At 40.8% G+C, this 72,089-nt stretch overlaps 1 protein-coding gene across 1 annotated transcript; it reads left to right on the top strand.

Annotated features, from left to right (window-relative positions):
- The first annotated feature begins 42,129 nt into the window (after nt 1-42,129).
- Nucleotides 42,130-56,093, top strand: LOC117516587 (wiskott-Aldrich syndrome protein family member 3-like). Its single transcript, XM_034177449.1, has 8 exons — nt 42,130-42,306; nt 46,139-46,273; nt 49,418-49,571; nt 51,193-51,310; nt 51,387-51,571; nt 52,900-53,121; nt 53,206-53,510; nt 55,612-56,093. The coding sequence occupies exons 1-8, from the start codon at nt 42,174-42,176 to the stop codon at nt 55,767-55,769; spliced, it is 1,410 nt and encodes a 469-aa protein (XP_034033340.1). The 5' UTR covers nt 42,130-42,173; the 3' UTR covers nt 55,770-56,093.
- Nucleotides 56,094-72,089: the final 15,996 nt, after the last annotated feature.

The following is a 72,089-nucleotide window of genomic DNA, read 5'->3' as shown; positions in this document are numbered from 1 at the left end:
GACGCGTGTTAAACATTTGACACCTCATGACTCATTCATCTGACAAAGCTGATGGGCGTGAGCAATTATTATCACCAGCACTTTAGCAAGTGGTAAATATTCAGAGCTGGAGTCCTAATACAATTCAGCCCAGAAGGATTTTGCTGAGTGTCTGAACATATTTTGACAGCTGCACACAAAGAACTGATGCATTGGATGAAATCAGTTCAGTTATGAGCAGGATTTCCATCTAATACACACACACACACATATACAACCCCTGGCAAAAATTATGGAATCACCGGCCTCGGAGGATGTTCATTCAGTTGTTTAATTTTGTAGAAAAAAAGCAGATCACAGACATGACACAAAACTAAAGTCATTTCAAATGGCAACTTTCTGTAAATTTACAGGGTGATTCCATAATTTATTCCTCAGAATTGAGTGATTCCATATTTTTTTCCTCTGCTTGGTCTAAAAAAGTAACCGTTACTGACTGCCACAATGTTTTTTTCTTGATTTCTTATAGTGTTTCTTAAAGCCAGAAATGTTATGTGTCGACGCGGGTTGAGGAGCGGACCTGCGTCTGACGGAACCCAGTGCTAAAATAACCAGAAAGCGGTTCCAAAAACAAAACAATTTATTTTTCCACCCTCTGGTGCATAACAAAGTGTATGAACAAAAGATGCGTCAGTCTGGTGGAGTGAAGGCTGGCACGCTCTCCAGCGCCTAAAAGGATCGAAGCCCGGCGCTTCTGGACTCACTTTACCGCCAAACACCCCCAGGTGGACACGACAAACCGACTCTCTGCGAAGGATAGAAAAGGTGAGGTAAGTCAGCAGCTACAATCAATATCCTTCAAAAGGCACACACCATCAGCAACACATTCAGGTCTGTATTTAAGCTTTATGTAAATGAGCAGCTTCTCACAACAGGTGGAGGATTACCACTCCGCACGCCACGGCAGTGAGAAGCGAGCTGCACAATTCTCATCACAATTCAAATCTACTGCGTAACAAAATACCAAGTTACTATCAACAATTAGTCAAACAATTAATCACCTCAGATGTGTGCTGACAGCATGTGTCCCTCACCCTTCTTCCTTCACAGGCACGATGTGTCAAACCCAGGCGCGGTCCTCAGCGTCTCACAAACGAACATCACAAGGTCGAGTTCCCGGCAATTCTGCTTGAATCACACATGGCTTAAATGCAGAACGCCATCTCATTATCTGCTTCAGCTGAAAGTCTTTAAGGTTGCACGTGAGCACCATCCACAGGTGCTGCACATAACGTTGATGAGGGTGAAGGACTCTTCAGCCAGCACCTTCTCCACAGACAAATCAATCAATCAATCAATCAATTTTTTTATATAGCGCCAAATCACAACAAACAGTTGCCCCAAGGCACTTTATATTGTAAGGCAAGGCCATACAATAATTATGTAAAACCCCAACGGTCAAAACGACCCCCTGTGAGCAAGCACTTGGCTACAGTGGGAAGGAAAAACTCCCTTTTAACAGGAAGAAACCTCCAGCAGAACCAGGCTCAGGGAGGGGCAGTCTTCTGCTGGGACTGGTTGGGGCTGAGGGAGAGAACCAGGAAAAAGACATGCTGTGGAGGGGAGCAGAGATCGACCACTAATGATTAAATGCAGAGTGGTGCATACAGAGCAAAAAGAGAAAGAAACAGTGCATCATGGGAACCCCCCAGCAGTCTACGTCTATAGCAGCATAACTAAGGGATGGTTCAGGGTCACCTGATCCAGCCCTAACTATAAGCTTTAGCAAAAAGGAAAGTTTTAAGCCTAATCTTAAAAGTAGAGAGGGTGTCTGTCTCCCTGATCTGAATTGGGAGCTGGTTCCACAGGAGAGGAGCCTGAAAGCTGAAGGCTCTGCCTCCCATTCTACTCTTACAAACCCTAGGAACTACAAGTAAGCCTGCAGTCTGAGAGCGAAGCGCTCTATTGGGGTGATATGGTACTACGAGGTCCCTAAGATAAGATGGGACCTGATTATTCAAAACCTTATAAGTAAGAAGAAGAATTTTAAATTCTATTCTAGAATTAACAGGAAGCCAATGAAGAGAGGCCAATATGGGTGAGATATGCTCTCTCCTTCTAGTCCCCGTCAGTACTCTAGCTGCAGCATTTTGAATTAACTGAAGGCTTTTTAGGGAACTTTTAGGACAACCTGATAATAATGAATTACAATAGTCCAGCCTAGAGGAAATAAATGCATGAATTAGTTTTTCAGCATCACTCTGAGACAAGACCTTTCTGATTTTAGAGATATTGCATAAATGCAAAAAAGCAGTCCTACATATTTGTTTAATATGCGCTTTGAATGACATATCCTGATCAAAAATGACTCCAAGATTTCTCACAGTATTACTAGAGGTCAGGGTAATGCCATCCAGAGTAAGGATCTGGTTAGACACCATGTTTCTAAGATTTGTGGGGCCAAGTACAATAACTTCAGTTTTATCTGAGTTTAAAAGCAGGAAATTAGAGGTCATCCATGTCTTTATGTCTGTAAGACAATCCTGCAGTTTAGCTAATTGGTGTGTGTCCTCTGGCTTCATGGATAGATAAAGCTGGGTATCATCTGCGTAACAATGAAAATTTAAGCAATACCGTCTAATAATACTGCCTAGGGGAAGCATGTATAAAGTGAATAAAATTGGTCCTAGCACAGAACCTTGTGGAACTCCATAATTAACTTTAGTCTGTGAAGAAGATTCCCCATTTACATGAACAAATTGTAATCTATTAGACAAATATGATTCAAACCACCGCAGCGCAGTGCCTTTAATACCTATGGCATGCTCTAATCTCTGTAATAAAATTTTATGGTCAACAGTATCAAAAGCAGCACTGAGGTCTAACAGAACAAGCACAGAGATGAGTCCACTGTCCGAGGCCATAAGAAGATCATTTGTAACCTTCACTAATGCTATTTCTGTACTATGATGAATTCTAAAACCTGACTGAAACTCTTCAAATAGACCATTCCTCTGCAGATGATCAGTTAGCTGTTTTACAACTACCCTTTCAAGAATTTTTGAGAGAAAAGGAAGGTTGGAGATTGGCCTATAATTAGCTAAGATAGCTGGGTCAAGTGATGGCTTTTTAAGTAATGGTTTAATTACTGCCACCTTAAAAGCCTGTGGTACATAGCCAACTAACAAGATAGATTGATCATATTTAAGATCGAAGCATTAAATAATGGTAGGGCTTCCTTGAGCAGCCTGGTAGGAATGGGGTCTAATAAACATGTTGATGGTTTGGATGAAGTAACTAATGAAAATAACTCAGACAGAACAATCGGAGAGAAAGAGTCTAACCAAATACCGGCATCACTGAAAGCAGCCAAAGATAACGATACGTCTTTGGGATGGTTATGAGTAATTTTTTCTCTAATAGTTAAAATTTTGTTAGCAAAGAAAGTCATGAAGTCATTACTAGTTAAAGTTAATGGAATACTCAGCTCAATAGAGCTCTGACTCTTTGTCAGCCTGGCTACAGTGCTGAAAAGAAACCTGGGGTTGTTCTTATTTTCTTCAATTAGTGATGAGTAGAAAGATGTCCTAGCTTTACGGAGGGCTTTTTTATAGAGCAACAGACTCTTTTTCCAGGCTAAGTGAAGATCTTCTAAATTAGTGAGACGCCATTTCCTCTCCAACTTACGGGTTATCTGCTTTAAGCTACGAGTTTGTGAGTTATACCACGGAGTCAGACACTTCTGATTTAAAGCTCTCTTTTTCAGAGGAGCTACAGCATCCAAAGTTGTCTTCAATGAGGATGTAAAACTATTGACGAGTTGAAATCAGTTTTCATACCACCTGGAGAGCAAAGAAAAGAAAAGAACACCAAAATGTCCAGCCACACCCCGCAACACACAACAAGAAAGTTGCCATTTGAAATGACTTTAGTTTTGTGTCATGTCTGTGATCTGCTTTTTTTCTACAAAATTAAACAACTGAATGAACATCCTTTGAGGCCGGTGATTCCATAATTTTTGCCAGGGGTTGTATATATATATATATATATATATATATATATATATATATATATATATATATATATATATATATACAGTGAGGAAAATAAGTATTTGAACACCCTGCGGTTTTGCAAGTTCTCCCACTTAGAAATCATGGAGGGGTCTGAAATTTTCATCTTAGGTGCATGTCCACTGTGAGAGACATAATCTAAAAAAAAAAAAAAAAAATCCGGAAATCATAATGTATGATTTTTTTCATAATTTATTTGTATGTTACTGCTGCAAATAAGTATTTGAACACCTACCAACCAGCAAGAATTCTGGCTCACACAGACCTTTTAATTTTTCTTTAAGAAGCCCTCTTATTCTGCACTCTTTACCTGTATTAATTGCACCTGTTTGAACTTGTTACCTGTATAAAAGACACCTGTTCACACACTCAGTCAATCACACTCCAACCTGTCCACCATAGCCAAGACCAAAGAGCTGTCTAAGGACACCAAGGACAAAACTGTAGACCTGCACAAGGCTGGGATGGACAACAGGACAACAGGCAAGCAGCTTGGTAGAAGACAACAACTGTTATGATTATTTATTAGAAAGTGGAAGAAACACAAGATGACTGTCAATCTACCTTGATCTGGGAGTCCATGCAAGATCTCACTTTGTGGGGTAAGGATGATTCTGAGAAAGCTCAGAACTACACAGGAGGACCTGGTCAATGACCTGAAGAGAGCTGGGACCACAGTCACAAAGATTACATTAGTAACACATGATGCTGTCATGGTTTAAAATCCTGCAGGGCAACAAGGTCCCCCTGCTCAAGCCCGCACATGTCCAGGCCCGTTTGAAGTTCACCATCTGGATGATCTAGAGGAGGCATGGGAGAAGGTCATGTGGTCAGATGAGACCAAAATAGAGCTTTTTGGAATCAACTCCACTTACCATGTTTAGAAGATGAGAACAACCCCAAGAAAACCATCCCAACCGTGAAGCATGGGGGTGGAAACATCATACTCTGGGGGTGCTCTTCTGTAAAGGGGACAGGAAGACTGCACCGTATGGAAGGGAGGATGGATGGGGTCATGTATTGCGAGATTTTGGCAGACAACCTCCTTCCCTCAGTAATTGAAGATGGGTCATGGCTGGGTCTTCCAGCATGACAATGACCCCAAACACACAGCCAGGGCAACTAAGGAGGGGCTCCGTATGAAGCATTTCAAGGTCCTGGAATGGCCTGGCCAGTCTCCAGACCTGAACTCAATAGAAAATCTTTGGAGGGAGCTGAAACTTCAAACCTGAAAGATTTGGAGAAGATCTGTATGGAGGAGTGGACCAAAATCCCTGCTGCAGTGTGTGCAAACCTGGTCAAGAACTACAGGAAACATTTGACCTCTGTAATTGCAAACAAAGGCTACTGTACCAAACATTAACATTGATTTTCACAGGTGTTCAAATACTTATTTGCCACAGTAACATACAAATAAATTATTAAAAAATCATACATTGTGATTTCTGGAATTTTTTTTTAGATTATGTCTCTCAAAGAGGACATGCACCTAAGATGAAAATTTCAGACGCCTCCATGATTTCTAAGTGGGAGAACTTGCAAAATCACAGGGTGTTCAAATACTTATTTTCCTCACTGTATATATATTATACAAATAATGGATGGTAAAGAGTCCAACATAGAGAAATATTGGATTCATAAAAGTTATATTGGATGAGGCTCGTCCAATATAACTTTTCTGAATCCAGTATTTCTCTATGTTGGACGACTTGCCATCCATCAATTGTTATGTTCTCCACCCCCCTCCCAAATTAAGCAAACAATAAAGAGTCAAGTAAATTAGATCAATTTATTTTGTTGTGAACAGCATATGAATGCTTCTAAAACATCAGTAGCGTGCTGGTCTACCTTCTTAGTGTTTTTGGCATCCTTGGAGTTCAATATTTCCACCAGTTCCTCCTCTGTGAACTCAGCAAACCTCGCTGGCAGATGATTTTCTGCTGTTGTTGACATGTTTGTTGCCATTTTTTCACCCAGCGTCTGTCAGCGAGTTCCTGACCTCCACTACATCATTAGTGATGTCATCTCATGAATAATTGTATGCCGCGCTCTGATTGGCTCGCTGTTGGCAATAAGCTGTAACGCTATTGGTCAGTGGGAACTAATCCAATATAACTTTTGGTCCTAGCCTTTTTGGATCCCTTTGGATCCAACATAACTTTCTGGCGCCAAGCATGCCAATACAGGTAAATGATGGACAGAAAGGCTAATCTGTGATTGGCTATTGCAATCTGAGTGGAGAACATATATATATATATATATATATATATATATATATATATATATATATATATATATATATATATATATATATATATATATATATATATATATATATATATATATATATATAAAACTCAAATAAAGCTCAACCATGCAAGATAATTAATTTATTTAGTTGGGCCTACATATATTTATTAGATGGAAATCCTGCCCATGATTGAAATTGAGTTCATCCAATGAGTCATTTGTTTGAGACTCAAAAAACTGACTCATTGAATTGGATTCCATCTAATAAATATATGTAGTCCAGACTAAATTAAATTACATTATCTTGCATGGATGTGTTTATTTGAGTTGGGGCTACATATATTTATTAGATGGAAATCCTGCACATAACTGAATTGAGCTCATCTAATGAACCATTTTTAGTGTGACTGCTGGAAAAAGCAAATCATCCATATTTGAAATGTCAGGAAATGTATTAAAATGATCATAAAACACTCAAAAGTAGCTTTAACATTTCAGTCATGACATTACTTGAATTCTGTTTTCAGCTGCGTGTTCTTGTCTTTGCCTTATAATAAACCTTTGACTGTAGTTCTTACCAACCTGACAGAGGTGCCAGTGATGGCGAGATACACACCAAAAAAGGTGCTCCCTGCTCTCCCCTTAACCCTCCCATCCCACCCTACCACACCTCACCCACCCTCCAGAACCATTTGGACCACAGGGAATGGGTTAATCACATTAGAGGTCCAGAAGAGAGATGGGAAGTAGACAGTACCGTGACAGCCGGGGTAGCTCTGGCACAACTAATCCCGTTAGGCCGAGGAAAAAGGGGGACGCCATCACGCCTACAAAGCTGAGAAAGAAGAAAACATTTTCCCAGCGATGAGTTCACCTGTATGGTAACACAGAGAAGTTGGCCTGTTGATGCCTATTACATGCAACAATTGGCACTTGGCACAAACAAATGTTTGTTTTCATGCTGGGCACTACTTTATTGTCAAGTGCCTGGAATTTTTTTTTTTTTTTTTACACCAGACAGTGGCATTGCTCTTTCATGCTACTGTAAAGTAGCTTCTTTCAAACCACTGGTATCTGTCTGCCAAACAGTGATAAGATGGGGAGGGGTGCTGTAAGAAGGACAGAGCTTACTGCATCTCCTATTGTAAGTGCACCCGAGTTCAACCTTAATTCAAACCTTTGCAGGCAGGGTGTGAATAGGATGCGCTCTATAAAAATATATCCTGCTGGGTAATCCGGCAGATGGCCACAGCGGTGGACACTGCAGGCATATTTGTCCACTGCGGGGATAACAGGGAATGTACGATCACCTCCTCTGCAGCCTGGGAGATGCGGAATCAAGATTCTTAACTCCTCTTAGCAACGCTGGGAAACAGAGCCGTCAGTTTAGATCCATCAAGTTTCTACTTAATCTCGCCCATCTTTTTTCTCTCTCTCTCTGTTTTCTCTGTTTTGTATCTGCCCTTTTGTGTTGGGGATTAAGCCAAGTGGTAAAACAGTGATTTAATGATCTTACCATGGCAATGTGCACTACTTAAACCATGAGACAAACAAATTGAGGCATTCTTAGAGTCACCCCATCTTAATGTGGCTGCTCAGGAACTGTGAAGCTTTTCGTGTAGTATCAGCTCAAACTGACTGTTTTCCCACTGTTATATGATATGTTGTGCTCTACTATGGGGACATTTAAGGCTACAGTGTGTAGGATTTATGAACGTGTATTTACTGAAATGGAATATAGCATCATTAACCAGCCACTGTGATTACCTACAACAATGAATCAAGATCAGCATGTTTTCTTCAACTTAGAATGAGACCTTCATGTCGACAGGTCCCATCTTGGAAGCCACCATATTAAGCTGCCGTGTTGATACAGTACGCCAAAAGGGACATACTTCCTCCGATTTTTGTACTTTGGAATGGAGCTGGAAAATTGAAGAGCTCCAGTGCCTGACGGAGCTCAGCTGTCTACCTGCTCTCTTGATTAAAGCTATTGTATGTTAATTTTGAACACGAGAGCAAATTGTATGTCCATCTAATATTAATGTGTTATTAACCTTTTAGGAATTATTGTTACAATTCATAACATCAAGATGATATGAAATGTAACACAAAATAATAAAATATGAAATTTTCATCACATTTATCTTCAAATTAGCTCAAGTTAGCAGCACGGTGGCTTAGTGGTTAGCACTGTTGCCTCAGAGCAAGAAGGTCATGGGATCGATACACACCTGTGGCCTTTCTGTGTGAACTTTGCATATTTTCCTCGTGTTTTCATGGGTTCCCTTCGGGTGCTCAGGCTTCCAAGTTGTGGCTCTTACAATACATAAAAAATCTGAGTCTTGAATTACTTATTTTACTTTATTCCACTTTGCGTAGGCCCATCAAATGTCTAGGAAGGGCCCATCATATGGAGAAAATGGCCCATTAGATCAGCCACTGAAAAGCCATTAGCCCATAACACCATTTGGAAATATGAATCACTGATTTAGGATATTTTATTTATTTATTTATTTATTTATTTATTTATTCAAATTTCAATTCCATTTCATTGTTCTTTGAAAGGATGTACTTGCATTTTTATACAATATTATATCAATGCCACAAAATGGTCTTAAAACAACATCAGTGATAATATCATCAATCCATTTTCCATATGCGTTTACGTCAGTTAAGGCTCACGGGGGCTGGAGACTACCCAGCAGTCATACAGCATGAGGCAGGGTACACCCTGGACAGGACGCCAGTCTATCACAGGGCCGCATATAGACAAACAAACACATTCACACCCGCACGCACACCTACGGACAATTTAAAGTTTCCAGTTCACCAAAGCGGCATGTCATTGGATGTGGGAGGAAGCCGGAGCACCCGGAGAGAACCCATGCAAGCACAGGGAGAACACGCAAATGCTACAGGTGGGAATCCATACAATGACCTTCTTGCTGTGAGGCAACAGTGCTAACCACTAAGCCACCGTGCTGCCTGATATTGTCATTTATCTTGATATTTTTTGAGGAAATATATCATCCCAGCAGAAGTTGTATATAGAGTTAAAAAAAAAAAAATATATATATATATATCAGAAGGTGTATATAGAGCGTCTTTACGGATTTGAGAAATGACCATATAACTTAACTGAGACTCATTGTGGACTTTCTGTAAACATTGAAAATGCATCTCCTGTCTCAGTTCTTCATGGATGTGACGATAAATCCTTGAATGGCACTCACCACATGACCTTCTGAACCAATGGTTCTGTCATAAATTAAAGTGTACAATAATTCTAGGCAAAAATAAAGTTGAGCTTGAGTAGAATTGCTTTGAAAAGGGCGCATTTCTATTTCTACTTTATAGTGTACAACCATTATATATTTATCTCTGTAAAAAAAAAAATGATGTGTACTCTTCATCTGCAGATATCCTCTGTGATCAACATTTTGTTTTGGACAGATACTAAACTGCAATACCAACAAAAGCCAACAGATGGTGTTAATAACAAATTAAAGGTCAAAGAATGAAAAAGTGAGGATTTATTTTGTGTAAAATTGATGCTTTTAAAAAAGATCTCCATTCACTTACTTGTGCAACACTTGAGAATTCTGAAAAATAAATGTTACCCCTTTTGTGAGAATTTTAAAAAAGCAAGTTAGCATCTCTTATGGAAATAGTATTGTGTCATACTGCAGTTACACACTGTGCCCTGTAACTTTATGTCAAACCTTTCGTGCCCTTTATGGTTGACTTTTATACAATGCCAATGCAGGTAGCATCATCATGGGTTTCTAACACTGGCTGAGTCTTGACAATAAAAACAGTATTTTTCCATTTTGAAATGCAGGTACAGTGCATCCAGAAAGTATTCTCAGTGCTTCAGTTTTTCCACATTTTGTTATGTTGCAGCCTTATTCCAAAATGTAGTAAATTCATTTTTTCCCTCAGCATTCTACTCACAACATCCCATAACGACAACGTGAAAAATGTTTTTTGTTTTTGTTTTGTATTTTTTTTTTTTTACAAATTTCTTAAGAATTAAAAAAACCTGACAAATCACATGTACATAAGTATTCACACTCTTTGCTCAATATTTTGTTGATACACCTTTGGCAGCAATTACAGCATCAAGTCTTCTTCAATTCTCGAGGTCTGTCATCCGGGCATTTAACCTCTAGGGGCGGGTTTTGTCAGTGAACACATCGCCAAACACAATACAAATGCATGTAATTTGGTCACTTTTCAAAAGGGTCAGACTCATCAATAAAGTCAATTTAATGTACAATGGTTCATTTCAGGTCAGCTTGGTATATAAATCTTATTGTTCCAGGCATTGAGAGCTGTCAGCTGGCTGATAGAAGCAAGTTACAGAAAAAAGCAAACCAGCTGATTTCAGCAGAACAGCATACAGCCCGAGCGTGTTTTCACCGAGCGGACACTCACAGAAGTATGACTTCTCGCCTTCGGATTGACCTTGAGAATATGATGCGCATGATATGATAGCACGCATCTGCAGAAAACTGGGACTCTGAGACGTGCAGTGACCTGCACATATATTGGTTATATATGGATATTGGATTAGCTTAAACTTCTTTTTCACAGTGCTTATGTCTCAGCTTTTGAGAGCAAGTTGAGTCTGGACCATATACAGGGCATCCAGAAAGTATTCACAATACTCCACTTTTTCAGCATTTTGTTATGTTACAGACTTATTCCAAAATGGATTAATTTTCCCCCTTAATATTCTACTCACAACACCCCATAATGACAACATGAAAAATTTTCTTTTATAATTTTTTACAAATTTATTAAAAATAAAAAAGTAAGAAATCACATGACATAGGTTTTCACACCTTTTGCTCAATATGTTGTTGATGCACCTTTGGCAGCAATTACAGCCTCAAGGCTTTTTGAATATGATGCCACAAGCTTGATGCACCTATCTTTGGGCAGTTTTGTCCATTCCTCTTTGCAGCACCTCTCCAACTCCATCAGGTTGGATGGGGAGCGTCGGTGCACAGCCATTTTCAGATCTCTCCAGAGATGTTCAATCGGATTCAGGTCTGGCCTCTGGCTGGGTCACTCAAGGACATTCACAGAGTTGTCCTGAAGCCACTCCTTTGATATCATGGCTGTGTGCTTAGGGTCATTGTCCTGCTGAAAGATGAACTGTCGCCCCAGTCTGAGGTCAAGAGCACTCTGGAGCAGGTTTTCATCCAGGATGTTTCTGTACATTGCTGCATTCATCTTTCCCTCAATCCTGACTAGTCTCTCAGTTCCTTCCACTGAAAACATCCCCACAGCATGATGCTGCCACCACCATGCTTCACTGTAGGGATGGTGCCTGGTTTCCCCCAAACATGACGCCTGGCATTCACGCCAAAGAGTTCAAGCTTTGTCTCATCAGACCAGAGAATTTAGTTTCACATGGTCTGAGAGTCCTTCAGGTGCCTTTTGGCAAACTCCAGGTGGGCTGCCATGTGCCTTTTACTAAGGAGTGGCTTCCGTCTGGCCACTCTACCAAACAGGCCTGATTAGTGGATTCCTGCAGAGATGGTTGTCCTTCTGGAAGGTTCACCTCTCTCTACAGAGGAATGCTGGAGCTCTAGACAGTGTGACCATCTGGAGACAATTCCTTTGATTTCATGCTTGGTTTGTGCTCTGACATGCACTGTCAACTGTGGGACCTTATATGTAGACAGGTGTGTGTCTTTCCAAATCCTGTCCAATCAACTGAATTTACCCCAGGTGGACTCCAATCAAGCTGTAGAAACATCTCAAGGAAGATCAGTGAAAACAGGATGCACCTGAGCTCAATTTTGAGCTTCATGGCAAAGACTGTAAATACTTATGTACATGTGAATTCTTAGGCTTTTTTGTTTGTTTGTTTTAATTTGCAAAAATCTAAAAAAAAAAAGAATATAAAAATGGGTATAGTATGAGAGGGAAAAATTAATTTCATCCATAAAAACAAAAACAACAACAAAAAAATGTGTAATAGTGCAGCGCTGTGAATACTTTCTGCACGCACAGTACGTCATTTTCTAAAAGAACCATGTTCTGAGAACTGAGTTACCTCTTTGACCCTTATTTAACACCAAGCTGCCTGAAGCCGTTCTTGAAAACTGCAGACTGTATTTAAAAGTTATAGCCTCAACAAATTAAAGCATCTCTTTGATTATTATGCAAATTTTCTTGTTAAAATGCCAGACAGAGCAGCTTTTTTCTGAAATAATGAGGCTCGGGAAACAGACGTCAGCATGTAGGACTTTAATGTGATTACTGATAAAAGTCAGTAATGTGGAGGACTATAAAGACCTAATAGGTGGACAAATCACAGGTCTTCTATGTGCTTGTGTGAAATGCGTGATAGAGGTGTTAGCGTGCATTAAGCTTTTGGCTGGTTACATTATGTGCAACCAGTAGGTCAATGGTGGTGATAATGGGGAGGTTAAGTACAGTATTGGGGTTAATACTGCTGAGCATCCAAGCAGAAAATAGAATTGCCTGAAATACAGAAGAACCATCAGTGAAAGGCACTATAGTGGACCGTAAAGAAAAACTAAGGTTTGTTTTCAGCATAGATTTAAAAGATTCTACTGAATTTGTCACCTTACATGTTATTCCACAAAGTTGGAGCACAATAACTAAAAGCGCTGTATCTTATTAAAATTACAGTCTGTCATATTTAGGGGTGTTTATTAGTAGAAATGGAATATAGCATTCATAATCATCTATTCATTACTATATAAATAATGAATGTCTGTGAGTTCAGTGGTATGAATATTTCATGAGGTGAAAGCTGGAACATAAAAATCAACGAGGTGAAGCCGAGTTGAATGGTTCTGCACATTCATTATTTGTTTTATATAATGGCTAAAATAGATCCTTGTCATTTGATATTTTATTAATTTATAAACAACATAAAAGGGACTCACATTTTGGTGTTCCACTTCTGCTAAAGTCCAAATTGTGATGTGTAGTCCAGTGATGCTGTGCACTGACTTCAGACTTCCATAAAATAAAAATAATTAAAAAAGACGTTCCTCAGTCCAGCCAAAAATCAGGTCAGCTTTTTAGCTGAACAGCGCTTCATGCATCCAGACGGCTTATAGCAGAGTGGATTTTGTGTGTGTGTGTGTGTGTGTGTGTGTGTGTGTGTGTGTGTGTGTGTGTGTGTGTGTGTGTGTGTGTGTGTGTGTGTGTGTGTGTGTGTGTGTGTGTGTGTTACAAGAATTAGCAGCGTCAGTTAGCTCAATCAAATCATCATGTCCCACGCTCATGCGCGCGCACACACACACACACACAACCGGGTTCAATTAATCCATGTCATGTGACATATAAAGCACCAATCAAATGACAAGGATCCACTCAGCCTTTATATAATATACAAATAATGAATGTTTGTGAGTGCAAAGGTAAGAATATTTCACGAGGTCTGCCTCATTTAATGGAACATTCCATCTTTCACCAAATAAAATATTCTTTCCATTACACAAATGAAAAAACATTCATTATTTGTTTTATATAATGCCTAAAATAGATCCTTGTCATTTGGTATTTTATTAATTTATAAACAAGAGAAAAGAGACTAAGGACATTAGACATAAGGACATAAGAATGATTGCAAAGAAGGATCATATAAATATATCACATGAAAAAATGCATTAAAAATCACAAACAAAAACAACAAAAATTACTAAATACGAGTACATAACCAATGAATGTTATAGACAAATAGTGTTATGGTTTGGCCCTCTCCGAGCTCCTGTTATGGTTTTGCCCTCCTTCGGTGATCCTGCCCGGTGATTTTCTGGTTGTTTTCTTTTGCCTCATAGTGAGTGCTGTTTTAGTTTAGTCTCTGACTTTTATTTACTTTGTTGTTGTTCTGCTTTTCTGTTTCTTTTCAGTCACTGATTGTACTGTCTGTTTATATACTGTTTTCTAATTTAGTCTTGATCTTTTCTTGTTGAATTTTTTTGTTCTCATTTTATTTTCTAGTTTCTGTCACTGAATTCGCTGCTTTTCTGTCTGCTTCGTGTTTTATTTTTACTGCACTTTCTTGCCCCAGCTTTCACTCTGCTTCTGTTTACTTAGTTTCACTTTCCTGCACTCTCTTGCACCTGCTGGACTCATCTTTGTCACGTCCTTAGACAAACTAAAAGTGAACGTTCTCGTTATGGCTGAACAACTGTCCAGTTTCTGGGTATTCTGTGTTAGTGCGCGCCCACGGCCGACGTGCTTGATGAATTCCTGCGCAAAAAGTAGTTCCCAGATAATTGTGATATATTCCTGTGAGATAATGAGGATATCTCATCTAAATTAATTCTAAAATTTACCAGCAATAAAATTATAAAGATAACTGAAGTTTTAAGAGTGGCCATAAGAAACTTAAAGTATGTTACCCACAGGTAGGCATTTGCCTTTAATTTAACTTTCACCAAGAAAATCCTAATGATTTCCCCACTCAGTCATATGTGCTACACACACTCATCCAGCAGCATCTTCTCATGTCGGCATGTCACGAGCTAGTGGCGCTCATGAGTGTGGCGAAAGTAGTCCGGCGAGTTCAAGCTGTGGGCGCAAGCTATCCCACGATTGCAAAATAGCAGAGATGTTGGTGCAATGAGAGTGGCACTCTCAGCAGGGTGCACCTTCACCACACCTGACCCTTATCACACCCTAATTACCCACCTGCATTTAAGCCCCGTCTTTCACTGCTAGTTCATTGTGCTCCATGTCTTGTGCTTCTGCTCTCGATCCAGCTTTTTTTTTTGCGCGCGCGTACTTTTTTAACGCCATAGTTTTGTCTTTGATCTGTTTGCCTTACCGTGTATGACCCTGTTGGGTATTTTCTCCTCCAAACATTCTTAAAACCTTTAACAAGACAAACAGAGTCAAGAACCACCAGTGAGACAGAAAGTCAAATTTATCTCGCGAGGAGTGCAGTCAGGCTGTACACCAAAGCTACACTAAAGTCTGGCCTGCGCTCCTGCTCTTTTATTGGAGAAGCCCTAACCACATCATAAAACTTGTCCTAAGGGTGGGGGGGACAACGCAAGACAAGTTTCTTCCCGTGACATAAACACATACGTCAATAAGTGCAGCTGTAAGGAAAAACAGTTTCTTTCCTTAATCTTATCGTCGAAGGCCAGCACATCCCGTTCGTTTGTTGCACTTATCATCTGTTCTGCATCTGCCTAGACTGTCCTGTTCTTCACACTAAGCATCACATATCACAAGGCCATAAATTCACAACGGTCAAAATAACCTCCAGTTCTTTACTCCCAGTTCAGACTGACCCCAGCATGCTAAAACGAAGTTGAATAATATGTGCATTCTCAGGGTTATCTTAAGACTGGTGCAAAACAGCACAATAACGTTTTCATAAGAAAGAAGACAAAGGTACAAATGTTTAACAGTGATAAAAATATATATATATATATATAAAATCTTTAACATTTCCCTCCTGTTATCACTTGTTAAACATATAGTAGGCATCACCTAGCTTAGCACTTCTTTTGAGATTTTCACTAAGAGGTTCATCATGGTATGTTCTACAGGCTTACACCCCAGAGGTTATGTCATCATTGTCATCATCATTGGTGTCTGGGTCATCATACTTCCATTGGTCTGGGTACAGGTCATGAGAGCCCTCTTCCTCTTCGTCGTCGTTTTGCCTCAGGAGTGGATATGAAGCTGGTCCCCCTCCTGGTCCTGGACCTATTGCTGTGGTTATCATTCTATTTACAAGGCCTCGAAGACATGGAATACAACAACATCCACACAATGTTAGAATCGCAGCAAATACTGCTATAGACACTAATAGTGAAGAAATCAAAGACCTCCATTTTCCCATCCCTTCCAGCCACCAATCCCAGCCTTCGGTGTTTACTCCACTGTGCTCTTTCATCTTCCTGTTCAACGTCCTCAGCCCGTCGATGGCTTGAGTGAGGCTGCCATCTGCAGCTGTGTTGTTGGGAATGAATGTGCAGCATTGTTCTCCGAACATGGCACAAACACCTCCTTTCTCTGCCAACAACATATCCAGAGCAATACGGTTCTGGAAGGCCATAAGGGACGTGGCTTCTAACTGCGAATGGACAGCCTTAAATCCTTCCTCAGTCCAATTTCCTAATTTCTGCACATTGTAGTGGATGTAGTTTATTCTGTCTACGTTCTTATTAATTGAACACCACCAACAGATGGAGGATTCGAATCCAGCTGCTATCTGATCAGCCAGTTTATACTCGTCAGGCACTCCTCTGGGGACTCCTATCGCATCAATATATGTTGGATCTCCCACTCCTTTCCAATCTCGTTTTACTCTATGTCTGACTATGCCTTTCTGCCAGTCTTCAGGAATGAGAGAGGCTGTATATGTCATGACTTCTTCAGGTGTCATGGGCATGGCTTTAACTGGTAACAATAATGATATAAATGCACAATAACCTGACACATTTCTTGGCAGTCTGTCAAAGATTCTGTTATCACCACACCACCACCATACGTCACTCCTACTGACAGGTTTGAATGTGGGAGTACTATGGACCACATCCTTACACCAGGCAGTGTGGTTTAAGCTACCCAAAGTCTTACTTGTCCCTGTCAAGTTTACACATGTATGGTTAGCATGCCCAACTTTGCTTGAAAATAAAGGTTTAATCTTAGTCAATTTGGTCAATGGATAGATCTTGTCCCACTTAGAACAATTGTTGTTTGCTGCAATGTATGTCTGTGTCATTACAGTCAGCAGACAGTCTTTGGGTAATGCTGCCGGTATTACCTGTAATATAGGTCTGAGTCCCATACATACAACACAGTCCTTCTTTGCAGCTAGTCCTGCTTGTTCTGCCATTAAAAGCCAATTGTTATTTGTCCACTAATTCCTGTAGTTACTAGGAACCAGTCATCTGCCTTCATGTCTTTTGTGCCTTGTATGGACACCCCCTTTGCTTGTATGGACACCCCCTTTGACGTACTTAATTCTGTCAATATTGGTTGCTGTACTCTATCTGTTTCACAGAGGAAAAAATGGAAATACGGATCTTTTCCTGGTTTGTATACCCAAAGGAGGAACAACCAACAGTCTCCCTTGTGTAACCACATCTGCCTTTCTTTCTCAGGTGCCTGCTGTTGCATCTCAGCAAGCAGTATGTGACCTAAGTGCAAATCTGGAGTGGTTTCCTGTACAACAAAAATAGAAGAAGCTGCTGCTGCTGCCGCCTTCACAGCTCTGTCAGCAAAATCATTTCCTTGTGAAACTATATCAGAGCCTTTGGTGTGAGCCGCACATTTGCATATAGCAATTTGTTTAGGCAATTTCACAGCTTTCAGTAGTGCAGTTAGGAGTGTGGCATGAGTCACTGGTTTTCCAGATGATGTCACCATTCCACGCTCTTCCCACAGTTTCGCAAACACATGCACTGTGCTGAAAGCGTACTGGCTGTCTGTATAGATTGTTACAGCCTTTCCTTTAAATAAATGACAAGCTGCAGTTAGAGCTACTAATTCAGCTGCTTGCGCTGAGAATGATGATGGCAACGAAGTAGAATCCAATACTTCTGAATTTGTGACAACAGCATATCCAGATTGTGTTTGTCCATAAGCATTTTTAGTGGAGGATCCATCCACATACACAATTGTACTGTGTGGGATGGGCGTATCCAAAAGATCAACACGGGCCTTCATACAAACAGTTGCTACATCAAGACAACTGTGCGGCTCACCATCCTCAGGTAAAGGTATCAATGTGGATGGATTCAATGTTGTACATCGTTCTACCGTAAGGTGTGGTTGTGATAATAGCAAGGACATGCACGAAAGATGTCTTGCTGGGGACAAAAAGCTCATGTTTGTCTGCAACAGGAGTGCAGAAACTGCATGTGGAACTTTCAATGTCAGCTGATGGAATAGAACAACATTACTGCTACTTTGAACAGCCATAGAGGCTGCAATTACAGCTCGCACGCAGTGAGGCAATGCACTTGCTACTGTATCCAATTTGGAAGAATAGTAAGCCACTGGTCGTAATTTTGTACCATGTGACTGTACTAAGACACTTGTCATGAAATTATTTTTACAATCCACTGTTTGAGTAAATGGTTTACTATAATCTGGTAGTGTCAAAACTGTAGATGACACTAACATTTGTTTTACTTTTACAAAAGCTTCCTCAGCTTCTTTGTTCCATTCCAACACGGTTGACATTGAAATATCATCTTTATACATCAAATCAGAAAGTGGACTAGTCAATTCTGCATAGCAGGGAATCCATGCCCTGCAGTAATTAGTCAGTCCAAGAAATGACATCATCTGTCTTTCAGTTTGTGGTTTCGGAGCATATAAAATCGCTTCCTTCCTGTCAGACAGGATAGTACGCCCTGTGGCTGATAATTCATGTCCTAAATATTTTACTTTATCCCTACACAACTGAACTTTGTTTTTACTCACTTTGTGGCCATTATTAAATAAGAAACATAATAATGCTACTGTGTCAGTTATGCAGTTTTCTCGTGTGTCAGAGGCAATCAAAATGTCATCAACATACACTAATAGTTGGCTATCTGCCGGTGGAACGAAATTGGCTAAACATGCTGACATGACTTGAGAATAAATAGTTGGACTCTCTGCGTAACCCTGCGGTAATCTGGTAAATGTATATCGTTGTCCCTTAAAGGTAAAAGCAAACCAGAATTGACTATCTGGGTGTACTGGCACAGAGAAAAATGCATTACTTATGTCAATTACTGAGAAACTATTAGAATTTGGTCTCAGCGAATTTAACAAGGTGTGTGGATCTGGGACACATGGTGCTCTTTAATCACAGCAGCATTTACTGCCTGCAGATCTTGAATCATTCTCCACCCCACTGAGGGCGGAGCCTTTTTTACAGGAAATATGGGTGTGTTACATGGTGAATCTGGGCATGGCACTATTACTCCTGCTGTTAACAAATCCTCTATTACTGGCCTGATTCCTTCAATTGCATCAGGTTTCAATGGATACTGTCTTACACATGGTCTGTATTCTGTTTTTGGTCTTATAACTACAGGTTGTGCATTTTTAATCAGTCCTACGTCTGAAGGACCTGTTGTCCACAATCCTGATGGTACTGAAGAAAGAAGATCATCTTCTTCAGGACTCAACTGAAACACTCAGGATTATGAAGTGGACACATCAATATGTGTTCCAGCTGTCAGCACCAATGAGACATTAACTGGCACTTTATACAATTTAGTTGATGGGCTGAACTCCGTTCATGGTCCAACTCTGCTCCAATCAGTGGCTGACAAAGCTGTCATGACTATCAGTCCCAAATCTTGCCATTCTGTCAAATATGGTTTACAAAGTGACACATGTAATGGCATACCTGTGAATTTCAATTTTAAAACATCTTCAGTGGCACCTGTCACTGTTATGACAGCTGTGGAGTTGCCATCATGAATCAAATCTGTCATTGTCAGCTTCACAGGTGAAATGTCTTTCAATTTGTTTTCATAGTCACCATCCGGACCTGGAGGATCTTTATGCCACATTGTGACATGCAGGTCAGGTGGTGACATCTTTTGTTCAGGATGTTTCAGTAGGGCTGTTGCTTGCAAAACGACATCTTTACCCCATCCTGCAGCATCTTCTTCAGAAATGTCAAATGTATAGTAATAGTGGAATGTGGGGTCATCGCTTTCTTCTCTCACCATGTTAACACCACCTGTGCGCTTAACAACTAATTTCCCTTGTTCCACAATTATGGACAAGCCCAATGCAGTCAATCCGTCTCGTCCTAGCAGATTTACGGGACACTGTGGCATGTTCAACAATGGCATTGTACACGCCATTCCAAAGGGATCTTCCAAGGTTATGGGTTTCGTAATAGGGACGTCTGATGTTTGTCCATTTGCAGAGCGAACCCTGAAGGTTTCGTTGCTTAGTTTATGGACAGGTATGTTGTTATTACATGTGGTTCTACATGCTCCTGTGTCACAAAGAAATACCACTGGTTGTCCATTTACTAACAAAGTCACTTCCGGTTTTGGTACTGGATTTCCCAGTAAGGCACATAAATCCATATCGCACTCAGATTCGCTGTCTGAAGTGGTGCCATGGATTATGGAATCTAGTCATTGTGGATACTGTGGTTGTGGAGGATTATTCCGTTGTGGAATTCTTCCTGCTGTGCCATCAGCAGGTGGATTCGAACAATTTCTAGACATGTGTCCCTCTCTTCCACAGTTCCAACAAATCAGGGGACCACGTGGTGGCCCTCCCTGTCTGCGCTGCTGTTGTGGTTGCCATGGTCCTTGACGTTGTGGCTGTCCACCTTGTCTGTTCTGCCATGGCTTTTGGGGGCGTTTCCACTTCTTCTGCTGTCTTAAGTTACCCTGTTGGTAATATATTTCATCATCTCCTTGTGCTACATACACTCCTTTGTCGCTGTTACCTGTCTTTTTCTGCTTTAAGACTTCTTCTGCATGACAACAGTGGGTGTGTGTTTCTTCCAATGTGCCTGTAGGCAGTCCAATCCAATGTTTCTGTATCCAAGCTTTTATATCCTTGTTGGATTGCTGGATCAGAGCGTTTTTCAATTGTTGTTCATACACTGGTGTTCCTGGCACTATGCCACTGTGGACCTTAAATACACTCTCAAATCTGCATCTAAACTCTGTCCATGGCTCTCCTTCTTTCTGAGCTGTCCTGGTAATTTCAGTATAATTTATTTTTGGTCCTACTGCTAAGTCATAATGCTGTGGTTCGTCCTCTACCTGAGGATATAATGATTTTCCAGACGGTCCTGCCACCTGTTTCTGAGGTTCTTGTGGTTCTTGTTGTACTATTACATCTTCCTCTGCTTTCCCTACTCCTTTCTTTTTCCTCATTTTTTCTAGTCTCCTTTTCTCTGCTTCCTCCTCCCAAAACGCCACTAAATCTGCCCCTATTTTCTGCTTCTTTTTCTCATCACCTTTATGTTCCTCTTCTAACCTTTCCTTCAACTTCTGAATACTAGTCAGGTTCAGTCGTCCGTCAAAGTCATGTTTATTTATCCAGGTCTCCAATTTCTTAGTTGCCTTTGGATTTTTTGCTTCCATAAATTTCCAGTCGTCAGTTGATAAATTTCCCTTAATTTTAGACGTCTTTCCCCCCATTTTTATTATTATTCTTTGTTATAATTTGGACTTCAGACGGGGGCACACCTAGGGTGTTCTAAATCTGAAGTTTTCACTTTCTTTGGACGTGACAATTAATTTGCCGTCGTGTGGTTGATTCCTTTCACCTCCCCGTAGGAAGCGGAATCACTTGCCTCTGCATCCACACACACGGTTGTCACTTACGTTGTCCAAAGTATTACACTTTCACACTTTTATTCTCAAAACCGGTATTACTTCGTATTAAAACAGAGGAGTCCGTACCCTCCTTCCGGAATTTCACTACGTGCGTCCCTCGCAACCGTAGAGGAGTCCGCCCTCCTCGCGGAGTTTAACTGCTTTACATTAACAGACGATTCCACGCCATCGTTAACGGAGTTTAACTGTTTATGTGATCACTTTTATTCCCTACCGATACGCGTATATAAACAGAGGAGTCCGCACCCTCCTTCGGAATTTAACTACGTGCGTTCCTCGCCATCGTAGAGGAGTCCGACCTCCTTACAGAGTTTAACTGTGTTTCATTAACAGACGATTCTGTATCATCGCTTGCGGAATTTAACTGTTTATGTGATCTGATCACCACTCACTCAGTACTGTTACAAAGAAATTTTACTCACTGACTCGACTTCCTGTCTGTCTTCTTCGGGAAAATCTCGTCAACCAGACGATGCCACCGGCGGTCGACAATTGCAGACACGATCAATCGATCGGACCTTGGCCAAGGATTTACATCTGGACTTGGCGACCCCCGCCGGACACCTCCGGTATTGTTGAGATCCCGGACGAGCCCCAGTCAATGTTGGGTATTTTCTCCTCCAAACATTCTTAAAACCTTTAACAAGACAAACAGAGTCAAGAACCACCAGTGAGACAGAAAGTCAAATTTATCTCGCGAGGAGTGCAGTCAGGCTGTACACCAAAGCTACACTAAAGTCTGGCCTGCGCTCCTGCTCTTTTATTGGAGAAGCCCTAACCACATCATAAAACTTGTCCTAAGGGTGGGGGGGACAACGCAAGACAAGTTTCTTCCCGTGACATAAACACATACGTCAATAAGTGCAGCTGTAAGGAAAAACAGTTTCTTTCCTTTAATCTTATCGTCGAAGGCCAGCACATCCCGTTCGTTTGTTGCACTTATCATCTGTTCTGCATCTGCCTAGAGTGTCCTGTTCTTCACACTAAGCATCACATATCACAAGGCCATAAATTCACAACGGTCAAAATAACCTCCAGTTCTTTACTCCCAGTTCAGACTGACCCCAGCATGCTAAAACGAAGTTGAATAATATGTGCATTCTCAGGGTTATCTTAAGACTGGTGCAAAACAGCACAATAACGTTTTCATAAGAAAGAAGACAAAGGTACAAATGTTTAACAGTGATAAAAATATATATATATATAAAATCTTTAACAGACCCTGCTTGTGTTTTTTGGACTCTGCTCTCGTCTCTGCCTGTATACTCTATCTCACCATGCTTTTTGAACATTGCTTGTTTTTGACTACGCCTCAGCCCAGCATCTGTCTGTTACTCTGTATTGCTGCCTGCCTACACGTGTACTGAACCATTGCTTTGCCTCCAAATAAAGCCTTTTGATAATTCCCTCATCTCTGTCTGTGGGTCTGCATTTGTGTCCTCCACCTTTTGTGCCACTGGTTCAAGAATCCTGACAAACAGAAAACAAAAACTGTTCTGTGAAATGTTGTCAAATATATGTGGAAAATTCTGATGAACTTGTCAGAACTTGAAACTGATCATACTTGCCTTTCTGTTTGTTGGCTTACTTCTCTGAAGTCTTTTTGCTGATTTCTGTCAAACATGGGATGTGGATGAAGCTTGACCTCAGAATTACCCTTTAGAGGTTCGATTTCGCAAAGGTCAAGGAAAAGGAATTTGATTTTCTACCCAATGTTCTGGTATTGCTCCAGCAAGGTCAAACAAAAAGCGATCATTCCAGTGAAGGTCATTGGGGTCAAAGGTCAGATTTGCAGCAGGCAATTAATTGTGTCATTTACTGTTGAGCAGGCAGGTCAATGAATGAGGAGCTGTCCTACCAGCATGCAGACTTGGGTTAAAATCCTGCTCATGCTACCTATCTGTGTCCTTGGAAAACACACTTTATGTCCCTTGTCTCAGTCCACCCAGGTGTAAATGGGTACTGGTCTTGGCTGGGGCAGTAAACAGGAGGTATCATTATAAAGGTCTTTGAACATCTGGATGGAAATGCAACTCTTCTTTAAGTGGAAATTCTGTCCAAATCAAGGTGACCTTATCTGTATTGATGGCATTGATTGATGTCCCATCTATCTTCAATAGCCCTTAGCAAGTACTGTTGTGGAGTATTCACAAAAGAAATATCTATTTTAATTCTTCACCGATGTAGTTTAAGATATACAGGATTTGAAACAATGCTCTTTGGTTAAGAGTCTGACATGTGCTGCTTCCAAAACATTAAGCCTCCAGATTTAGGTTACACTCCTCCCTCCCACCGTCCAGATGATGCCATCTGTGAGAAAAGAACTGAGTGTGAGTGTAGCATTCAAATCAAACACTGAATGACTCATTTCACTGTTAATCCAGGATGTCCTCAGCCAGATAGTTTGACTGACACATTGCTGGTTTATGGATTTTAAAAAACTGAACTTATGAAATAGAAATGTTAAATTAAGAACAGACGTTTCTGCCTGTTATACATAAAACATTCCGGTGCACACCATGCCTTTTCATCACACTGAGTGAAAAATAGGTTTCAATTACTGACTCGGATCAAAATATGTGAATGTATCTGAAAAATTTAAGAAACTGTTGAAAAGACCCTTGTGGTTACTGTGAGGCACTAATCGGTAATCATATATCACCTTTCTATTGGCTATATGACATTTGACCTTGGGTGACTTTGAAAGGTCAAACTGAAGGTTGTAAGTGTTTATCACACATTGTTACATTTCAGTTGCAAAACAAATTTTTAATTTGTAATAAAACATTATGAATGTATACAAAACCATGTATTATAGTATCACTGAATCACAAAGAATTAATTTACATGAGTCTGTATCAAACATGTATAGTGCAGGTGTCACACTTAGTATGATATATAGTTGAGGCCATAACCAAATATTTTATTTCTTTAAGTTTTGTGAAAAATTATTAGCAACACATGCTGACTCGCAATGCTCAGAAGCATTTACACCGGCACTTGCCACACATACACTCCAAATGTAATGTTTTTTGTTTCAGGCATCAATCAACCCCTTTAACAATTTTTGTAATTATCAGTGTTTAGAATTTTTTTTTTTTTCTAATCCCAGGCCATATTCAAATCTCATCAAATTTGTCATAAATTGGTTCATTTTTACTTTTAGCAGGTAACAAATCACTAAGCAAACAGATAAAGGCACTGGCAGATCTAAGCTGCGCCAAAAATTAAATGGCTGTTACAACTTTCCAACTAAAAGTTTAACCCTCTGCAGTCCACACTCTAAGAAATAAAATGTAGAATTTAATTGATAAAGTTAAGGTAACTTTTCCACATAACTTTGTCAGTTAAGTACAAAACAATATTGGGATTTAAGTAATAATGTTTCATTTGATTTAATTAACTCTCTGGGGTCCGAGGGCATTTTTTGGACAGTTCACTCGCCTGGCATAAATGTTTTATTATTGCTGTTAACAGCTCTCCCTGCATCCCACAATCAAGTTTTATGTCTCTTTTTTCAGAACAACCTGTACTTTCAAAATATATATGCTACAGTTGTGTTTTATAAGTGTAATAAAGGTTTACAATCAGAAATAAGAAAGGAAAAAGTAAAGCGGCAAATAATTTTCCATACACATTTATTCAAAACACACAGCAAACTATAATAAACAACTGTATTGACACTTTATAAAGGTAATTTGGGCTCTTGTGTGAAAGACTGTACAACAAAAAGGTTCAAACAGTAAACACAAATGCACATTTTGAACAATATATACAAAATGTTCAATGCATTTTGTTTGTCTTCATCTCAAAGCAATTTCTGTCTGCTATTACATAAAGGTCACATCACAAACTTCTACTATGAAGCTAACTGTGTGTTTGTTCTCTCCTGCTCTGAAAGCAACATTTACACTTCGAGGGTCATTCAGCTTGAGGAGCAGCCCCTCCCCCTTGCTCCATTGATATGGTAAACAGTGCTTTACACCGGAGCGAGAGAGCTTGCCACAGGCTTATCCAGTAACATTCACAGGAAAACTAGTCGAGCAATCCTGATCCTACTTTTGTCGTGTTAATATGAAATAAGGAACTGTCAACATTGCTTTTACTTCAGCGATAGCTCCAGTGCTGGGAAAGCCTCTGGTTGGCACACAAACATCAGCTGACAAAGGAACAGTAAGTACCACAGAAGTTGGTGGAGACATTACGACATGCTGATGGGGACACCTTTCCCAACATCCGGGAGTTGGTGCTGTTGGGATGTGTATCTCCTGTGGGATCCAGTGAAGCAGAAAGTTCTTTCTCTGTCCTCCGACATGTGAAAACACATCTGTGAGCAAAAGTGTAGGAGGAGAGGTTGGCAGGACTGACCATGATTGCAATACACTACACAAAGGCCAAGGAACATAACATTGAGGATGTTCTCAAATGCTTCATTCAGGCTCACCCCATGGTGCCCCTTCTGCACTTCTGTGTTATTTGTGAACCAGGAAGATAAATCATCTTCAGCAACCCTAACCCAATATCTCCAACTTATGATGTGCTATTTCCAACTTTCTACTTGCCTGCCTGGTTGTTAGTGTGGAACCTGACTATTATGCAGTATTATGCAGAATATAAAGCAATACTATGACATTTGATGTCAGAAACTGAATTAATTTTTTATGTCATTCATCTCAACTTGTTAATAAAATTATAGCAATTGCTTGTTCCAAATGTCCAAAATGCATGCTTGAATTGCACCCATAATTTCAAAATTTTCCAGGGGAGCATGCCCCTGTACCCCCCTTCTCAACCCCCCATAAGAAACCTACATCTGCTCCTGAAGGGGAAACTGATTAACTATTAAACTGATAAACTGAGATTATTCATAAAAAGAGGTTCAAGTATGTAAGACAAAGACTACGTTTGGCGTTGTTGTTGTTGTGCTTTTTTGTTTTGGTTTTTTTTAATGAAAGTGACTTTCGTTTGTTTTATTTATTCATTGGTGACTACAGCTTCCATTCAAGGCAACAAAACCAATTTGAGGTTCTGTACTTTGCTCAAGGGCATTTCACTACACATATAGGAGTAGCTGGAAATAAATCCGAGACCTCTTAATGCACAACCCACTGCACCAAATGAGCTATGGTCACTCTAATCAAGCACGTAGCACAATGTAATTATAGTTTGATTAATTTAATTCTTCAAAGTGTAGTTTGTAAGCCACCTTTGTATTATATTTCTATATTTAAAAATCCAAATCAAGCATATTCGCACCACAGTTCTAGCCAGCAAGATTAAGATGATAATGATGCATCAGTAACCAAGGCTCTGTGGCTGCATAAAAATAAGACTGATGCCTCCTGAAATGAAATGCTGGGTGACAAATGGCTGTGATTGGATGAGAGCAGTAAATCTGAATAAATCCCTCATGGCTCAAGCTCTGATTTGGACCAGAGATTTGTTTGCAGTGTGAACTCTGCCCTGCAGAGATGACTGCTGCCACCGCACTTCTCTCGCCTGCAGCTGCTCAGCAAGGGGTTTGGTTCACTTGGATGAGGTTGGTTGGATTCCGCTTTTACATCCTCCTCCCTGCGTGGTGACCTGGAAAAACGTAAGATAAACCAAGTATGACAACTCCATTGTGGGATGAAAAATATGAGAGTCCCTGATGTTTAATAATGTGTGTGTTAAGTACATGGGTTAATTTGTGGTTGAAAGTGTCAATGTTTTTTTTTTTCAAAAAGACCATAATGACTAGAGTCTCCAAAGAAGAGATGACTGAGCTGATGCCTTTGGAAGAAAGACGTTACATACTGCATCATAAGACTGTGGAAGTTGGGATAGCATGGCAAAATGCAAAATGCAAAAAAAAAAAAACAAACAAAAAAAAAAAAAACATAGCGCAGTGCCTGTAGGAAGTTTGTATTCCTATAGAAAATTGAGAGCTTAAGTAGATTTTTCATGGATGGTCGTATGAGGCTGTGTTTGAAGGTGAGATGTACAAAGAGGCTCATTTACTCTTACGTAGTTTTAACAGACAAAGTGTGCATTTGTTAAGACATGGTTGACACTGAGATACAAACAGACATGTAAATGCAGTTATTTTAAGAAAAAGACAGATTCATCCAACATGGTCAGATATATACAGTGATGCCGGTAACGCGTTACTCTAATCTGACCACTTTTTTTTAGTAACGAGTAATCTAACGCGTTAATCTTTCCAAATCAGTAATCAGATTAAAGTTACTTCTCCATGTCACTGTGCGTTACTATTATTTTTCATTGTGGGTCGATAGCAGCATTAAACTTGGTCTGTGGGCAGGAGGTCGGGGTTCGACTGAACTGACCACTTTCAGTGAGCTGTGAGCTTTTCATCCGCGTTTTTTTGCAGCTGCTCGACTCGTCTCTTAAAGCACGGTGATCAGCACACCTGCACTGAGCTTTACAAAGACATTTTTATACTTTTTTCCTCCTTTATTTAGAGCTGAGCTGAGCCGCTCCGTATCTGCACAACAACTAACACTATTTTCCACTCAAATGCACCTAAACTCTTTCTGAGGACCACATGATGTGAAAACACAATAAAACTTTCTTACCTGTAAATCTGGTCACGTTTTCTGCATAAATAAATGTTATCCATTCTTTGTGCTCAAACGCCAAAGTAGGGGCGAATCCAGATGGAATGGGGGCGTGGGGGAGGGATGTGCCCCCCTCACAACACCCCTAGATTAAAGGTCCAGTTTTGAAGCCTTTTTTTACTACAACTACTAATACTACTTAAAATAATATTAATTTCGACAAGTAAAATATTTAGAGAGAATTTAAATGTTAGAAAAATGCTAGAATGAATTTAATAGTTACATTTATAAACAATGTAGGTTCGAAATTGCAAGTTTTACTGTTACAGTGCTGTCAACAGTTAAATATGAGGTCAAGAAAGAGGTCTTTATTTTACTTTTTATAAAACAAGTATTTATTTTCATTGAAGTCAAGAAAGGGTGACTATAAAGTAAGTTTTGGCAAAACAGGTATCATTGTCATGTTGAGGTGGCAGAGGGTTGTTGTCGGCAGCTGGGAAAAGTAACTAAAAAAGTAACTAGTAATCTAACTTAGTTACTTTTACAATTGAGTAATCAGTAAAGTAACTAAGTTACTTTTTCAAGGAGTAATCAGTAATCAGTAATTGGATTATTTTTTCAAAGTAACTGTGGCAACACTGGATATATATATATATATATATATATATATATATATATATATATATATATATATATATATATATATATATATATATATATATATATATATATATATACACACTCAACAAAAATATAAACGCAACACTTTTGGTTTTGCTCCCATTTTGTATGAGATGAACTCAAAGATCTAAAACTTTTTCCACATATACAATATCACCATTTCCCTATGCTCACAGGGGGTCGTTTTGACCATTGGCGTTTTTCCGTAATTATTGTATGGCCTTGCCTTACAATATAAGGCGCCTTGGGGCAACTGTTTGTTGTGATTTGGCGCTATATAAATAAAATTGATTTGATTTGATTTGAAATATTGTTCACAAACCAGTCTAAATCTGTGATAGTGAGCACTTCTCCTTTGCTGAGATAATCCATCCCACCTCGCAGGTGTGCCATATCAAGATGCTGATTAGACACCATGATTAGTGCACAGGTGTGCCTTAGACTGCCCACAATAAAAGGCCACTCTGAAAGGTGCAGTTTTGTTTTATTGGGGGGGGATACCAGTCAGTATCTGGTGTGACCACCATTTGCCTCATGCAGTGCAACACATCTCCTTCGCATAGAGTTGATCAGGTTGTCAATTGTGGCCTGTGGAATGTTGGTCCACTCCTCTTCAATGGCTGTGCGAAGTTGCTGGATATTGGCAGGAACTGGTACACGCTGTTGTTTACGCTGGTCCAGAGCATCCCAAACATGCTCAATGGGTGACATGTCCGGTGAGTATGCCGGCCATGCAAGAACTGGGACATTTTCAGCTTCCAAGAATTGTGTACAGATCCTTGCAACATGGGGCTGTGCATTATCCTGCTGCAACATGAGGTGATGTTCTTGGATGTATGGCACAACAATGGGCCTCAGGATCTCGTCACGGTATCTCTGTGCATTCAAAATGCCATCAATAAAATGCACCTGTGTTCTTCGTCCATAACAGACGCCTGCCCATACCATAACCCCACCGCCACCATGGGCCACTCAATCCACAACATTGACATCAGAAAACCACTCACCCACACGACGCCACACACGCTGTCTGCCATCTGCCCTGCACAGTGTGAACCGGGATTCATCCGTGAAGAGAACACCTCTCCAACTCAGACGATCTTGGAGGTGAACATGCTGGATGTGGAGGTCCTGGGCTGGTGTGGTTACACATGGTCTGCAGTTGTAAGGCTGGTTGGATGTACTGCCAAATTCTCTGAAACGCCTTTGGAGACGGCTTATGGTAGAGAAATGAACATTCAATACACGAGCAACAGCTCTGGTTGACATTCCTGCTGTCAGCATGCCAATTGCACGCTCCCTTAAATCTTGCGACATCTGTGGCATTGTGCTGTGTGATAAAACTGCACCTTTCAGAGTGGCCTTTTATTGTGGGCAGTCTAAGGCACACCTGTGCACTAATCATGGTGTCTAATCAGCATCTTGATATGGCACACCTGTGAGGTGGGATGGATTATCTCAGCAAAGGAGAAGTGCTCCCTATCACAGATTTAGACTGGTTTGTGAACAATATTTGAGGGAAATGGTGATATTGTGTATGTGGAAAAAGTTTTAGATCTTTGAGTTCATCTCATACAAAATGGGAGCAAAACCAAAAGTGTTGCGTTTATATTTTTGTTGAATATATATATATATATATATATATATATATATATATATATATATATATATATATATACACAAGGTCTATTAGAAAAGTATCCGACCTTATTATTTTTTTCAAAAACCATATGGATTTGAATCACGTGTGATTACATCAGACATGCTTGAACCCTCGTGGGCATGCAAGAGTTTTTTCACGCCTGTCGGTTACGTCATTCGCCTGTGGGCAGTCTTTGAGTGAGGAGTCGCCCACCCTCTCGTCGTTTTTTCATTGTTTAGGAATGGCTCAGAGACTGCTGCTTTGTTTGATCAAAATTTTTCCAAAACTGTAAGGCACAACTGAGTGGACACCATTCAATAAATTCAGCTGGTTTTCGGTAAAAATTTTAACGGCTGATGAGAGATTTTGGTCTGGTAGTGTCGCTTTAAGGACGGCCCACGGTGCCTGACAGCGATCTGCGCTTCGAGGCGGCAGCGTCTCACCGTTTCAAGTTGAAAACTTCCACATTTCAGGCTCTGTTGATCCAGGAAGTCGTCAGAGAACAGAGAACTTTCAGAAGAAGTCGGCATGAGGAGTTTATTCGGACATTCCATTGTTAACGGACATTTTGTAATGAAAGAACGTGCGGGCAGAGTCGCATGTCGGGCTGGACCCGACCGCGGGGGGTCGCGATAGGAAAAACACCTCCGTTGGAAACCTTAACGGGCAAGTTGGAACATGCCCAAGCTGTTAAACAATTTCTCAGTTACTCACTTGTTGAAAGCCATTAAAAGCCGCCTGAATTCTACAAATGGTTTTCAACACGGAGGTGTTTTTCCTGTCGCGGCGCACACAGATTTGCCGAGTCGTCACGGAAACGACTCGGCGAATTTGCGCGCACGTCTTTCATTACAAAATGTCCTTAAACAGTGGAATGTCCGCATAAAGTCCTCATGCCGGCCTCTTCTGAATCTTCTCTGTTCTCTCACGACATCCTGGGTGAATTAAGCCTTAAATTAGGATGTTTTCAGGTTGAAACAGGCCGACGACGGCGCCTGGAAGTACTGCACGACGTCCTGCTCTGTGCGAAGTCCTTACAGCGACAGAAACACCCCATAATCTCTCATCAGCCGTTAATCTTTTCACCGAAAACCATCTTAATTTCTCGAATAGTGTCCACTCGGATATTCCTCACAGGTCCAGAAAAAATGTTGATAAAGCAACGCGCGCCGTCTCGAGCAGCGTGTGAAACAAAGGAATTCAGCCGAGAGGGCTGGACCACATCTCACTTAAGGCCTGCCCACAGGGAAATGACGTCACCAACACGCGTGAAAAAACTCACGCATGCGCACGAGGGTTCAAGCATGATTGGTGTAATTGCATGTCATTCAAATCCATATAGTTAAAAAAAAAATAAAAGGGTCGGTTTATTATCTAATAGACCTCGTATATATATATATATATATATATATATATATATTATATATATATATATATATATATATATATATATATATATATACATATATATATATATATATATATATATATATATATATATATATATATATATATATATATATATATATATATATATATGAGATATAGGAAGAAATAAACACAGTTAGTGAACATAAAGCGCAAACATATGGATGTGAATACATAGTTATTGATAATGTGAATCAGGAACATTTAGGTTTGTTGTGAAATGTGTGGATAGGTAGTTGAACCACATTCCAGGATGAAAATCAGCACCTCCAAATCCGAGGCCATGGTTCTCGACCGGAAAAAGATGCTTTGGCCTCTTCAGGTCGGTAGAGTGTCCTTGCCTCAAGTGGAGAAGTTTAAGTATCTCGGGGTTTTGTTCATGAGTGACAGACGGATGGAGCGTGAGATCGATAGACGGATCGGTGCAGCATCTGCAGTGTTGCGGTCACTGTATCGGACCGTCGTGGTGAAGAGAGAGCTGAGTAGGGGGGCAAAGCTCTTGATTTACCGATTGATCTACGTTCCGATCCTCACCTATGGTCATGAGATTTGGCTCATGACCGAAAGAACGAGATCGCGAGTACAAGCGGCCGAGATGAGTTTCCTCCGCAGGGTGGCTGGGCGCTCCCTTAGAGATAGGGTGGGGAGCTCGGTCACTCGGGAGGAGCTCGGAATCGAGCCGCTGCTCCTCCACGTCGAAAGGAGTCAGTTGAGGTGGCTCGGGCATCTTTTCCGGATGCCCCCTGGACGCCTCTCTGGAGAGGTGTTCCGGGCATGTCCCACTGGGAGGAGGCCCCGGGGAAGACCCAGGACACGCTGGAGGGACTACATATCTCGGCTGGCTTGGGAACGCCTTGGGGTTCCCCCGGAGGAGCTGGGGGAGGTGTGTGGATCAGGAGGTCTGGGCGGCTTTGCTTGAGCTGCTGCCTCCGCGACCCGACTCCGGATAAAGCGGAAGAAAATGGATGGATGGATGGATGGATGGATGGATGGATGGATGGATGGATGGATGGATGGATGGATGGATGGATGGATGGATGGATGGATGGATGATTTTCAGAAGTGTTTTGAAAGCTCAATCTGGTTAGATTTCTTTTTTGAGGTAAAGGGTATGTATGGTGGAATATTGTAAAAAGTACAAATTTGTTTACATGATACAGACAGTTTCAGACATAAGGTGTTGTGGGAGCAGTGGCGGTTTTTGATAAGGGCCATGCGGGCCGTCGGCCTGGGCGGCATTTGTGGAGGGGCGGCACCATGGGGACAAGCACTTAAAAAAAAACTTCTCCACTGCAAAATGCTTGTGTAGAATTGGCAAAATGCCCCCCCCCCGCCACCGCAGGCAGCTGCAGGCATCCTTGCTTGCTGAAGCAGTGAGATGGTGAAAGAAAGGGGAGGAGCGCACCGTGCACAGAGGACAGTTCACTTCTGGGTTTCTCTAATGGGAGGGACAAGTGGGGGGGTTCATGGGCTAAAGTCAGTTACACCTCGACTTTCTTTCAAATAGCCCACATCTCATTCATAAAATTCTAAATACAGACTTATAATTACCTCCGCCAAGGAGGTTATGTTTTCAGTCACGTTTGTTTGTTTGTTTGTCTGTCTGTCAGCAGGATAACTCAAAAAGCTTTGAACGGATTTTGATGAAATTTTGTGGAGTGGTTAGAAATGACAAGAGGAACAAGTGATTAAATTTTAGTGGTGATCCGGATCACGATCCGGATCCCGATGCTAACGCGTTAGCATGTCTATGGCATTTTCAATGTTAAAAGTTAGCGTTAAGCAGTTGCAGCTGTCATCACGTTCAGGTGCATTTGTTTTCAAATTGTAATATTTCTTAAATTTATTTTTGTTTATATATTAATAATCTAATGATTATTATATACAATTTTAGAGAAAGAGACAAAAAGAAATAGATCACTGTGCCAAGGAGGGAATCTCTTTAGGGTCAGTGACCCTATGACCTTGTTTAGAGAAGTATTTCATAAATGTTAAAAAATTCATATATTTGCAGTTTAGTTGAATAATAAATTGAATTTTGTCTCTTATTTGTTTTTATCTATAAGCACATGCAATATCAGTATCAGTGCTCAGATGACAGTAGCTTCTGTGAAAGGTGCAAGTTGCAATAAACTGTGATGCCAAGCACTAAGGATACATGCTATGCAGTCACAGGAGATGAAACTTTTTTACTACTGAGCAAACATCATTGTTAGACTTTTTTAGGTTCAATGATTCCACGGCGTGTAGATGTTATGGCGTCAGTGACCCCATGGCCTTGGCGGAGGTTTGCACTCTCTGAGTGCTTCTAGTTCCTGCACGTTTTTCTGAATTGTGTGATATGTCTTGCCACACAGAGAGGATTCAGCTTTATCCCCAGCAGGGCGCAGCCAAATTCTCTGTGTGTGCAGCAGGAAACTGGACAGGCGCTCTCCTCCCATGCGATCTGCTCAGCTTTGGCTCCGTCCACTTAGAACGTAGCATAAAACCAGAACTCTGCACCACATTTCTCTGCGGATCACGCAGCAAACGAAGCAGGTAGCCAGTTTATGAAATAAAAGGCATAATAATAGTATTAATAATAGTTTGCCTGTTTGTAAAGAGGGCTTAGAACTTATGCTGTGTTCACATTACAAGCTGAAGTGACTGAATGTGACCCTTTTTTCTGTGCCTGCAAGAGTGTGTTTTTTACAATAATTTTCCAACAGCTGGCAGCTCTTTTTGTTGTCATGTACACTGACAAAAATAATAATAATGATGATATTTAAAATTAGGGTTACCTTCATAATTAACTGGTTTATTTAATGGAGAAAAAGAATAACATTTGATTTCATTGGCATGGGAACGCTAGTAACATTTAAGTTTAGATTCCTGTTTGATCCACAGATGAAGACCAAAAATTGGGAGGAAAAAAAGGCAAATACTACATGATCAAATTTCTGTCAAACCTGAAACTTTTGCAGATTAGTTAATGCTACGTATTTACACATTTACACATTTAGCCTAATATAATCTTTATTTAAGGTAAGTAGGTCAAGTGAGAACCAGTTCTCATTTAATATGTGCAATAGTGCATGATTGTTATTGTTGCATTTTTCATTGTGAAATTCTCCTCATATTCTCTGTTGGGACTGCAGGCAGACCAATCCCACATCGGTATCTACTTTTCCCACAGCCAAGCCCTTGTAAGGTATGCAAAATATTGTTTTATATTGTACTGTTTATAAATGCATGGATGTGTCTGGGAAACATGTTCTCTTGCTCTAAAATCTTAATGTACAGTGCATCTGGAAAGTATTCTCAATGCTTCACTTTTTCAACATTTTGTTATGTTACAGCCATATTCCAAAATTGAGTGATTTTTTTTCCCCCTCAAAATTCTACTCACAACACCCCATAATGACCATATTAAAAAATGTAGTGTTTTTTTTGTTTGTTTTTTTTTGTGTGTTTGTTTGTTTGTTTGTTTGTTTTACAAATTACTGTTAAAAAAATCACATGTACATAAGTATTTACACCCTTTGCTCAATGCTTTGTTGATGCACCTTTGGCAGCAATTACAGCCACATGTCTGCTTGAATATGTTGCCACAAGCTTGATGCACCTATCTTTGGGCAGTTTTGTCCATTCCTCTTTGCAGCACCTCTCAAGCTCTATCAGGTTGGATGGGGAGCATTGGTGCACAGCCATTTTCAGATCTCTCCAGAGATGTTCAGTCGGATTCAGGTCTGAGCTCTGGCTGGGCCACTCAAGAGCAATCACAGTTGTCCTGAAGCCACTTCTTCGATATCTTGGCTGTGTACGTAAGGTCATTCTCCTACTGAAAGATGAGCAGTCGCCCCAGTCTGAGGTCATGAGCGCTCCGGAGCAGGTTTTAATCCAGGATGTCTCTGTACATTGCTGTATTCATCTTTCCCTTAAACCTGGCTAGTCTCCCAGTTCATAAAAAAAACATCCCCATAGCATGATGCTGCTACCACCATGCTTCTCTGTGGGGATGGTGCCTGGTGTCCTCCAAACATAACACCTGGCATTCACGCAACAGAGTTCCATCTTTGTCTCATCAGACCAGAGAATTTTGTTTCTCGTAGTCTGAGAGTCCTTCAGGGGCGTCTTGGCAAACTCCAGGTGGGCTGCCATGTGCCTTTTACTAAGGAGTGGCTTCCATCTGGCCACTCTACCGTACAGGCCTGATTGGTGGATTGCTGCAGAGATGGTTGTCTTTCTGGAAGGTTCTCCTCTCTCCACAGAGGAATCCTGGAGCTCTGACAGCGTGACCATTGGGTTCTTTGTCAACTCCCTGACTAAGGCCCTTCTGCCCTGAACGCTCAGTTTTTGATGGACAGCCAGCTCTAGGAAGAGGCCTGGTGGATCTGATCTTCTTCTATTTACAGATGATGGAGGCCACTGTGCTCATTGTGGCCGTCAAAGCAGCAGAAATGTTTCTGTACCCTTCCCTAGATTTGTGCCTTGAGACAATCCTGTTTTGGAGGTCTACAGAAAATTCCTTTGACTTCATGCTTGGTTTGTGCTCTGACAACTGCCAACTGTGGGACCTTATATGTAGACAGGTGTGTGCCTTTCCAAATCAAGTCCAATCAGGTGGACTCCAATTAAGTGGTAGAAACATCTCAGAGATGATCAGTGGAAACAGGATGCACCTTAGCTCAATTTTGAGCTTCAGAGCAAAGACTATGAATATTTATTTATGGCAGGCCGTTTGGTCAAAAACAGTTGGACACAAATGGAAGGATCAATCAAACAGCTCTGGTTAGTAAAAGGCTTTACTGGCGTGTATAGCAGAGGAACAAAAAATATCAGGCTTAAGGCATGGTCGTTCAAACAGGCAGGAGGTCAGGAACACAACAAGGCAGGCAGGACTATGGAACACAAACAAACAGAGCTGGAGAGAAGGCACAAGGCGCATTAATCTGGCGAGGACCAACTGCACCCAGTGAACCTTATACAAGGGCTGTCAATAAAGTATAGGTCCTTTTTATTTTTTTCAAAAACTATATGGATTTCATTCATATGTTTTTACGTCAGACATGCTTGAACCCTCGTGTGCATGCGTGAGTTTTTCCACGCCTGTGGGTGACGTCATCCGCCTGTGAGCACTCCTTGTGGGAGGAGTTGTCCAGCCCCTCGTCGGAATTCCTTTGTCTGAGAAGTTGCTGAGAGACTGGCGCTTTGTTTGATCAAAATTTTTTCTAAACCTGTGAGGCACATCGAAGTGGACACGGTTCGAAAAATTAAGCTGGTTTTTGGTGAAAATTTTAACGGCTGATGAGAGATTTTGAGGTGATACTGTCGCTTTAAGGACTTCCCACGCAGTGGGACGTCGCGCAGCGCTCCCAGGCACCGTCGTCAGCCTGTTTCAAGCTGAAAACCTCCACATTTCAGGCTCTATTGATCCAGGACATCGTGAGAGAACAGAGAAGTTTCAGAAGAAGTCGGTTTCAGCATTTTATCCGGATATTCCACTGTTAAAGGATATTTTTTTAATGAAAGACGTGCGGACGGGTCGGGACGCAGACGGCGCGGTGCGGCAGCACAGGAAAAACATCTCCGTGTTGATAACTATTTGTAAAATCCAGGCGGCTTTTGATGGCTTTCAGTGGAGTGAGTATCTGAGAAATTGTTTAACAGTTGGGCATGTTCCAACTTGTCCTTAAGGCTTCCAACAGATGTGTTTTTCCTGTGGCGGAGTGTCGCGGCGGCTGCGAGCCGACGCTGCAATCCATCCGCACGTCTTTCATTAAAAAAATCTCCTTTAACAGTGGAATATCCGGATAAAATGCTGAAACCGACTTCTTCTGAAACTTCTCTGTTCTCTCACGACGTCCTGGACTTTTGGACAGTATCATCTGTGGGTGATGTGGAAGAAATTTGAAGTGCATTGGACAAAATCCCTAGGAGGAGTTTGTTCAAATACAACATGTGGAAATCACACCAAAATGAGAAGAAAATTCAAAATGGCCAACTTCCTGTTTGGTGTAGACCCATGGTGCAAGAGACTTTTTTGTACGTCTATGCAAGTTACACATGTGTACCAATTTTCATCTCCCTACTCCAAAAAACCCCTATGGGGAGGGGTTTTTGAAAGTTTCAAGGGGGGCGCTATTGAGGCATTTTGCCCCGCCCATGGGCGATGCCCCTATGAATTGTAAGAGGTTGCCGTGCTCGACCTGTGTATCAATTGTCATGATGATGTGACAAAATTAAAGCCATCAAAAGGAAGAACGTAATTTCATGGCGAATGGGCAATATTCGGCACGCCACCACACGGACGCCGTTACTCGTAACTTCACGGCGTTCATCGCCTACGTTCACCAATGTGTTGTGCATGTTTTAGAAGTGGAATGAAGTTGATTGGGTTACGTATGTGACATCAGGACCGCTTAAAGTAAAAAGTGGACATTTTCCACCACCACCGGGGGGCGCTATGGCGCAGTTGGGAACTTAATAATATGTAGACGTTCAGGGTGGAGCCCTCATCATGTCCAGCAATTTTGAAGGCTCTACGATTAAGTATGTGGGCGTGACAGCCGTTCAAAGTGAAATGGCGTGCTTGCCAAAGTTTGACGACTCCTAGCAGCCACGCCTTTTGACTTAATTAAAATCTTTTGATAACTTTTGATCACCATTGTGTTGTGATGATTTTGAGCAAATTTGAAGACGATCGGATGAAATCCCTAGGACGAGTTCGTTCAAATATAAGTAGTGGAAATGGCCAAAAATGGCAAAAATTTGCTCAAAATCTAAATTTAAAATCAAAATGGCCGACTTCCTGTCGATATGTCACCATGACAGTAAGAGACTTTTTCGTGCGTCCTGGCATGGTAAATATGTGTATCGAATTTCGTTAGGCTACGACAAAAAAAGCCCAATGCGGAGGGGTTTTTGAAAATGTCTAGGGGGCGCTCTTTCGCGATTTTTCTGCGACCATGTGCGACGCCCCAAAATACTGAATTTCGGATCCGGCCGGACGACTTTGGAAAGTTTGGTGAGTTTTTGAGCATGGGAAGAAGGCCGAAATTTCAATTTCAAAAGTGGCAAGAATAATAATAATAATAATAATAATAATAATAAACAGCACAATTACAATAGGGTCCTCGTAGGACGTTGCCTACTCGGTCCCTAATAACAATAAACAGCGCAATTACAATAGGGTCCTCGTAGGACGTTGCCTACTCGGGCCCTAAAAATAATATAGCACCTTCAACTGCACCACAGACTAAAACAGTTAAATGTGGTTTATTAAACATTAGGTCTCTCTCTTCTAAGTCCCTGTTGGTAAATGATATAATAATTGATCAACATATTGATTTATTCTGCCTTACAGAAACCTGGTTACAGCAGAATGAATATGTTAGTTCAAATGAGTCAACACCCCCGAGTCACACTAACTGTCAGAATGCTCGTAGCACGGGTCGAGGGGGAGGATTAGCAGTAATCTTCCACTCCAGCTTATTAATTAATTAAAAACCCAGACAGAGCTTTAATTCATTTGAAAACTTGACTCTTAGTCTTGTCCATCCAAATTGGAAGTCCCAAAAAACAGATTTACTTGTTGTTATCTATCGTCCACCTGGTTGTTACTGTGAGTTTCTCTGTGAATTTTCAGACCTTTTGTCTGACTTAGTGCTTAGCTCAGATAAGATAATTACAGTGGGCGATTTTAACATCCACATAGATGCTGAGAATGACAGCCTCAACATATTATTAGACTCAGTTGGCTTTGCTCAAAATGTAAATGAGTCCACCCACCACTTTAACCATACTTTAGCTCTTGTTCTGACTTATGGTATGGAAATTGAAGACTTAACAGTATTCCTTGAAAACCCCCTTCTGTCTGATCATTTCTTAATAACATTTACATTTACTTTAATGGACTACCCAGCAGTGGGGAATAAGTTTCATTACAGTAGAAGTCTTTCGGAAAGCGCTGTAACTAGGTTTAAGGATATGATTCCTTCTTTGTTATGTTCTCCAATGCCATATACCAACACAGTGCAGAGTAGCTACCTAAACTCTGTGAGTGAGATAGAGTATCTCGTCAATAGTTTTACATCCTCATTGAGCACAACTTTGGATGCTGTAGCTCCTCTGAAAAAGAGAGCTTTAAATCAGAAGTGCCTGACTCCGTGGTATAACTCACAAACTCGCAGCTTAAAGCAGATAACCCATAAGTTGGAGAGGAAATGGCGTCTCACTAATTTAGAAGATCTTCACTTAGCCTGGAAAAAGAGTCTGTTGCTCAGTGATGCCGGTATTTGGTTAGACTCTTTCTCTCCGATTGTTCTGTCTGAGTTATTTTCATTAGTTACTTCCTCCAAACCATCAACATGTCTATTAGACCCCATTCCTACCAGGCTGCTCAAGGAAGCCCTACCATTAAATAATGCTTCAATCTTAAATATGATCAATCTATCTTTATTAGTTGGCTATGTACCACAGGCTTTTAAAGTGGCAGTAATTAAACCATTACTTAAAAAGCCATCACTTGACCCAGCTATCTTAACTAATTATAGGCCGATCTCCAACCTTCCTTTTCTCTCAAAAATTCTTGAAAGGGTAGTTGTAAAACAGCTAACTGATCATCTGCAGAGGAATGGTCTATTTGAAGAGTTTCAGTCAGGTTTTAGAAACAGCATTAGTGAAGGTTACAAATGATCTTCTTATGGCCTCAGACAGTGGACTCATCTCTGTGCTTGTCCTGTTAGACCTCAGTGCTGCTTTTGATACTGTTCACCATAAAATTTTATTACAGAGATTAGAGCATGCCATAGGTATTAAAGGCACTGCGCTGTGGTGGTTTGAATCATATTTATCTAATAGATTACAATTTGTTCATGTAAATGGGGAGTCTTCTTCACAGACTAAGGTTAATTATGGAGTTCCACAAGGTTCTGTGCTAGGACCAATTTTATTCACTTTATACATGTTTCCCTGCATTTATTTCCTCTAGGCTGGACTATTGTAATTCATTATTATCAGGTTGTCCTAAAAGTTCCCTGAAAAGCCTTCAGTTAATTCAAAATGCTGCAGCTAGAGTACTGATGGGGACTAGAAGGAGAGAGCATATTTCACCCATATTGGCCTCTCTTCATTGGCTTCCTGTTAATTCTAGAATAGAATTTAAAATTCTTCTTCTTACTTATAAGGTTTTGAATAATCAGGTCCCATCTTATCTTAGGGACCTCGTAGTACCATATCACCCCAATAGAGCATTTCGCTCTCAGACTGCAGGCTTACTTGTAGTTCCTAGGGTTTGTAAGAGTAGAATGGGAGGCAGAGCCTTCAGCTTTCTATAGACTTAGACTGCTGGGGGGTTCCCATGATGCACTGAGTGTTTCTTTCTCTTTTTGCTCTGTATGCACCACTCTGCATTTAATCATTATTGATTGACCTCTGCTCTCTTCCACAGCATGTCTTTTTCCTGATTCTCTCCCCTCAGCCCCAACCAGTCCCAGCAGAAGACTGCCCCTCCCTGAGCCTGGTTCTGCTGGAGGTTTCTTCCTGTTAAAAGGGAGTTTTTCCTTCCCACTGTCGCCAAGTGCTTGCTCACAGGGGGTCGTTTTGACCGTTGGGGTTTTTCTGTAATTATTGTATGGCTTTTGCCTTACAATATAAAGCACCTTGGGGCAACTGTTTGTTGTGATTTGGCGCTATATAAATAAAATTGATTTGATTTGATTTGATCTGATGATGCAAGCACCAAATTCGTTGCAAATGCTTCTGACCTTTCCTGATGCCATCGTGGTGGAGAGGTTTGTGTGTCCTTGTGAACCTGATAGCTGTGTTGTCTGAAGCCTACGTGCTCCTGGTAGGTTCTTCTATGGCAAATTAGTCTCAGGCGAGGTGCCAGACTCAGAATGATTTACAAAGACACCATGGGCAATCAAGGCAGATGAAATGTGGCCCGGCCTGGAGGAAGCCTGGAGATATGCCTGGACAGAGGGCCTGTCAGCGAGTGCCTGGTGGCCAGGCTTGCCGTGGAGCCTGGCCGTGCACAGATGGCAAAGGCAAAATGGACTTTCCATCTCCACTTTCTGGGCTCACCACTTGCAGAGGGAACTACTGGGGTTTTGCCCGCTGTCCCATTGGTGGCAGTGAAAGTTGAGGGCCTCAACGGACCAGATCAGACTTGGTGATGACAGGTGTCTCCTGAGCTGTGTGTCTTCACAGCAGGTGCTGCCTGGAGATGTGAGAAGAGATCATGCCTCTGGTTAAAAGAAACATTGAGCCTCGGTACCTGTGTCACAGTGCAGTGCCTGATGGGATTGGCAGCGAGCTGGAATGTGTAACCAACAACACGCTGTCCGCCATCATCCGCCAGCTCAGCAGTCTGAGTAAGATTGCATTTACTTCTGTTCAGCAACGTTTGTTAATTTTTTACCTGTACAGGTATGTCAGTATGTCACACAAGCAAAATCTTCTGCAAAAATATGACTCTCAAGAACTGATCTTTTCTTGTTGCACTGACTGCATTTCTGTGAATGTTCATACTCCTGATGGAGAATGTGGGACGGATCACAGAGTATTTTCTGTGCTTGCCTATAGACAGATTGCTCATAGATGGGCTGAAGGGGAAGGTTTCTAGTCCTCTCCATAACCGTCATGGCAGTCTGCACCAGATGAGAAAACTTTGATTTTAACTGAACTGATAAGTTCCCATACCATGCTGCCATCCCATATCCAATGATGCTCTCCAACACTGCCCAATAAAATAAAAACATAACAAAAAAGTAAAAAATACAGTCTTTGCTGTAAACATGCACACAAATTATCAATATGGGTTTCCCAACTAAACAGATTATCTAAGTGAACACCTAGATATCTATAAGAGCTTACCTGATGGGTTTTTTTTTATCCTGACCTCTAGTAATACTGTGAGAAATCTTGGAGTCATTTTTGATCAGGATATGTCATTCAAAGCGCATATTAAACAAATATGGAGGACTGCTTTTTTGCATTTACGCAATATCTCTAAAATCAGAAAGGTCTTGTCTCAGAGTGATACTGAAAAACTAATTCATGCATTTATTTCCTCTAGGCTGGACTATTGTAATTCATTATTATCAGGTTGTCCTAAAAGTTCCCTAAAAAGCCTTCAGTTAATTCAAAATGATGCAGCTAGAGTACTGACGGGGACTAGAAGGAGAGAGCATATCTCACCCATATTGGCCTCTCTTCATTGGCTTCCTGATAATTCTAGAATAGAATTTAAAATTCTTCTTCTTACTTATAAGGTTTTGAATAATCAGGTCCCATCTTATCTTAGGGACCTCGTAGTACCATATCACCCCAATAGAGCGCTTCGCTCTCAGACTGCAGGCTTACTTGTAGTTCCTAGGGTTTGTAAGAGTAGAATGGGAGGCAGAGCCTTCAGCTTTCAGGCTCCTCTCCTGTGGAACCAGCTCCCAATTCAGATCAGGGAGACAGACACCCTCTCTACTTTTAAGATTAGGCTTAAAACTTTCCTTTTTGCTAAAGCTTATAGTTAGGGCTGGATCAAGTGACCCTGAACCATCCCTTAGTTATGCTGCTATAGACTTAGACTGCTGGGGGGTTCCCATGATGCACTGTTTCTTTCTCTTTTTGCTCTGTATGCACCACTCTGCATTTAATCATTAGTGATCGATCTCTGCTCCCCTCCACAGCATGTCTTTTTCCTGGTTCTCTCCCTCAGCCCCAACCAGTCCCAGCAGAAGACTGCCCCTCCCTGAGCCTGGTTCTGCTGGAGGTTTCTTCCTGTTAAAAGGGAGTTTTTCCTTCCCACTGTAGCCAAGTGCTTGCTCACAGGGGGTCGTTTTGACCGTTGGGGTTTTACATAATTATTGTATGGCCTTGCCTTACAATATAAAGCGCCTTGGGGCAACTGTTTGTTGTGATTTGGCGCTATATAAAAAAACTGATTGATTGATTGATTGATCATGAACTGGAGTCTGGTCCCCAACAGATTGAGGATCTAGAACAGGGGTGGGCAATCATGTGCCATGAAAGGCCGAAGCACTGCAGGTTTTCCTTGTTACCAGTCACCTCAGCAGGTGATTTCATTAATGTTCAAGTGTTTCAGCAGGTAATTTCTTTGACGATCAGGTGTTTATGTTCAAGGCAGAAGTCAGTAACCCACCTGCTGAGGTGATTGGTTGCAAGGAAAACCTGCAGTGTCTCAGCCCTCGTTGCCAGCCCCTGATCTAGAACCATCTTCTGTGTTTTATTTAGTTGAAAGATGCTGTGCACACAAATATTCTTACCATTGCATGAATGGAAAACACTGAAAAAAGATTGCATTTAGCTTCCTGGTATCATGGAAGTATTTTTACATACATGTAGTGGAGACATTCAATAGAGTGAAATGTATTTGCCAAAAATGCACGTTACATGACGTCACTCATACAATGGGACAAATAATGAATGTCAGGTGACATACAATCCACCAATCAAATGACAAGGATCTATAGGCATCATATAATGCAGGTTTTGTCAGATACTTTCCATGAATATGACAAGCTGAGCTTCTTCTGGGATCACTAAACTGGACAATCTCCACAAATATTACACAAGTAATGAATGTTTATGAGTTCAATGGTACGTTCCATCTTTCACCAAATTAAATATTCGTACAATTGAAAGAATAATAAAACATTTATTATTTGTTTTATATAATGGTGAAAATACATCCCTGTCATTTGATATTAAAAGGGACTTACATTTTGGTGTTCGTCACTGGTGCTTTGAAGTCAACAGTTAAAACACAAACTTTAAATAGGAGTCTAAAATTGGTCTCAGTCAGCTTGCACAAAACAGTTCTGACGATGTAGTCCGTGATGCTGTGCACTGATTTCGTGTACAGATTGGCATGTGTTTTTCTCACTCCAGCAAAAAATAGCATCAGGAATTTGTCCAGCTTTTCCTCCTAACTTCATCCTATCAGCTCTTCATGTCTCCAGACGACTTACAGCGTAGTGGAATTTTTGTGTGTGTGTGTGTGCGTGTGTTAGAAGAATTAGCACCGTCAATTAGCTGCTTCAAATCGTCATCCACCAGCAAAACAAACTCTGCCATGTTTAGTTAAACACCGTCGCCGGTAGTGTGAGCATGCACGGTGGTCGGGGCATGCAATAGTACATTTCATATAGTACCAAAATTGCATGCTAGAAAAGAACTATTGCACAGTAAATTAAACACAGCGGCAAATGGTACGAATAATCCATGTCATGTGACATACAACCCACCAATCAAATGACAAGGATCCATAAGTGGTTAAGGTGTTGGGCGGGCTTGAGTCCAGAAGATCATGGCATGGATTCAAATCCCTGCCTAACTGGAAAATCACTAAGGGCACTTGGGCAAGGCCTTTAATCCCCTATTGCTCCCGGTGTATAGTGAGCGCCTTGTATGGCAGCACCTTGACATCAGGGTGAATGTGAGGCATAATTGTAAAGCGCTTTGAGCGTCTGATGCAGATGGAAAAGCGCTATATAAATGCAGTCCATTTACCATTTTACCATTTACTATTGGTTCAATAAGAGATAGAGGTTTCTGATGTGAATTCAGTAAATCATGGAATTAAAAAAATTTAAATATTAATTATTTATTGTATTTTAAAAGAATTCTCATGCAAAAAGGGATCAGATCTCAGCTTGTGTCTCCCATACACCTTCTGTAAAACTGGCTGAAATTTCATGTCATCTTCTAAAGAAAATCCTGTGTGGGTAAAGGGAGCACCTGTGGGTTGTATGATTAGTGTGCTTGTGCGTGTACAAACACATGATGAGATTTAGTGAAGTTACAGGAGCTTAGAGCTAAAGCTTTGTGTCACAGAGGCAGATAAGAGCTTCAGTGGGTGGAAACACAAACAGAGATGGTCTAATGACGGCTTTATGGACCTGTTTGAACTGGGCCCATCATGTTTTGCTGTGCGGCATTCAATCGCTCAGTGCATAATCCCGCCATTGATTGAGAATTCACATCTGATTTAAGTGCACACAGCTGTAGATCAAAATATACAACAGATTATTGTCAAAATTCATATGGTTTTTTGCATGAGACAACCCATATTTTAAGCTCTGTTTTATCCGCAAGCACATTCAGGCGCCCAAATATTTATGAACTTTGAGTGATGTCACCTCTGTAAAAGCAAACATCTCCCACTTTTCTTTCCATTCATATCTACAGGTAAACATGCAGAGGATGTTTTCGGGGAGCTTTTTAATGAAGCCAACACTTTTTATGTGCGCGCAAACTCTCTCCAGGACCGCATTGACCGCTTAGCCATGAAAGTCACCCAGTTGGATTCTGGTGTGGAAGAGGGTAAACATTTTTGACAGATGCATGCTGGGGAACAGTGGATCAGAAATGTTGTTTTGTGGCAGCATAATCACATTATGCATAGGTTTAGGTCATTCTATTATGGATTTAATACAGCAAGTTATTATTTATAAGGCTGTGTTATTTATGTCCCCCAAGTGTAATTTACAGGTGTTTCAAAACGATTTTAAAATTTGAACACTGATTCACGGGGCAGAGTGAATCAACTTAGAATATAATAAAAAACACATGATTATAAAGATTTCTTCATAATTATTAAATATATGCTAATGCATATACAAACTATAATCCAGCAAACCAGCTATGTAATGTGTGAGTGTCTTATATAGTGATAAAAGTCCTTTAGAAACTATAAACTACTATAAATACAACAGTTCTGTTCAAACGTGAAAACATTTGTTTATATACATAAATTATAGAATTAATTCATGGAAAAATAAATGTATAAGCTTCAACAAGTAATATTTGTCATCCACTTGATACTGGGGCTTAGTAAATCACTTTCTAGACTGATTCACTGTGCCCTGGGTCCATGTGACACACATAAGTCATGTTACCAAATAGCTGATAGTCTGGAGAAGACATAACACATGCTCATCAGTTGGACAGGGTAGTCTTCTAACTAATAACTATTTTTTGGGGAGAAATAAATACAAAGACACTGACATCCACAAAATTTACTTTTGATAGGAAAAAACTGACTTTAGTTCTGCCACTTAGTTTTACCCTTAATGTACAACCCCAATTCCAGTGAAGTTGGGACATTGTGTAAAATGTAAATTAAAGCAGAATACAATGATTTGCAAATCCTCTTCAACCTATATTCAATTGAATACACCACAAAGACAAGATATTTAATGTTCAAACTGATAATCGTTATTGTTTTTGTGCAAATATTTGCTCATTTTGAAATGGATGCCTGCAACACATTACAAAAAAGTTGGGTCAGTGGTATGTTTAAATCAAATCAAATCAAATCAATTTTATTTATATAGCGCCAAATCACAACAAACAGTTGCCCCAAGGCGCTTTATATTGTAAGGCAAAGCCATACAATAATTACGGAAAAACCCCAACAGTCAAAACGACCCCCTGTGAGCAAGCACTTGGTGACAGTGGGGAGGAAAAACTCCCTTTTAACAGGAAGAAACCTCCAGCAGAACCAGGCTCAGGGAGGGGCAGTCTTCTGCTGGGACTGGTTGGGGCTGAGGGAGAGAACCAGGAAAAAGACACTGTGTTTACCACTGTGTTACATCACCTTTCCTTCTAACAACACTCAATAAGCGTTTGGGAACTGAGGACACTAATTGTTGAAGCTTTGTAGGTGGAATTCTTTCCCATTCTTGCTTGAAGTACAACTTCAGTTGTTCAACAGTCTGGGGTCTCCGTTGTCGTATGTTGCACTTCATAATGCGCCACACATTTTCAAGGGGCAACAGGTCTGGACTGCAGGCAGGCAGTCTACTACCCACACTCTTTTACTATGAAGCCACGCTGTTGTAACATGTGCAGAATGTGGCTTGGCATTGTCTTGCTGAAATAAGCAGGGACGTCCCTGAAAAAGATGTTGCTTGGATGGCAGCATGTGTTACTCCAAAACCTGGATGTACTTTTCAGCATTGATGGTGCCATCACAGATATGTAAGATGCCCATGTCATGGGCACTAACACACCCCCATACCATCACAGATGCTGGCTTTTGAACTTTGCTCTGGTCACAAACTGGATGGTCTTTTTCCTCTTTTGTCCGGAGGACACAATGTCCATGATTTCACAAAACAATTTGAAATATGGACTCATCACACCACAGCACACTTTTCCACTTTGCGTCTGTCCATTTCAAATGAGCTCGGGCCCAGAGAAGGCGGTGGCCTTTCTGGATATTGTTGATATATGGCTTTCGTTTTGCATGGCAGAGTTTTAACTTGCACTTGTAGATGTAGCTATGAACTGTGTTAACTGACAATGATTTTCTGAAGTATTCGTGAGCCCACACGGTAAGATCTTTTACACAATGATGTCAGTTTTTAATGCAGTGCCGCCTGAGGGATCAATCACAGGCATTCACTGTTGGTTTTCGGCCTTGTCGCTTACATGTATAAAGTTCCCCAGATTCTCTGAATCTTCTGATTATGTTATGGACTGTAGATGATGGAATCCCTAAATTCCTTGCAATTGAACATTGAGAAACATTGTTCTTAAACTGTTGGACTATTTTTTCATGCAGTTGTTCACAAAGTGGTGATCCTCGCCCCATCTTTGCTTGTGAACAGCTGAGCCTTTTGGAGATGCTCCTTTTATACCCAACCATGACACTCACCTGTTTCCAAACAGGTCCTCTTTGAGCATTCATCAACTTTCCCAGTCTTTTGTTGCCCTATCCCATATTTGTTGAAACGTGTTGCAGATATCCATTCCAAAATGAGCAAATATTTGCACAAAAACAATAAAGTTTATCAGTTTGAACATTAAATATCTTGTAAAAAAAGAAGAAATAACTGGTGCAGCACAGAAATAAGGGCAAAAAGTCTTTAATAAGGTGCTGAAAGGAAAAAAAATGTTCAAAGGGACTGACGTTTCGATGTGAGAGTCACATCTTCCTCAGAGTCCTGATGTGATTCTCACATCGAAACGTCAGTCCCTTTGAACATTTTTTTTCCTTTCAGCACCTTATTAAAGACTTTTTGCACTTATTTCTGTGCTGCACCAGTTATTTCTTCTTTTTTACAAATTGGTCCTGCCTGGTTGCACCAGATTTGTTTGTGCTGTGCAGAAGCGCGGTGAACTCTTTGTTTTTGCATTAAATATCTTGTCTTTGTGTTGTATTCAACTGAATATAGGTTGAAGAGGTTTTGCAAATCATTGTATTCTGTTTTTATTTACATTTTACACAACGTCCCAGTTTCATTGGAATTGGGGTTGTATCCAAAAACAAAACACTAATTTATAAGGGGGATGTCTCTATGCATAAAAATATGGCATAACTAATGCAAATATATATATAGTTTTGCAGATATAGCTACTGATTCACCGTGCCCCGGTTTCCCCTATGTAAGAATTGCTAGAATTCACAGGCTGTGAATTCAAAGTAAATCAAAAATGAAATTGTGTCATTTTGTTTTGTAGCCTCTCTTCATGACATAAATATGAGGAAGGCATTTAAAAGCTCTACCATCCAAGACCAGCAGGTTTTGTCCAAGAGCAGCACTCCAAGCTCACTGGCTGGGATGTACAGTAGCAGTGACAGACCACCTCCTCTTGGGGTGCTCTCTGCATACAGGTAACTAAATACAGGAAACTGAGTCTGAAAATACAAGATTTTGAATGGTCCATTTCCTGGTGGAGTTATGATGGAATTATTGAAACTGAGATGGGAGATTCTCAGCTTCATCATTTCACTGAAGTCTAAAGCCCCTTTCACACCGGGCCTGCATAGAGTTGCATTGTGCTGTGTACCAAATGCGCAGGAATGACTGTGTATGTTGCGCGCAGGAAGTTTGGCCCACCTCTTCTTCTTCTTGGAACAAGACTGTAAACTAATGTCTCAGGTGCCTTGTAACTTTGTGAATCAATGTCTCTCTTGCATCAAAGAGTCTGAGGTTAGAATGTGGATGAGGATTTAATTTCTTTGAAATGCAGAAAAAATGTCTTGAAATTTCAACAACACTTCTAATATAGTCCAACTTCCAAAGCTGCATGTGACCATTCTTGGATTTGTGCAATGGCTTTTGCGCATTGCTGGAAGTTATGTGCAGTATAAGACTTCTTGTATGTTCCAGGTTAACTTTGGCAAGTGGACCAATTCTGTAATTGCACTCAACAGGTTTTTTGTGTGTACTGTGAAGCTGCATTCAGTGAGGTCTTACCTCTAGTGTCACCTGCTGTTTTAGAGGATATTGCAATACAGGGAACGCTGTTTCAGGTATAAACTTCAGTCGAAATTAAGCATATGAAATGTAATACAACTGTGCATGTTGCTTTAAATCAGTGGTTGCCCAAATCTGCTCCTGGAGGGCACCTGCCCTGCATGTTTTTCCACTCCCCCTGCTCCACTCATTGCTAATTAACTCTGACAGGTGTTTTAAGCCAGGGAGGAACTGGGAAACACCAGACTTAAATAATCAGGTGTAAGGAGAGCAGGTAAAAATGGAAACATGCACAGAAGATGCCCTCTGTCAAAAAAATAATCACAGACGCCTTGCTTCAATTGAAGTCTTTATTAGCGTGGGAGCAGACAGAGATGACGCTTCTTCCTTCTGCTGAAGGCCCGTTAGAAACGTCAAACTTTTATACAGTTTACAAAGAACACGAAAGTTACCTAGCAACAGCCAGTTATATCTGAATGTCAGTTATCTGCCCAAGGCTCAAACCTTGAGGAGAGACATCTGGTCTTATCTTATTCCCCGAGGAGCGCGGCCTTTTGTTTTTTCACATTGAAAACCCTCAGCATTAAGTGGTCATACTTAAATGTAAAGTTAGCACAATATATATTCAGCATACATGATATCAATTAAAACAAAAACATTAATTAATTCAACATTCATTCATCGTGATAATAATGAAAAATAATAAAACATTAAAACTTTTCAACACCCTCCAGGAACAGATTTGGGCTGTTTTGCACATACAAAGAGCCATGTACCATACAGAGTGCAGAGTGGATCAGTGGACATGTTTCAGTGCATATTGGAGTCGAGCATCATCATCCATAACATACATCATAGATTTCTAACACACTTTCTTTCAGGCCTAAATTTTGCTTATGTTGCAGCTCAGTAGTTTGTACACGGTCAAAACTCTTGCCATATTCAGTTATTGGAGTCAAATGAAAACACGTGGGCACAATATGACCCCTTTAATGCATCTTATTTTATGTTTTTTTTTTTCTGATCTGACTGTAGAGAAGATTCCACCGATGCCATGAAGTTCTATTCAGACCCAACATACTTTTTTGAATTGTGGAAGGAGAAAATGCTTCAGGACACTGAGGACAAAAGGAAGGAACGGCGACGGCAAAGGGTGAGAGAATGCTTTATTCTGAAGACTGATTTCATTTTACATATATATCCACTCTGTTATTTGTTGTCCTCCCTAGGAGCAAAAGCGCAGCGTGGACAGCAGCACCCTTCACCGTGAGGTGAAGAAAGTGAGAAAAGCTAGAAACCGGAGACAAGAGTGGAACATGATGGCATTTGATAAAGAGCTTCGTCCAGATCACCGGCATCCCCCCTCGCTTCATCGAGGAGCATCATCTGAGGGCTCCCTCTCCCCAGACGGCAGGTGTGTACTTTGTAAAGAAAATATGAGGTGTCCAAACAATCCTAGTCCAACAGCATTGTCTTTTAATACTGTTAATATATATATTAATGCCACACTCTATAAAAATAAAAGAAATGCAAATAATTGTGATTTTTTTTAAGCAGCTTATAATAATAATAATAGTAATAATAATAACTAGTGTGTTGCCGTGGGGATCCATGGGCTCTAGTTTGGGTAGTGTTTATAAAATAGGTAGCTGACATATTTCAAGGGTGGTAATAAATTATGCAATGTTTCTGTAATGAGTTGGAATGGTGTGTGATTCCAGAATGTTTTTAAAGCCTTAGTCCTCAACAATTTTTAGAAGACGAACTCAACGCTAGTTACAATTATATTATGTACTTACACTGAACTTACTAAAAAAAAAAAAAATCACTCCCCACTCTCACACTTTTAATATAAAAATGATTTACCGCCCTCTGCTGGAATGGTGTGTGAGTCCAGAAAGTAGTTAGCAACATCCATTATTTAGTGTTGTTAGCTAATATCCATAGCTTCTCCAAAAATAGTTGTACTATCAGCATTTTTGCAGTATTCATCCTTGACACAAAATACATAAGCATACCAAACACCAAATGTCAGCTGTCCATAGTTTGTCCATAGCTGCTGTAAGCAGGTGCTTTTAATTTGATTAAAAAAAAAAAAGATGGTGGCAGAAGACAATTAAAACCACTACACATTTCAGTCATGGTACCAACATGAGATTTAATGCACTCATGGCAACAGCAGCATAACTAAACTGACTAAACCAATTGAACTACAAAAACACAATAAATCAAGAACTCTAACAACACTGTTAAACTAACATAAACCACAATAATAACATTTAAAACCCCGAACTCCATGGTGCATTGCAGCATGTTTACTGGTTACCTAAAATCAATCATTTTTCCAAAAATATTTGTCCTATCAACTTTCCTTTGTTGCAGCATTCATCCTTGACCCAAAATACATAAGTATGCTAAACTGCAAATGTCAGCACTCCACCAGTTTTTGCATGATCAAATCCACACACACAGAGATACGTGTATTTCTATAACGCATTCCAAGATAAAGGTCATAAAGTGTTTTACAAATGACAATAACATAATAAAACAAAGGAAAAAAGGCTTACAAAAATCTAGTACTTAACAAAACTGGATATAAAAACAAAATTCAAATTAGTATCAATATAAAAAATAAATCCATTTGAGGAAAAACAAAACAGTGTGTTTTCATAGGTCTTACTCACAGACTGCATTGTTCATTCTTGTGCCTGATAAACTGTCCGTGTTTGACTATTTTTTCAGGCCTGACCTCCTGGACTACCCCAGCGCTCCACTGCTCATGCATGCAGCTTGTAACTATGTGAAGCCTCATGAATACGTGGCTGGGAACGCACACCCATCACCACCCGTGGAGCATGAATACCACAGCATTGATGTCACCGACAAGCAAGGAGAGCACCCAGCAGGAGAGCGCCGATGCAAAGACAGAGGGAATGATTCAATACGTGCACCCACAGAGCAAACGTATGTTTAGTCAGCTGTCTCCACATAAATTAAAGGACAAATTAATGTAACATTAAACATGATCCTTGTTCTCCCCTTCCTCAGTTCTGCACCTTCACCTGCAGCCCCTGGACTGCACATCCCATCAGCTCAGACAGCCTTTGGTTTCCCACTGGGCACACTACCGCCAACACCCAATAACGGAGTTTTGCATGGAGGCCCAGGATACCCATATCCAGTTATGCCTCCTCCAGGTGCTTGCAATGCTCCTTCTCCCCCTGGTCCACCTCCTCCTCCTCTCCCTCCTCCTGCTGCACCCTCACATCGAGCAGGCTACAGTGAAGGAACTAGAATTGAAGCTCAACCTGGAAGAAATGCAAGAAGCGACCTGCTCTCTGCCATCCGCATGGGTGAGTTCTTGGAAGCCCACTTTGGAAAACCAGATCTGTGCTCTTTTGTGGGTTTTTTTTTTTTTTTTGAATACATAATATACGAGGTCTGTCAATAAAGTATAGGTCCTTTTTATTTTTTTCAAAAACTATATGGATTTCATTCATATGTTTTCACATCAGACATGCTTGAACCCTCGTGCGCATGCGTGAGTTTTTCCACGCCTGTCGGACGTCATTCGCCTGTGAGCACTCCTTGTGGGAGGAGTCGTCCAGCCCCTCATCGGAATTCCTTTGTCTGAGAAGTTGCTGAGAGACTGGCGCTTTGTTTGATCAAATTTTTTTCTAAACTTGTGAGACACATCGAAGTGGACACAGTTCGAAAAATTAAGCTGGTTTTCGGTGAAAATTTTAACGGCTGATGAGAGATTTTGAGGTGATACTGTCGCTTTAAGGACTTCCCACGGTGCGAGACGTCGCGCAGCGGTCCCAGGCGCCATTGTCAGCCTGTTTCAAGCTGAAAACCTCCACATTTCAGGCTTTATTGATCCAGGACGTCGTGAGAGAACACAGAAGTTTCAGAAGAAGTCGGTTTCAGCATTTTATCCGGATATTCCACTGTTAAAGGAGATTTTTTTTAATGAAAGACGTGCGGACGGATTGCAGCGTCGGCTCGCAGCTGCCGTGACGCTCCGCCACAGGAAAAACACCTCTGTTGGAAGCCTTAAGGACAAGTTGGAACATGTCCAGCTGTTAAACAATTTCTCATATACTCACTCCCAGTGTTGCCACAGTTACTTTGAAAAAGTAATCCAATTACTGATTACTGATTACTCCTTGAAAAAGTAACTTAGTTACTTTACTGATTACTCAATTGTAAAAGTAACTAAGTTAGATTACTAGTTACTTTTTTAGTTACTTTCCCCAGCTGCCGACAACAACCCATGTCAACATGACAATGATACCTGTTTTGCCAAAACTTACTTTATAGTCACCCTTTCTTGACTTCAATGAAAACAAATACTTGTTTTATAAAAAGTAAAATAAAGACCTCTTTCTTGACCTCATATTTAACTGTTGACAGCACTGTAACAGTAAAACTTGCAATTTCAAACCTACATTGTTTATAAATGTAACTATTAAATTCTAACATTTTTCTAACATTTAAATTCTCTAAACATTTTACTTGTCGAAATTATTATTATTTTAAGTAGTATTAGTAGTTGTAGTACAAAACGGCTTCAAAACTGGACCTTTAATCTAGGGGTGTTGTGAGGGGGGCACATCCCTCCCCCACGCCCCCATTCCATCTGGATTCGCCCCTGCTTTGGCGTTTGAGCACAAAGAATGGATAACATTTATTTATGCAGAAAACAGGACCAGATTTACAGGTAAGAAAGTTTTATTGCGTTTTCACATCATGTGGTCCTCAGAAAGAGAGTTTAGGTGCATTTGAGTGGAAAACAGTGTTAGTTGTTGACGCGTCGCGGAGGATCAGCTGTTTTTAACGAGACGATACAGAGGCTCAGCTCAGAATTCTAAATAAAGGAGGAAAAAAGTATAAAAATGTCTTTGTAAAGCTCAGTGCAGGTGTGCTGATCACCGCGCTTTAAGAAGTGAGGACGAGTCGAGCAGCTGCAAAAAAACGCGGATGAAAAGCTCACAGCTCACTGAAAGTGGGCAGTTCAGTCGAACCCCGACCTCCTGCCCACGGATCAAGTTTAATGGTGCTATCGACCCACAATGAAAAATAATAGTAACGCACAGTGACATGGAGAAGTAATTTTAATCTGATTACTGATTTGGAAAGATTAACGCGTTAGATTACTCGTTACTAAAAAAAAGTGGTCAGATTAGAGTAACGCGTTACCGGCATCACTGCTCACTCCACTGAAAGCCATCAAAAGCCGCCTGGATTTTACAAATGGTTATCAACACGGAGGTGTTTTTCCTGTGCTGCCGCACCGCACCGGCTGTGGAAAAACTCACGCATGTGCACGAGGGTTCAAGCATGTCTGACGTAAAAACATATGAATGAAATCCATACAGTTTTTGAAAAAAATAAAAAGGACCTATACTTTATTGACAGACCTCGTATATCTTCTGTGTTGACCCTCATTAGGCATCCAGCTAAAGAAAGTTCAAGAGCAGCAGGAGCAGCAGAACAGATGGGAGCCGGTGGGTAATGACGTGGCCACAATTCTGTCCCGTCGTGTCGCCGTGGAGTACAGCGACTCAGATGATGACTCTGAGCTGGAAGAAAATGAGTGGTCAGACTGACCTTAGTTGAGGTTTTGCTTCAGTGGCAACCAGTGTTGTATTCACAACTGACCAATTCTTCACAAACAAATCATTTTACATGAACAAAGGTAAACATGCTGGCTCCAAAGTATGAACTGAATTCACCGTCCATCACTCCCACTGAGTCTCCAGTGAAAATAAAGGAAACATGTTGACCTGCTGGAGAAAGTCATTATATTTGGCTCCATCTTGTGGACTCTAAGTGCTGATGGCTACACTGTTCCAAACAGGAACATAAATCAATTTTTTTTTTTCTCAGACCACCTGCATTATATTTTAAAAGTGATGAGTTGTTTATTTGATATATGCTAAATTTTTTTTCCCCACTGAGATACTGAGAATAAAGGATGTGATAAACTCACTCACTCTTCAATTGCTTAGTCCAATTAAGGGTCGCGGGGGGCTGGAGCCTATCCCAGCAGTCACAGAGCGTGAGGCGGGGTACACCCAGGGCAGGACGCCAGTCTATCACAGGGCCACAAACAAACACAGTCACACCCACTTGCACACCTACAGATAATTTAAAGATTCCAGTCCACCTAACCCGCATGTCTTTGGATGTGGGAGGAAACCGGAGCACCCGGAGGAAACCCACGCAAACACAGGGAGAACATGCAAACTCCACACAGAAAGGCCACAGGCGGGAACTGAACCCGCTGAGGCAACAGTGCTAACCACTAAGCCACTGTGCTGCCCAGGTGATAAACTACTACAAATAAAATGTCTTGTGTAAAATCACATTGCGCAGACTTAAAATATATTAAGTGGCAGTAATTATTTGTTCATATATTATTTACTGAGCATTTTAGCAACTTATCAGATATAATTTAAAGATATTCCTGTATCTGTACTGAATGTGCTCTTCCCAGTCTGTCAGTGTATCAGACATTCCAATTAACAGCTACCGCTAACATTGCTACCTGCAAAATGCTACTCCAGGTTCACAAATTTCACATTCCTCTGTTTTAAATTGTAACTGTACTCTTTTTTGCTGTAATATGTCTTTGTTTGTGACAGTAAAACTTTCTGTATGAGCAAAGAAAGTGTTCTATTTGCATTATTGACTGTTGCTAATGTCATTAGCCCAAATCAAAACAGATTCATCTCATTAGCTTAATTCAGTATGAAATGAAGTTTATTAAATTTATGTCATACTCAGTTAATTTCAAGGTGCTTACTCTGTAATTATAAAGCAGATGTGAAAAATACAACTAACTATAGACAAATCCTTGTTAGGGTTGCCAACTCTCTGAAAAATAAATAAGGGACACCTCACCGCCAGGGCCGACCGGCCGACTGACCATTGCCTTCACCCTTCCCAGCGTCTGTGTGAAACGATTTTTAACCATTTGACTGACTAATTGAAGAAAATAAGAACAACCCCAGGTTTCTTTTCAGCACTGTAGCCAGGCTGACAAAGAGTCAGAGCTCTATTCAATCAATCAACTTTTTTCTTGTATAGCACCAAATCACAACAAACAGTATTCCATTAACTTTAACTAGTAATGACTTCATGACTTTCTTTGCTAACAAAATTTTAACTATTAGAGAAAAAATTACTCATAACCATCCCAAAGACGTATCATTATCTTTGGCTGCTTTCAGTGATGCCGGTATTTGGTTAGACTCTTTCTCTCCGATTGTTCTGTCTGAGTTATTTTCATTAGTTACTTCATCCAAACCATCAACATGTTTATTAGACCCCATTCCTACCAGGCTGCTCAAGGAACCCCTACCATTATTTAATGCTTCGATCTTAAATATGATCAATCTATCTTTGTTAGTTGGCTATGTACCACAGGCTTTTAAGGTGGCAGTAATTAAACCATTACATAAAAAGCCATCACTTGACCCAGCTATCTTAGCTAATTATAGGCCAATCTCCAACCTTCCTTTTCTCTCAAAAATTCTTGAAAGGGTAGTTGTAAAACAGCTAACTGATCATCTGCAGAGGAATGGTCTATTTGAAGAGTTTCAGTCAGGTTTTAGAAGTCATCATAGTACAGAAACAGCATTAGTGAAGGTTACAAATGATCTTCTTATGGCCTCGGACAGTGGACTCATCTCTGTGCTTGTTCTGTTAGACCTCAGTGCTGCTTTTGATACTGTTGACCATAAAATTTTATTACAGAGATTAGAGCATGCCATAGGTATTAAAGGCACTGCGCTGCGGTGGTTTGAATCATATTTGTCTAATAGATTACAATTTGTTCATGTAAATGGGGAATCTTCTTCACAGACTAAAGTTAATTATGGAGTTCCACAAGGTTCTGTGCTAGGACCAATTTTATTCACTTTATACATGCTTCCCTTAGGCAGTATTATTAGACGGTATTGCTTAAATTTTCATTGTTACGCAGATGATACCCAGCTTTATCTATCCATGAAGCCAGAGGACACACACCAATTAGCTAAACTGCAGGATTGTCTTACAGACATAAAGACATGGATGACCTCTAATTTCCTGCTTTTAAACTCAGATAAAACTGAAGTTATTGTACTTGGCCCCACAAATCTTAGAAACATGGTGTCTAACCAGATCCTTACTCTGGATGGCATTACCCTGACCTCTAGTAATACTGTGAGAAATCTTGGAGTCATTTTTGATCAGGATATGTCATTCAAAGCGCATATTAAACAAATATGTAGGACTGCTTTTTTGCATTTACGCAATATCTCTAAAATCAGAAAGGTCTTGTCTCAGAGTGATGCTGAAAAACTAATTCATGCATTTATTTCCTCTAGGCTGGACTATTGTAATTCATTATTATCAGGTTGTCCTAAAAGTTCCCTAAAAAGCCTTCAGTTAATTCAAAATGCTGCAGCTAGAGTACTGACGGGGACTAGAAGGAGAGAGCATATCTCACCCATATTGGCCTCTCTTCATTGGCTTCCTGTTAATTCTAGAATAGAATTTAAAATTCTTCTTCTTACTTATAAGGTTTTGAATAATCAGGTCCCATCTTATCTTAGGGACCTCGTAGTACCATATCACCCCAATAGAGCGCTTCGCTCTCAGACTGCAGGCTTACTTGTAGTTCCTAGGGTTTGTAAGAGTAGAATGGGAGGCAGAGCCTTCAGCTTTCAGGCTCCTCTCCTGTGGAACCAGCTCCCAATTCAGATCAGGGAGACAGACACCCTCTCTACTTTTAAGATTAGGCTTAAAACTTTCCTTTTTGCTAAAGCTTATAGTTAGGGCTGGATCAGGTGACCCTGAACCATCCCTTAGTTATGCTGCTATAGACGTAGACTGCTGGGGGGTTCCCATGATGCACTGTTTCTTTCTCTTTTTGCTCTGTATGCACCACTCTGCATTTAATCATTAGTGATCGATCTCTGCTCCCCTCCACAGCATGTCTTTTTCCTGGTTCTCTCCCTCAGCCCCAACCAGTCCCAGCAGAAGACTGCCCCTCCCTGAGCCTGGTTCTGCTGGAGGTTTCTTCCTGTTAAAAGGGAGTTTTTCCTTCCCACTGTAGCCAAGTGCTTGCTCACAGGGGGTCGTTTTGACCGTTGGGGTTTTACATAATTATTGTATGGCCTTGCCTTACAATATAAAGCGCCTTGGGGAAACTGTTTGTTGTGATTTGGCGCTATATAAAAAAATTGATTGATTGATTGATTGACTTGACGAGCAGAGGTGGTGGACAAGTGGTTAATGTGCTTGGTTTCAGTTCAGAAGGTTCCGGGTTCAAATCCCACCCCTGCCACATTTCCACATGTAATGTGGAGTTGCGTCAGGAAGGGCATCCGGCGTAAAACTTGTGTAAACTTTGTACCAATTCAACATGCAGATCCACCTTGGGTTTGCTGTGGCGACCCCAAGTGCAAACAAGGGAGCAGCCAAAGGGACTTACCTACTGTTGACTTGACCCTGAATTTAGGTAGATGCATACATGCATTTGTTCTGATATGAACATGTGGAAAACAAATTATTATTTAGCAATTTATTTTTAGTGCAAAATAAATTTTCAATCACAATTTCAATATGAGCATTCTGTCTTCTTTAAAAATAAATCTCTGTAGTGTTATTGCTTAACTTAAATTGTATAAGTAAGTCCCTTCGGCTGCTCCCTTGTTTGCACTCGGGGTCGCCACAGCAAATCCAAGGTGGATCTGCATGTTGATTTGGCACAGGTTTTACGCCAGATGCCCTTCCTGACGCAACTCCACATTACATGGAGAAATGTGGCAGGGGTGGGATTTGAACCCTGAACCTTCCGAACTAAAACCAAGCGCATTAACCACTTGGCCACCACCCCTGCTCTTAACTTAAATTGTATAAATTAAAAAAAAAAAAATTAACAAAAAAAAACAATAGAAAATTAGCATCATCCAAAACAATGTAACAGTGCAAAACAATGTAACAGTGCACATTTACACATTTAGTGTAATAAAAAGTGCAAAAAATAAAGTCTGAAAAGTAAACAATACTGTTGTCGCACACCTTTTCCACCCAGCCATTTTCCTTTTCTCATTCGCCCCTGTATTTTTGCATTCTTTTTTGTTTGTTTGTTTTTTTTAGGAGGAGTAGTAACGACGTTACAGACATTGCTGTCCGTAGTGTCGGTGTCCGTATAGATATCAGCCATGCTGCTTTGTTATTGTCGTCCAGCGACCGTCGTCGGCTCATGACGTCGGTATCTTCTTGCGAGCAGATGTCCCTCGACCAATGAGATAAGAGTGATTCTGTATTGTCAACTCGTGTCTGTCAGCTCACTGGTGAAAAGCAGGAGAGAGGCTGGGATCAAATTTACCGTAAGTTTCCATATAAAGCGCCAGTCAATTCCATTGACATTTTACAGACTTTTTGATTCTCACAGAAATACGGGACAAACTGCGTCCCGTTTCAGGTCAATACGGAACGCACACTTTTATTTCCAAATAAGGGACGATTCCGTTTTTCAAGGGACGGTTGGCAACCCTAATCCTTGTAGATACTGGAGGCAATAAAAGCTGTAGTTATTATTTTGATCAGGGTTAATTCATTTACACTGTGGGCTATACAGTTACATACATCAAGAGCTAGCCAAGTACCAGTACTTACATGTTTAAAGTAATGCAATGACATTGTTTTACTGTATAACAAGAGCAATCTGAGATTTCTGACATCCCCCAATCTGGATCTGGATCACCTCCAAAATTCAGTAGAGTCTTCCATGCCCTAATATATATCTGTGGTGCGAATTTGGTGAGAATCCGTGACATAGTTTTGACATAATCCTGCTAACAGTCAGACAGACAAATATATAAACGCCAGTGATTTTATTACTTACTTGGTGGATGTAACCAGCTTCTTCAGTTTTGAAAAGAGAGATGTTTTAAACATGTGAAAGTAACTTTAAAAAAAAACCAATAAATGATGGTTTTAGTTGAGTGATTAAATAACTTAGAGGCCACATTAAAATAATTGTCTGATTTAGTCTTTACATCCAGTCAAAGGTTGTCACTGGCCAAATCTGGCCCTAGAGCCTTGGGTTTGCCATACGTGACCCATCTGAAAACAAAATGTATTGATGACTACTGGAAGTGTTTGCGTCAATGTCAGTTTGTTCAAAAGCTCAACTAGATAGTTGAGGTAATGTTATATGTATCCAGGAGAGGTCAGTAATACACCTGGTAGCTCGACTGAACATATAGTATCAGAAACTCTGAGACAACTGCCTAGTAATTCCAATTAGTTATTAGTTATTACTGTAATTAAGGAAAATAATCTTAATGGCAGGAAGAAAAGATAATTTCTTTCTAAACATGGAGGCTTAGTGGTTAGCACTGTTGCCTCACAGCAGGTAGGTTCTGGGGTTTTTTCCCACCTGTGGCCTTTCTGTGAGTTTGCATGTTCTCCCTGTGTTTGCATGGATTCCCTCCACATGCTCCCACATCCAAAGACATGCAGGTTTTGTGAAATGCAAACTTCAAATTGATGGTGTGAATGTTTATCAGTCTATATGTGGCCCTGTAATGGACTGGTGTCCTGACCAGGGTGTATCGCGCCTGTGCTGGGATAGGCTCCAGCCCCTCTCTGCCTCTTTATTGGAATAAGTGGTATAGGAAAAATAAACTTGGTTGATGAGGAGATTAAGTTAATATATTTATTATGAATTGTAATAATTCTGAGAATTTGTGGGATTCACCAATACGTTACTGGATTCATTCGCTATACAACCCCTGGCAAAAATTATGGAATCACCGGCCTTGGAGGATGTTCATTCAGTTGTTTAATTTTGTAGAAAAAAAGCAGATGACAGACATGACACAAAACTAAAGTCATTTCAAATGGCAACTTTCTGGCTTTAAGAAACACTATAAGAAATCAGGAAAAATAATTGTGGCAGTCAGTAATGGTTATTTTTTTAGACCAAGCAGAGGGAAAAAAATATGGACTCACTCAATTCTGAGGAATAAATTATGGAATCACCCTGTACATTTTCATCCCCAAAACTAACACCTGCATCAAATCAGATCTGCTCATTAGTCTGCATCTAAAAAGGAGTGATCACACCTTGGAGAGCTGTTGCACCAAGTGGACTGACATGAATCATGGCTCCAACATGAGAGAAGTCAGTTGAAACAAAGGAGAGGATTATCAAACTCTTAAAAGAGGGTAAATCATCACTCAATGTTGCAAAAGATGTTGGTTGTTCACAGTCAGCTGTGTCTAAACTCTGGACCAAATACAAACAACATGGGAAGGTTGTTAAAGGCAAACATACTGGTAGACCAAGGAAGACATCAAAGCGTCAAGACAGAAAACTTAAAGCAATATGTCTCAAAAATCGAAAATGCACAACAAAACAAATGAGGAATGAATGGGAGGAAACTGGAGTCAACGTCTGTGACCGAACTGTAAGAAACCGCCTAAAGGCAATGGGATTTACATACAGAAAAGCTAAACGAAAGCCATCATTAACAACTAAACAGAAAAAAACAAGGTTACAATGGGGTAAGGAAAAGCAATCGTGGACTGTGGATGACTGGATGAAAGTCATATTCAGTGATGAATCTCGAATCTGCATTGGGCAAGGTGATGATGCTGGAACTGTTGTGTGGGCCGCCAGAAGAGGAGGTACTGCTGGCCCACCACCAGAGGCGCCCTGCCTGAAGTGCGGGCTTCAGGCACGAGAGGGCGCTGCCGCCACAGACACAGCCGGGAGTGATAGCTGTTACTCATTATGTCCTGACAGCTGTCACTCATTCTTCATCATCCCACTCCATAAAACCCAGACGTCATCTCCACCTCATCGCTGAGATATCGTACTTCAATGGAGGTAATATCCTCAGCCTTTGTGGTAATTTTCTAAATCTATCTATTGTGAGTGTTTGCAGGAGTACCGGTCCTTAGTTTGTGGAGTGAGTGCAGGACGGCACTCTTTTCCTCTGAGGGATCACTGTAAATACATCAGCATATTGAGTGAGAGGTGGAGGTGGCATTCCCACCGTTATTGTTACTGGGTGTACACACACCCACACTTGACTGTCTTTGTTCTTTGCCAGCAGTACCAGATCCGACAGTCGGGGACGGTGATCACCTGGGAATTCGGGACTTGGCGGCTCCAGTATTCACCAGGTTCGGTGGCGGCGGAAATCGTGTGGTTCCGGCTCTTCTCAGGACAGACGTCTTCTATCCTCGAGCCTGCCCACACGTCACCTTTGTGGATTGACTGAAATCTTATTCTGAGATTGTCTGTATGTTCGTTGTGCTCCTTCACAACATTAAATTGTTCATTTTTGGCTCATCTATTGACCGTTCATTTCCGCCCCCTGTTGTGGGTCCGTGTCACTACACTTTCACAACAGGAACTTTTGTTTGGTGCCGTTCCAATGAGATTTATAAAGATGACTGCCTGAAGAGAACATCTAAATTTCCACAATCATTGATGTTATGGGGCTGCATGTCAGGTAAAGGCACTGGGGAGATGGCTGTCATTACATCATCAATAAATGCACAAGTTTACGTTGATATTTTGGACAATTGAAAGGATGTTTGGGGAAGATGAAATCATTTTTCAAGATGATAATGTATCTTGCCATAGAGCAAAAACTGCGAAAACATTCCTTGCAAAAAGACACATAGGGTCAATGTCAATGAGCAGATCTGATTTGATGCAGGTGATAGTTTGGGGGATGAAAAATTTACATGGTGATTCCATAATTTTTTCCTCAGAATTGAGTGATTCCATATTTTTTTCCTCTGCTTGGTCTAAAAAAGTAACCGTTACTGACTGCCACAATCTTTTTTTTCTTGATTTCTTATAGTGTTTCTTAAAGCCAGAAAGTTGCCATTTGAAATGACTTTAGTTTTGTGTCATGTCTGTGATCTGCTTTTTTTTCTACAAAATTAAACAACTGAATGAACATCCTCCGAGGCCGGTGATTCCATAATTTTTGCCAGGGGTTGTAATACAACCTCAATTCCGATGAAGTTGGGACACTGTGTAAAATGTTAATAAAAACAGAATACAATGATTTGGGTTTATGATTGTCCTGCTTCAAGACTAATATTCAGGCCTTCAGTGACTTCCTGGACTTTGCCATCAGAAGAGAATGTGCATGTATTGAGAGTGTTGAACTTGCAGAGACAGTCACTTGTCTCAGTAGTGACATTCATGTCTCTGTGTCTTCTGTCTTTGAGACAGAGAAATGGCAGGGAAGAGCTTTGGAACTCATGAGGTCGCTGGACAGAGGTGTTTTGTAACTTCAATATTGGGTAGGTGATGGTCTAGTTAAGGTGTTGGGCTTGAGACCAGAAGATCCTGGGTTCAAATCCCTGCCTGACTGGAAAATCACTAAGGGCAAGGCCTTTAATCCCCTATTGCTCCCGGTGTGTACTGAGCGCCTTGTATGGCAGCACCCTGACATCTGGGTGAATGTGAGGCATAATTGTAAAGTGCTTTGAGCATCTGATGCAGATGGAAAAGCGCTATATAAATGCAGTCCATTTACCATTTACCATTCAATAGCTTTGCAGGAGAATGAAGGTCCAAGTCTTGAGGGTTTTGGTGCTTTCTGTATTACTGTTTGGTTGTGAGACTTGAACACTTTCCAGTGTCTTAGGTTACCAGGTCTCATCAGAGGATCCTTGCACTACTTGAATGACTTCTTGTCAAACAAACAACAGATGAGAAGTATTGATTACAGCTTTGATGTTCTGACCATGTGGTGCATTTCTCTGTGCATGATCCAGCATGCAGGTCATTCAGTGCTGAGGAGCCCAGCAATTGGAAAAGGCCAAGGGAACAATTATATTTCACATGGCTACAGCAGGTAGAAGGGTACAGATTGATTGTCTACCTGTGTGGATGCCATTCAGGACCCAAAGCAGCTCAAGTGGCAACAAGTGGCACCAGCACATCCTCCGAGACCTGAGCTGTAACCATTTCATTTACCGTGTAGAACTTAATAATTTATTGTATCGTGCACTACTTGCACTGATTGATGATATGCCATGACTTTTAGTCCATGAGCCAGTCATCAATTTTGACCTAATCGGTACCACTTAAGGTGACAAAACGACACTTAAAATCCAGCCTCAGTGTACCATGGCCTACACAAAAATGTATGATAGCCATCCCAGGGTGGCAGCTGTAGCCAGGTAGGAGTCAATGAAGAATTACACAGAGGTCAAAATGTACAAATGTTTCAGTCATGTTGAAAACTACACCACATTATTTGTCTGATCATGAAGATTCCACAAAGGTATAGTTTGGACTATCGATGACTGAATGTTCTGGAGTTATGGGGTAAAAACAGCAAAAATGGTAATAATGGTCAGTTTCAGTTTGTACAGGGGCCAAAAGTTATGCTCCAATTTCAGTAAAAAAAAAAAAAGAAAATTATTGGTTGAAATAAAAGGATTAATAAATGGAATAGCTTTGACTGTGTTGAATATTTGGTCTCCAAAGTAAAGGTCAAACAAGTCAAGTCGACATCCACTGGATTCTATTGTAACAAGCCTGGCTCGACGGCAAGTCACAACCCAAACAAACTAGCTGGGAGGGGGAAATAACTCAAAAGGTTCAGGCCAATTAAAACAGTTTATTTAACAAACAATAATAATAAAATGCAACATAAATACAAAGCATGCAAATGTAAGTAAGAATCAGTGGTGTATGCAGTGCATGAAGGCGCATGCATATGTAGGTGCAAATGTGTTGGCGTGTGAAAACCAAAAGTAACTAAAACAAAAAATGAACTAAAGACAAACCAAATGGGTTACCTGGTGGGGAGAGAGCAGAGAGAGTGAATGAGCACAGCACAAGTGCCACCACTCAAGCAGCCCCACCCCTGCCTGCCGTGGGGAGCCTCCCACAACAGGCAGGGAGGGCTGTGACACCCCCTCCTTAAAATGACTGTACTACTCTCATCCAAACAGGCCTACGTACATAAGACCCAACCAAAATAATACCCGTGCATACAGTACTTTCTGCACCCTTCCACCAGCTGTCTGTACCTCCACCCAGCAGCCCTGGTACCTGGGGAGCAGTTTAAGAGCAGGAGGACAAATAGTGAGGCAAAAAGGAGCAGAGAAACACATTAGGTTAAAGGAGCACAGGAAAGAGCATCAGCAATAATGTTATCTTTACCAAGAGTGTACGGTTGTAAAAACAAAGCCCAACGCATAAGGCGCTGGTTGGGATTCTGCAGAGACTTCAAAAAGGTCAGTGGATTATGATCAGTGAATACAGTCAACTGAGTCGACCCGGAACCTACATAGACCTCGAAGTGCTGTAAAGCCCAAATGAGGCCCAAAGCCTCTTTTTCAATTACAGAATAATTAAATTGATACTTATTAAATTTCCAGGAGAAGAAACTTATAGGGCACTCAACATTATCATCATTGTCTTGTAGAAGTACAGCACCTGCCCCAATCTGACTGGCATCCACCTGTAATTTAAAAGGTTTACTAAAACTTGGTGCTGCCAACACCGGAGCGGAACACAGCAATGCCTTAACTAAATCAAAGGCCTCCTGACATTGCGAGGACCAGAAAAACTCAACCTTGGCTTTCAACAGGTTGGTCAGAGGGGCAACTACCATAGAAACATTTTTACAGAAGGAGTGGTAGTACCTGGTCATCCCAAGGAAGCGCATATGCTCCTTTTTAGTAGTCGGAGGAGGAAACTGCTTTACGGCCTGTATTTTAGCCTCCACGGGACGGACAAAACCTTGACCCACCACTTTACCAAGGTAGGTGACTGTGGCTCTGGGAAACTCACACTTTGCCAAGTTTACAATCAACCTGGCCCACACCAGCTGATCAAACAAGGCATGCACTCTCCGGACATGCTCCTCCCAGGAATCCGAGTAGACAACCACATCGTCAAGATACACTGCACACCCTTCTAGACCAGAGACTACACAGTTCATCAGCCTCTGAAAGGTGGCGGGAGCATTCTGGAGTCCAAAAGGCATCACTGTGTATGAAAACAAACCAGATGGTGTTATAAAAGCAGCAATCTCACGTGCCCGTTGAGAAAGTGGAACCTGCCAATATCCTTTCAAAAGATCAAACTTAGTTACATACTTGGCAGACCCAACCTGATCAATACAGTCCTCCATCCTAGGCAGGGCATAGAGATCTGCTTTTGTAATGCCATTTACATTTTGGTAATCTGTACATGGACGAAAAGTAGAGTCTGACTTTTCAACAAGCAAACAAGGTGAAGCCCAATCAGAATGGGATGGTTCTGTAATACCATTATTTAACATATACTGTACCTCAGAATCCAACTGTCGCCTCTTCTCCTCAGAAACCCTATAAAATTTTTGTTTAATAGGCTTAGCATCTCTGATGTCTATGTCATGTTCAATTAAATGAGTTTGAGTTGGAGTATCAGAAAATAAAGCTGGATACTTTTTAATTAGCCCAACTAACTGAGTACGCTTCTCCACATCCAAGTGGTCAACTAAAGTACCAAGATTTTCCAAAGTCTGCGAATTCTTTAACCGTCCTCTCAAAATCTCAGCTACCTCTTCTCCCCCCTCCTCACGATCAAGACCACCAGGGGCAGTAACAGGCACAACAGCCAACACTGCCCTCTCCACATGACCAGTATCCCTCTGATCAGAATCTCGAGTGGTAAGATTTCAATAGATTCACGTGATACAATTTAGAAGTTTTCCTATGTCCAGGAGTTTCAATGAGATAGTTTAGATCAGACACTTTTCGCAGAACTGTATAAGGACCAGAATACTTTGCCTGAAACGGAGAATTAACCAACGGTAAGAGAGCAAGTACTCTGTCCCCAGGACAAAATTCACGCAATTCACATTCCCTATCATACTTTTGCTTCATTTTCTTTTGAGAACACTCCAATGCTCCAATCCCGGACGAGCCCCCACGTGTAACAAGCCTGGCTCGACGGCAAGTCATAACCCAAACAAACTAGCTGGGAGGGGGAAATAACTCAAAAGGTTCAGGCCAATTAAAACAGTTTATTTAACAAACACTAATAATAAAATGCAACATAAATACAAAGCATGCAAATGTAAGTAAGAATCAGTGGTGTATGCAGTGCAAGAAGGTGCATGAATATGTAGGTGCAAATGTGTTGGCGTGTGAAAACCAAAAGTAACTAAAACAAAAAATGAACTAAAGACAAACCAAATGGGTTACCTGGTGGGGAGAGAGCAGAGAGAGTGAATGAGCACAGCACAAACATTTTAACAGCACAGCACAAGTGCCACCACTCAAGCAGCCCCACCCCTGCCTGCCGTGGGAAGCCTCCCACAACAGGCAGGGGAGGGCCGTGACACTATGATGTGACATATGTTACCCTGTAACATGATAACTAAGCATGACAGATGGTGCAAACTATTTCTTTGTAGAACCCTATTAACCCAAACAATAATGTGCAACCTTTTTTTTACTGATATTGGAGCACCTTTAACTTTTGACCACTCTACAAACTGAAACTGACCTTTTGTTACGGTTCGGGCGTGAGTGGACGACGAACCCAGAAGCAGGGAGCAGAGAGTAGAAGTTAAACACGGATTTATTGCTCCAGAACTGTGTTACAGAGGATATACAGAGTATAAAATGTGCAAAGCTGCCTAGCCACGTGGAGACCGGCCCGCTCAGCGGTGGAACCAGGGGGTCCGCAGTCTGGACTACTTCAGTCCTGGTGGATGGATTCGAAGTCAGGTGGCCGCCTGCAAGCTGTCGACGCCGTCTGGAGGAGACACACAGGTTGCACTGATTAGGGCTTCCAGAAAGTTTCACAGTCAATATGCAATAGTTTGTCTTAGTTGAATCCAGAGAGCAGATGAAAGCTGAAGCTGAAAAAACAGCAACAAAAAATCCAGAGCTGGGGAAAATCTCAGATGGGTTTGCAAAAAAATACAGAGAACAATGCACGAGCCTGGAAGCTCAAAGTTAACAAGAGGTTAAACTGCGTAGGAACGCACAAAAGAGGCCATTTACCTTGGAAGGTTCGCTGAGTTTCTGGCGAGGATGGAGTGCAGAGCCCAGGTTCATATACAGATGCTGATGAGATGTGGAACAGGTGTGTCGATCAGCTTGAGGTGCGCCACCTGTGCAGAGAAGAGGGAGAGAGCAGCAACAGCAGGAAAATGGAGCAGGCAGCCCACAACACCTTTGTCACCATTTTTGCTGTTTTTACCCCATAACTCCAGAACATTCAGTCATAGATAGCCCAAACTATACCTTTTTGGAATCATTATGATCAGACAAATAATGTGATATAGTTTCCAACATGACTGGAGCATTTTTACATTTTGACCTCTGCGTAATTCTTCATTGACCCCTACCTGGCTGCAGCTGCCACCCTGGGATGGCTGTAGTACATTTTTGTGTGGCCATGGTACACTGAGGCTGGATTTTAAGTGTCATTTCATCGCCTTAAGTGGTACAGAAAACCTGCTTGGCCCATGGAATACTTATCAGAAATCTTAAATGTGATCACACTAAAAAAAAAATAATCACTTGGTCATATGCCTTACATTTCTTTTTCTTTCCTCAAGGTCCTTACACCCAGACATCAACCCTCACACTAACCAAGCTACAATTTTGAATCAGGTTAGAACTTAGACAATTTCATTATGTTTATTTTACATCATTTAAATAAAAGTGTGCTCATACAACAAGATTATAAGTGTTTAAGTGTTATTGTCATGTTATACATCAGAACACAACATCTGTGCAGTATTCTGGTGCAGTATTTTCAGTGTATACCCTTATCTACTCTGACATCTGATCCAACTGACAGCATTAACTCCGGCAAAATAGATTAGAGTCTATATCTCAGGTTCCGGACTCCATCAAGGATAATGGAAGCATAACCCACAAGAGCAAGAGCAGCGTCTTTTCTGTGCATTGATTCAGTCCATCCAGGTCTCAGACTAGTGCAGCATTAAAAGCTGCTACTCTCTGATTTCTCAATATGCAATGACTGACAGACTCTGTTTCTGAAATGAACACATTAAGGAAACCATAATGCAACCACATATGGGTGAAAAGAGAGCAAGGCAGGTTTTATGTCTTCCAGTGCTACCACTAAATTTTTTATGTATTGTTGGGCTTAATTCTTGTGTTCACACAAAATTTGTTAAAACTCACCTGAAGATTTGAGCGCATTAAGAAAATGTGATGAAGGATAATGCAAAATAAATAATTGGATTTCAATGACCTTTGGTGGAGACGTAGGATTTTGGTCAAGGTAGTTATGATTAAACTTTGGTTTGGGTCTAGTAAAGCATCTTATGTTTTATCTTTGATCCTAATTGATCCAGATTCAAGAATCAAAACAAGACAAGCAAACATTAAAGATCATAACCAAAGATAAGAGACCAGGATCAAATAGCAACAATGTGATCAAGATAAAAAGTCTGTAAATCAAAGCTCTGTATTAAAGATCGACAACCAAAGATCAGTGATCTGGAAAATCAGAATTATCAGGATCACAGTTCAGAATCAGAAACAGGTGAAAGATCAAAGGTTCCAAGAATGTTAACAGTGAGATCAAAGGTATGGTCCCCTCACAGTGGAAGAGGGGGGAAAAAACAAATAAACATGTCAACAGACAGAGGACTGTTTTGAAAAACCACTAATGTGACTGTTGGTTATTCACCCATTCTTTTCAAGTTTATGAAGAGCAGGTTTGGTTGTACAGCATTCCAGTGCAGTCCTCTTCTCAACCATGTCCTCCAAGGGAGAATTCAAGGTAGGATCAATGAGATATTTAAAGTTTTCAGAATGTTCTGTGTTCGCCATCAAAATCACTTATGTCTTAATAAGATGCCCATATAACCTCTGATGATCTCGTGTATTAATCTGAGGTTCTTCAATATACCAGAGCTCAGTGACATTTACTTTAAATTGACACAGATCAGCTTTCCTCTGTGAAGGACCAGCAGCTAACCGGAGAATTGACCATTCATTTGTTTTTTTCAAAGTGATTTGTACACAAAGTCTGCGCTTCACTGCAGAAATGTTTGGTGGCATCATATTGCAAGGACGTTCTGAAACTCACCCACAAATGAAAAGCATGTGCTTGTCATTTTTGTTTTTCTGTCCCTCTCTGTCACAAACCATATCTCATACATTCTGTATAGGTCCTGAGGTCTACTGATACCGATGCTTATGTATTTTAAGTATTACGTTCTTCAAATACTTTCTGGTAAAAGCAATGTGATGGCAAGTGGGCCGAGCTTATGGCCATGTGCGGAACCCCCTTTAAAAGAACCCTGAAGAGAAAGAGAATCACTTTTTTTTTTTTTTTTGGGTGGGGGGGTGTTTGGGGTTTTTTTAGTCCATCTCTTAGTTTTCGCTCGGCTTTCTGTCCACCTTAGCGTTTTGTCTCTGCTCTTTCTTCGTAAGTATATTGTTGCCTTTTTTTTTCCCCTATAGTCGTTCCTTTTGCTACTCAAGTTTTCAAATGACTCTGCTAATTTTCCAAGTAACTTTATTGCATGAATCAAGTCATCTGAGTTTTGAAGAAAATTTCCTAGTTGAGTTTAAAATTAAAGGCGAATTTGTGAGTTTCCAAACTCTTCTTCGCCAGTCAATGCGAAAAGCTTTAAGTTAACTCATATTTTTCCTGTACAACTTTCTTTGCCAAGTCTTGAGCCTTTTTAAATTTTTACCAAGTGTTTAAGTTGATTTTCCACAAGCTTTAGAAGCTACAGGAGCATTATTTTGATAGCAAACACCGATAGCAGTGTTCCTCCTGGTTTGGCCTGGTAAACTGAACCTCGAACTTCAATGGAGCCAATCATGCTCTGGACTTTCTCCTGTTAACGGAGACCTGGCTAATACCAGGTGAAAATGGCAACCCCCCCCCC

Source organism: Thalassophryne amazonica, chromosome 9 (genome assembly GCF_902500255.1).
Source record: "Thalassophryne amazonica chromosome 9, fThaAma1.1, whole genome shotgun sequence".
Classification (NCBI taxonomy): Eukaryota; Metazoa; Chordata; class Actinopteri; order Batrachoidiformes; family Batrachoididae; genus Thalassophryne; species Thalassophryne amazonica.
The sequence above is the reverse complement of the archived record's forward strand: the minus strand, read 5'-3'. Positions and strand labels throughout refer to the sequence as shown.

What these genes read in the sequence shown, in the direction of transcription:
- LOC117516587 (XM_034177449.1), top strand. Translation starts at nt 42,174, where the DNA reads ATGCCTCTGGTTAAAAGAAACATTGAGCCTCGGTACCTGTGTCACAGT. An exon ending in CCGCCAGCTCAGCAGTCTGA is followed by an intron (nt 42,307 to 46,138) that starts GTAAGATTGCAT and finishes TCATATCTACAG; the next exon opens with GTAAACATGCAGAGGATGTT. An exon ending in AGGAACGGCGACGGCAAAGG is followed by an intron (nt 51,311 to 51,386) that starts GTGAGAGAATGC and finishes TGTCCTCCCTAG; the next exon opens with GAGCAAAAGCGCAGCGTGGA.